At 37.4% G+C, this 72089-nt stretch overlaps 4 protein-coding genes across 4 annotated transcripts; 2 read left to right on the forward strand and 2 right to left on the reverse strand.

The window, feature by feature from the left end:
• Window positions 1-1555: 1555 nt before the first annotated feature.
• si:ch211-214e3.5 (zinc finger protein 518A) lies at window positions 1556-12622 on the reverse strand. The gene is made up of 2 exons (XM_067429351.1): window positions 12298-12622; window positions 1556-8276 (listed from the first exon to the last, which is right to left on the reverse strand). The coding sequence occupies exon 2, from the start codon at window positions 8256-8258 to the stop codon at window positions 3798-3800; it is 4461 nt and encodes a 1486-aa protein (XP_067285452.1). The 5' UTR covers window positions 8259-8276; window positions 12298-12622; the 3' UTR covers window positions 1556-3797.
• Window positions 12623-15523: 2901 nt separating this feature from the next.
• On the forward strand, window positions 15524-17017 carry mxtx2 (mix-type homeobox gene 2). The gene is made up of 3 exons (XM_067429419.1): window positions 15524-15766; window positions 15880-16052; window positions 16155-17017. Exons 1-3 carry the CDS (start codon window positions 15748-15750, stop codon window positions 16857-16859), a joined length of 897 nt encoding a protein of 298 aa, XP_067285520.1. The 5' UTR covers window positions 15524-15747; the 3' UTR covers window positions 16860-17017.
• A 1499-nt stretch (window positions 17018-18516) lies between these two features.
• bms1 (BMS1 ribosome biogenesis factor) lies at window positions 18517-39740 on the forward strand. The gene is made up of 23 exons (XM_067429418.1): window positions 18517-18649; window positions 19183-19358; window positions 20013-20203; window positions 20371-20450; window positions 21194-21382; window positions 21460-21602; window positions 21709-21830; window positions 24869-25062; window positions 25294-25433; window positions 25556-26145; window positions 26410-26511; window positions 27994-28145; window positions 28262-28343; window positions 30388-30467; window positions 30568-30771; window positions 31445-31633; window positions 31801-31981; window positions 32596-32654; window positions 32790-32912; window positions 33063-33210; window positions 34895-35070; window positions 35164-35325; window positions 36192-39740. Exons 2-23 carry the CDS (start codon window positions 19189-19191, stop codon window positions 36417-36419), a joined length of 3705 nt encoding a protein of 1234 aa, XP_067285519.1. The 5' UTR covers window positions 18517-18649; window positions 19183-19188; the 3' UTR covers window positions 36420-39740.
• A 6690-nt stretch (window positions 39741-46430) lies between these two features.
• On the reverse strand, window positions 46431-53682 carry sh2d4bb (SH2 domain containing 4Bb). Its single transcript, XM_067430003.1, has 8 exons — window positions 53097-53682; window positions 51383-51542; window positions 51053-51206; window positions 49454-49592; window positions 49047-49356; window positions 48731-48858; window positions 47199-47419; window positions 46431-46659 (listed from the first exon to the last, which is right to left on the reverse strand). The coding sequence occupies exons 1-8, from the start codon at window positions 53260-53262 to the stop codon at window positions 46567-46569; spliced, it is 1371 nt and encodes a 456-aa protein (XP_067286104.1). The 5' UTR covers window positions 53263-53682; the 3' UTR covers window positions 46431-46566.
• Window positions 53683-72089: the final 18407 nt, after the last annotated feature.

The raw sequence follows: 72089 nt of genomic DNA on the forward strand, positions 1-72089 counted from the left end.
TGTGTTAATGCTTCATTTCTCATGGAATGGGCTGCCATCCTTCCTTCCCGCAGGCGACTCCATGGCCTGAACCACTTCAATGGCAGGAAGTCAGGGGCAGTCTGCAGACAGCTCTGGTACAAGCCTGACCTATTTAAATCCTGTCAAAGCAGGCGGACCTGTCTCTCACTTTCCTGCTCAGTGAGGGTCCGCAGGTTTTCTGAAGCTCAGCACCGAATACCAGCACACACAATCAATCAGTCGACCCTAGAATAAACAGTAAGTCTCAGATCGGATCCGTTTGATTGTAGTTGTCATGTGATGCGCTCATGAGGCCATAAGTCTCCCCTGATACATCGCCCCATTTACAAATCTCAAATTTCCTCATTGTGACATAGGATAATGACTCAGGGCAAATCATAGCCTGGGTAGAGATTCTGCCCTCATTATCATGACAGAGCCTTCATAAAAATGACGGTGAGAGCCAAACCAGGGCCAAGTAAATTAAAATGTGAACGGGACAGCATCTTAAATAGTATAATAAATACATTCATTTGGAGTATAATGTACCGTCTAACTGCATACATAGCTTACATAGATTCTCTTGTTTAATTTGATAAACAAAATACACACCAGCTTGACAAGATCCAAAATAGTCCAGTCTATAGGAGATACTTTGTTTTTGAAGTTTTGAGTCAAAAGCCCAATGATGAAAAACACACTTAGTACATACATTCAGGTAAGTGACAACTAATATCGAAGGCAAAATTTGACACATTTAGCTTAGGCATTTTGATGATTGAATTGAACCCTGGTTGGGCTAAGTATGAACAAACCCAACCGTTGGTTTACATTTTTAATTCTGAACGATTGGGTTCGTCCATATTTGACCCAAACAAGGGTTGAAACAGTGTGATGAGTGAATTTATAACACTAAACGATGCACTAAAAGTTGACTATGAATTGTATTATCGTATATGCCTACTGAAGTTCTCTTGAATGGTTAATCTGTAATGCTAATGGTTAATCATCTACAACTTTGTTAAATATTTGAAAATGCAATTGTTTTATACTATTAGTTTAATACTATAAGACCTCACCGCAAACAGTCCATTGGGAAACGTACGTTTGCTGTAGAATGCAAAATAATGTGTGGTTGACTCCAGATAAAAATGTGGAGAATGTTTCTGACCAGAATAAAGATACTGTGTCATACTGTTGAATACCAGTGACGCTTATAAAGTCCCCCGAATTACATTATAAAGACAGAACTAAATTACTAACCTAATGCAATACTGCCACCTAGAGGTGAGTGCTTTTTAAGATTTAGACTTGCATAAATACCAAAATATAAATAGGCAATTCCAGAGACAGTAAAAGTGTTGAACATTTTTAGTCATAAAAAGCCATATTTTTCAAAGGTATTTACATTTATTAAAGAAGGAACTGCAAGGAGGTAAATACAGTACAATATAGTGTCAACCTGGTGCATCACATTTTAGGCACTTAGCATAAAAAAAATAAACTCGTCTCTCAGATCCTAATAAAACCTGTGTGACATGGGCATAATAAGAAGGAGGAAGGACATTTTGCCTCAGGACAAACATTATTTGGTTGAAAGGTGTCTTGAGTGAGGACTATATTTTTGCTCATTCATGCCATGACATTACTTGTTTCAAACTGGGCCATTTGAGCTAAATATTAGTCAACTGTTATGGTTTGCATAAACAATTCCACTACTTCACATGTATAACAGTGATTGTCATGTTACAAAGAGGGTGATGTTTACCAAGTGAATATTTAAAATACATCTGTATAGGCCAACAACATAGTTCTCATGAGGACGAAAGCACAAAAAAGTAAAGCGTCAGAGAAATTACTGACAACTATAATACACGGAACACTCGCTACTGAAATGAAGGATGGATTATTACCTCTGTGCCATCAAAGCTTGGACAAAATGGACAAAAAAAGGATTAATAGACAGACAAATTAAAACATCTGTCCTGACAATTACAGAGAACTCTTAGTGAGACTTCAGCGTGGCAGATCAGAGCACTTGTGAGGCGGTTACCTCAGATTTAAAGAGAAACTCTACAGAATTATCTCAAAAATTAACAGATTGACAGAAGAACAATTTAAAAGCACCATTGAGCACACTGTATCACTTCTGGAGAGTAGTAACTGGGTTGACATGTAAAAAAAAGTTAATCAAGAGTCTAGTAAAGCAGGCTTTTAATGCAAAGAATATACTGAATGTTATAAAACAACTGTTCATATGGGACAGAAACCCATATTAAACAGACTTGATTTGACACTATCAATGAACAAATAGTGTCTCAAAAAGAGTTTAACTTCTGCTTTCACGGTTTACAAATGAGTTGAAAGCAAAAATCAATGTAGTCTAGCACAAACGAATGGTCAATCTTAATCTTTGAACTCTGCTAAGCACACAATAATCTTACAAATGTGGACTTTACCATGAAATGAAACTGACCTTGTTAAAACTTTGAGGCAGAATGAGGCACTCAAGTATCACAGAAAATGAAAATACAGTTAGTGTTTGGTTGGCTATTTGAGGTTTGTTGGCTTGCATCTCAGTACATCCTGTTTTATCTTATTTTAGTAAAGTACATTTACAGGTGCATTTCTTCATTTCAAATAAGACAAAGGACAACAAAAGCACCAAAGCCATAACTAACAGATGTAGGTTCAGAATAACTTCACAGAGAAAAACAATTCTAAACATTATAAAGTCCATTATTGCTACTGAAAGGACACCGGGTCTGATGTAATGAAGAGGGATGCATGGTACAGGCAAAACATAACGCTAAGAAACAACATGAGAACAAATACAGCGTATTAATGGTAAACCACCTCAACGGGCACATCATTTCAAAAGGATGGCTTCCACAGGAACCGGGTGGGCTTGTTTTTAGGTAATATTCAAAAATAATACTTGGAATGGAATAGGTCACCCGAAAATGAAAACCGCCATTTAGTCACCCTCATGTCGTTCCAAATCTGTAACACAAAATTTCAGAAAACATCCTGAAGAATGTTTTTACAGTTTTTGCCCATGCACTGAAAATCAATGGTCCAAAAACAACATTAAACCACAATGACGTTCATTGTATGAACAAAAAACTAAAGTCATAAGGGTTTGGAACGACATGAACTATATGACAAATGTTAATTTTCGGGTGAACTGTCACTTTAAAATGCAGATCTGTCAATGCATTTTTAACTTTTTTCAAAATATTGAAACCCAAAGAACATTAATGGGAAAACAATATGGTTCAATGATGTATGTAGGACATAGGTAGCCAACTTAAACCATACTGAATTGGTACATATTGTTTAAATCTACAGTCAAACAGCTTCAGAATGAAATTTAATTACTTCTTTATAAACTGGACCATTCACTCATTCAAAGACTATGGAATTACCTGAGAAATTGGTTCAATTGTCTGCATTAAAAAAGGTCAATAAGAGACAGCACCATCTTAAACCAGTGATCTTCCTGCTTGCACCATAAACATACAGTGTGTCCAGTTTTCACAGTTCCATTCTATACATAGTCAAGGGCTTCAATTTAAATATACAAGGGTGAAAACTATTTACATACAAACTTGTTTCAGGTACCAAACTCTTCTCTATTACACTATACCCTTTAAAAGCTTCTGGAGAAAAATCTATGGAAAAATAATATCGACAGGTTAACTGTATCTTGCTGTACTATATAAAAAAAGAAGAAAAAAAAAGTTTTCTACAATGAAGGATGGCATTTGGCCCAATCCAGGGGCTCCGTAGTTGCATTAGAACAGCTTATTCCAGTCTCTTGTTGCCTCCATTAGATGCCGTTGACCATGGCCAATCCAGTCCTCCTGGTTGTTGAAAACTCGGCCACAAAACCAGCAACAAAATGTTGACTGCTGCTCTGATCCAGCAGATGAGGACCTCACCACCTCATACTTATTTCTGCTAGTCTTTTTTAACTTTAGTTTCAGTATGAATCTCTCTTGAACAGTGCCTCCTAATGGCCTTGATCTTTCGTTCCCATTGCCATTGGAAACATTTTGCTTTGAAAGTGCATTTGGAGACTCAGAGAGGGCTTTAACTGTACTTTGGGACAGTGCAACCTTGAGGACATCCCCTTTGTATTTGTTCACTGTCCTCATGATGCTAGCAACTTCAGGAATGTCTGCATCAGGGTGGTTCAGCACAACCACAGGCTGGTTTCGACGGGGACATTTGATTTCTTGAAGTGGGCTAAAGGGACAGAGCCTCAGCATTCTGATGACATCTTTCGCAACAGGCTCCCAAATTGAGGTAGCATCTCTCTCAGCCGACTTGCTTGAGATTTTCCTCGTTTTGGAGGAGCTCTCCAGCATTTCCTCAAACAAAGCCCTTCGCCGCCGTTTCCTTTGGCTTTGTGGACGGATGGGACTGGGAACAAGTGGCAACTTCTGTAATGCTACATCATGATCAGCCCTGCTTTTGATTTGAATGTTGGATTGGGGTAGAAAATGTTTAAGCTGTGATGCTGGGATGAGTTTATGAGTGAAACCTTGGGAATTAGTAGAGGTTTTCAGACCTGCCGACACATTGGTTAAAGATTTATTTGAGGACATTAACAAGCAAGGTGACTGTAAAGAGCTTGTGGCAAGGTATATTGACTTTTTTGCTGTGGTGTATGGAGTGGTGGAGAGAAATCTGGTGCCGTTGGGACCTCTAACTATCTTAAGGAATACCCTGTTTTTGCCAGCCTCATTTAATTGGTTGCCCTGGTTCAAAGCTTTCCCATCTGAACTGTTCAAAAGTATACCTGACTTAGCTGGAGAAATGTATCTAACCAAGTAAGCTTGTCTCCCAGACTGCAAGGGACTGGTTTTATCTGCCGAGTTCACAGGCATGGCCAATACAGGACGAGTTGCAAGCACAGTCTTAGAACTTGGACCATTTGACTCTGTACTAACTGGGGTAACAGGGAGTGGCCTCTGAACTAAATAGCAAGTTTGTGGCACGTTGGTTGCCTGTTCTCCAGACAAGACAAGAGATGCTTTAAGAGCTGCAGCATTGACAAAGTAGCGGTTTCCACTGCCACTTGGTGCAATTTGGATAGACGTTTGACCTTTAGTTTCCAGACCTGAACTTTTTGCAGACATGCCAATTCTGCCTCCATTTAAAGTCAGAGCTACTCCCTTAGTCTTGCTGGCTGTCTCAATCCCAGGTTTCACATAGGACACATTAATTTTGGGAGAACTGGACTTAGAAATAAGCTTGAACCCAGCTCCACTTTTCAGCTGAACTGGCACAGCATATGGAGTGTCTGTAGTTTGAAGGAACATCTGCTGTTTTCCTTCAGGTGTTTGCAAAATCCGAAGTGTGGTTTTGGTCGGCCTAACAGTTTCTTGTCCTGTAGCTGAAGACCTCATTCTTTCCTTCTCTAGCTGGTGACTGATAATGGCGTCCGAGTGCTTTTCAAGTATCTTTCCCAAAACAGCCGCACTAGTCAAGCTTGCTGCTGTGCTCTCACTTACAAGCGTGATGCCTTCTGTTTTTTTCTCTGAGGCTGATGAACAAGCTGTTTCTACTCCTTTTTCTGGAAGCACAGGAATGAGTGAATCATCAACAGTAGCTATGCACTCATCAACCTCGATATCGCTATCTGACACTCGCTCTAATGCTTTCTCTCCACTTTCAGAGAGCGGATCACTCTCATTAGCCACTCCCTTACTATCTTCTTCCACTGGAAGAGGCGGCGATGCCGGCAAAGTTAAGCTCCAGTCACCAAAATCCTCCTCACACTCTTCTTCCTCCAGCTCCTGCGGTGAGTCTTCCTCAGGCAGCAATGAATCAGGAGAGCTCCCTAAGGAATCTTTAGAATAATTGTGGAAACTAAAGACCTCTTGACTTGGGGAATTGAAAAAGTTATTTTCAACCTCTCTGTTACAATCTTTGGCATCAGGTGATGCACCTTTACTAGTTCCATTTTGTGAGTTTGCCTCAGTGAACTTTACAACTACACTGTCTGAAGCTTTAGTCTTACTTAAGTCAGAAGGAGCATCTGGGTAAAACTGAGAGCTCTCTCCAACTTTTGTGTTAGAAGTCTTAATGTCAGTCATCTCACAAAATGAGGTCTCAACTTTATCCTGCCCTTCTGCAGCCACTGAATCAATGAGTTTTTTTTCCACAGAACTTTTAATAGGAGAGCTCTGTACAATGTTCTTCTTACATGGTTTACCAACTTTTAAACTGAATCGAGGTTCCTGAATAAGAGATTCTTCTGACAGCACAGAAAATGTTGCATCTGCAGTTGTATGTGGAAGTTTAGATTTCAGGATATCAACACATGTGAACTTGTCATCTATAGACATTTCAGGTTCAGATTTTGAATTGGAAGAGTCACAGGAAGGATGTGTGGTTTCATTAACAGGAGACAGAGATCCTGAGGGTTGATTCACAATGGAAGCTAATGCTGCAGCCTTATATTGAGATGGGTCTAATTGAGCAATTTGCAAATCAGAGAGTGCAGTCTCAGAATCAGCAGAGAAAAGCTCTGATTTTGAAACAGGAGGTGTGGTGGCTGGATTTGCTGTCTGGATATCATCAATGTAGCTTTTTCCCCTTGAGCTGAAGATAGATGCCTCATGAATATGTGGCGATGACCTCCCATTCCATTGGTGACACTGACACAGGGAAAGTGCAGCATTTTTTGATGCTGTAGACAGTACTTTAGTACCACGTGAGACTTCGGTATCCTCATTATTAACCGGCCATGCTTTACTTGTAATCTTAAAGCTTATTTTGTGGTGCTCTGTCAGAGGGGGATGGTTGCCAATGTGATTTTCAAATTCTGGTGACTCTTCTTTTATTAAAGATGACTCATTTGATTCTCCAGACTCTAAACTGAGGAGAGATCCTATGCTTGGTGAGGACGAAGAGCAGGGGCTTCTGGTTGTTTTATCTTCATCTTCACCAATGTGTGAATCGGAAACCTCATTTTCAGTAGAGTCCTCTGGTTTTGTAGGTATGACTTTTAGAACTAAATGTTTTTTACCATCTACTATCTTAAAGCCCATGACTTTAGTGGTACAGTTTGGTGGAATAGATATTTTATTTTTCACCATAAGAACAGTCAGTCCATTGCTGTTGGATGAATTCAGAAGTCCTGGACTAATATCATGCTCTTGTAACTTTGGTAGTTGCATTGTTGATGGAATAAGGTGAAAAGTTTGTGGCTCACTTTGTACGGGGGATTTTGTCCATTTATTATTCTCTTTTTTAACCCCAACAGCTCTCTCAAGAAACTGCTGGGTCTCCTCCAAGGTTTTTTCAGGATTAAACAACCTGCCATTATGATCAAGTAGACCTACACCAGAGAGCGAGTTAAGTTTGGACATCCACTGCGGTTCTCTGGATCCTCCAACTGGAGGAGACTTCTTAAGCAACAGTTTTAGTCCAGAAGAATTAACTCCAGAATTGTCCTCATTAGCTCTCCTCTTGTTCATCTCCTCACCGTGTGCCACTGTAAGATGTTTGTTCAGGTACTCTTTGCGAGCTGCACTGTAGCCACAAATCTGACAAGAGAAAGGAAAAGTCCCAGAATGCACCGAGTTCTGCTTCTGAAGCTCTCCTTGCGTGGGGCTACCATGCGGACATTTTCCACATTTGTGATTGCGTTCGTTGTGATGATGGATGTGCTGAACAAAGGTTCCTGCATCTCTGGTGGAGAACTCACACTTTTTACAGCTAAACTGTCCATTACGGCTGTGGCAGGTGGTAAAGTGCCTGGTGAGCAAAAGAAGTGAATACTGCACCCCATCATTGCAAATCTCACATGTGACCAAAGTGTTTCGATGCCCGATGCGATGTCGCTGAAGAGATGAGAATTCATTGGTGACAAACGAGCACAGATCACAAGGATAAGTTGGAAGGGATCCCTTGTGTGATGCTTGAAAATGTTTTAACAAGTCGTTAGGGCTGTAAGTGGTGTCGTCTTTGCATTCGGCGCAACAAAAACTCAGTATTTTTCCAGAGAAGATTGCACCCTGTTGCATCTTACATGGAGTCTTTCCAGAAACTTTGCCGTCTGTGTGAAGATTATCAGTGGCTGACTCAGGGGGCGTTTCATCACAATGCTCGTTGCAAGAGGCTGTCTCTGGAAGCTGATGTGCCAATTCGAGAGGCAAAGTGTGGTCCAGTAAGGTTTCATCATCCTGGCTCTGGTCATGGCTTTCAGGGGGATCATCTGATGCTGTCAGGTCAACCTCCATGCTTTAAAATAAAGGCTCCTACAAGATTTGGGAGAGAAAAAAAACTATAATAATACTGCAATGTCAATAACTCTACTGAAAAGTCAATGTTTTACAGCATTTAAGAAAAATAAAATCTATTAAATACATAATATAAGAGCTACAATGCTTTAATCAAACAAAACTGCAACATGTTCAGTATATAAGCATTACACAAATAATTGAACTTCCACTATAAGTAATTTTTCACAAACTGACTTACTATAGGCTACATATTTTCTTCAGTGTTCTACAATACTAGTATTTGTTTAAAAATGGCAGGCACATAATCTTGCCTGTCATGCTTGTTGTCTTACGAGTTTGTGTCTAGAAAGCAGAACAGAAATCTTCTCAATGCCATTCACCTCAATTCCTTACAACCGTAAAAAGAGGTTGTCACATTACAGCCTTTAACAGCCGAGTTATATATTGCAGAATAAGTACGTAAAACTTTTCATAAATGTTGCAAAAAATTATCATTAGGAGCCCAGATGGAGTTAGGTGATATTTTCTGTGCCAATTTTAGAGAATATTCTAACAACAAAATAAAAATAAAATAATATACAACAGTCAAGAGATTTATAATCAAAGATCAAGAAAGTATAATCGAATATACAAAACAATCTCTGATAAATAAACATATATGGGGAGTGAAGAATGTTTTGAATATTGCTTGTTCAAAATCTGTGAAAATCTGCAGAGCATTTTGCAGATTTCCAAGTGGACCTACTCATCACCTTTTTCTGTTTTTTAGGAGATGTTCAGAACAGCATACTTTCATACTACACTTACTGCAGCAGTTGACAGCATGTATACTGTGCATATTTCCTGCATAAAATAAATAGATGATCCACTACATTTTCCAAAATAAGCAGTTGTGTTTACTGTGCAGAATATAGCACTTCCCATTGATTTGTGGTTCATCTGTGAAGAATGAACTGGCAGAAGAAACGGACACTGCAGAATTTAATAAAATATCTATTTTTATTTCCATGATGATAAACAGATACCAATTGCCTAATTGATGTAGTGTAGGTCACGAAGCAACAACTGCTGTAATACTGTTTAATACATAATACTATTTGAAATATTTACTGTGGAGAATGCCTAGTGTCTAACCCAGAGAAATGCTAATTTAACTTTAAGTTCCTTGGTAACCTGTTGAAATTTAAAAATGTAGGAATCTGTCAATATCTAACAAATCAAATAAATAAAGAACTAATATATATATTAAGCAATTTAATCCCACTAGTATTTAAGTTTATTCCCATATCAGCATCAGTGCCTATTAAATGGAAGATGCATATTAAACATTTAACAACATAACATAATTAAATACAATATAATGAAAACCAACATTTTATACAAACTTTTTACAAAAAAACAAAAAGATAAGTAAATTTATGTTAATGTAGGGGAGACCAGGGATGGTTGTAACACTGGTTAACTGTAACACTTCAATCTGGTACAAATTACAAATCACCTGATTCACTTCACACATGCTCTGTTTAGTCCTTATTCCACATGTGAGAAAGTAGAGCCCTGTGGCAGACACATCAAAGTTAAATTATTATTGTGTGTCTGTGTAGATATTTTTCATGCAAGTTCTTAGTGCTAATGTTTTGGCTGTTACCTTTTATAGGTGAGCTTGTTCATGGCTTTATATTAGGTGGCCTTAACTACTATGTACTTACATTATAATTCATAATTTGATACAATGCACTTATTGTGTACGTTTTTACATTGTACTTCCATTTTAAAAATTACCTGCATGTAATTACACCTTTAATTAATTTCTGTAGTTACATTTATAATTACAATGTTAACACTTCTCTTACACCTAACCATACCACCACACCTGTCACTTATTTTACCTATATCCACCTCAACATCAGCAAAAGTGTTTTGCAATACAATATGAATACAATAAATACATTGTACTTATTTTTTTGATTTAAGTGCTTAAGGCCACATAATATAAAGTGGGACCACTGAGTTAGTTGTAAAAGCAAGACTCTGGGTTAGTTGTAACATAAATGAAGCATGTTACAGCTTACCCTAAGTAAATTTAGAGTTGTATTAATACTTTTATTGTTTTTATTTCTGTATGCCCAAGTCAGGGGTGCCCAAACTCGGTACAAACCATTGTACTCACGTGCTCATCAAATATGTCTGTGATTGGCAATACGATCAGCGCTTCACGAACATGTTCTAAAAATACATCAGTGAAGCTTTTCACAGAGCGCTTATACAAATTGCCACGGAGTGTTTGAATGCCGGTGTCTATAAGCCTACCGGTCCACTATAATTATGTTACATCTCACCCTAGGGTCTGTTACAACTAACCAGGGCTATTGGGTAAATTGTAACATTTCACTCCTCGTGTTTAAATCGAAACCACACATTTTCTGTTTGTGCTGCAAAGATAACAGCAGTGTCATTTAATAGTGGACACTTAATCAGTTTTAATCACATTTTGAATGCACTGGCTAAAATAACTTTTGACAGAAATGTCAAAAATGTTAAAACCACCCCTTCTTTTGAATTGTAAATATTTTTCTGGGTCCATAAACATGTCCTTAAAAGTTTGTCCTAAAAAAAGCGCCATAACATAAAATGTTGCCAGTCCAAAGTATACATTTTATAGACATGTGGGTACTACAGTATTGACATTTTGGTGCTTTTAATCCCACTGGTAAGTAGTGGTAATGTCAAAAATTACATTTGAGTAATTGTCTAAAAAGAGTTGTTTGATGTATTTTACAAATAGTTGGCAAATATTAATATCCTTTTTATATGACTGGTGTAAATTGTCTAAACAGCCATTTAATTCTAGTTTTCACCACTGAAAAATAAGAGTGTGTTGATGTTACATAAAAACAAGCATGGCACACAGAGATCTATTTCTATTATTAAATGTATTTTTAAGATTTTTCTGGCATATATAGTCTATCACAACTCACACAAACATGCAAGTGGTCACAATTGTAAAAAAAATAATATTTTTAAGAAAAGGCTAATTTTAAACAAATTCAATAACATTCAATATTTAATCACGCCTGTTTAATGCACATCATAAAATGTTAGTTTTCAAGTTGTTCCTGAATAATTTATAAAATAATGTATTCTTTGATTATTAGTCCCCTTTTCCACACAATTGCTTGATATTAAAATTGTACTATTGTCATCTATTGCGTCTTATTATTATTTAACTGAGCAATCAGATGCCCAATGGCTATAATTGTGATCAGCATCCCATACTTGTTCAAAACTTTTTTTCAAATGCAAATAGTTTCACTAGGCTATCTGGGGAGCTCGAAGAACACAGGGATTAAATTGATTAACATTTGTTTGATAACCTACATAAAACGTGATGCATGTAATAATTTACTTGTAAACTCATTAAGTGTAAACGTCATCAGTTTGATCGTAATCTCGTAGTCATCTTTGTAACAGACAGCGTTGATTCGTCTTCTCATTTTCCTCAATTGCTATTAGCCAAACTTTCCACCAGAATTTCATGACTTCACAATCTTTCTACAGATGCGCTAACAAACTTTTCGAAAAACAAGATAGAAAACCAACAACGTCCAAATAACAAAGTCACGCATCTGCGATTGAATAAAGTTATTTGAATTAAGTTGACATCCACCAACTTTGAGCAACGCGGACACACACAATGCACAGCCAACTAAAGGAAGTGCCATGTCAATCGACTCAACACGACAATTATGGCCGTGCATTTCTGATGCACACTAACTACCCTGCTTCTCCCTTAGCGAATACATCTACAAATGTCGCTCAAAGTCATTCACTCGTAAGCCATGTTATTTATCCACATCAACAAAAATAAAGCAACTCGCCCCCACCCACGCTGGATGTAATCAAACGATTTAAAAAATACGAAGAAGTCAACGCAAGAGCGCACTACTCAAAAAAGTCAAAGTTATATTAGAAATGAATGTCACTGTGCCTTAATTAAAACCGCTGTTTCAACTAAGCGCAGTTTAGAGACATTTACCTCTGTTTTCTCTTTAGACTGGCAGGTCGGTGACGGCAGCCATGACAGTTCCATCCGGGTTCCGCTGCCTTCAATGCGCGTGAGGCAGGAACTCAGAGCGGATGAATATGGATTACCTGAAACACTCATTAGGTCGTCTTTACAAACACATATTTCCTTTTAAACCTCAAAGCAAATTATCTAACTGTAATACAAATTTCCTTTGGTTAATATATGAATAGAACGTGTTGATTTAATCAAAGTCCATGTAATTTTCGGTCTGTTTCAGATGCAGTTTAGTCCTTTTATAAAAGTGGCCATGCATACTGCTGTTTGTTGACTCCAGGGACGCCATGACTCACTCTAGATCATGGAGCGCCATCTTGACCTACAATATCATTACTCTGATAGATAGTTCAAATAAATAGTGTTTAACTTACTAGAATACTGGCACACTGACATGCACAAATAGAACTGCGATGTTGATGATAATGATGATAGTGATTCCTGGTACTTTATCTGACATTTATGTAACACATCATAAATCTCATATAGCCTACTGTAGGGCTAAGCTATATCAGGGCAACAAACATAAGTAAAATAATAAATTATCTAGTATGACACTATTAGCAATGAATGTTAATGTAATTAAATTGATAGCTTTCACATACAACATCATTTTGTGTTTTTATTGTTTATAAGTAGCCTACAACAATGTTAGTTATTTGCTGATCTAGAGTAAATTATGACCAGGGTCAGAAATTCATGGCCAAAGTCAACCAAAAGCCACAAAAATTACCTAAACATTCAAAATATTTGTCTAATATGTCAGATATAATATTCTGTTCAATCTACATATTAGAAATATTCAGCTTCTATTTCAATATTTGAAACATTTTAAATGTAACCATTTATGATAAGTTATCATAAACTATTTGGCTGTATAATCCTGTGTTCATTTACACAAAAGTAAAATGTTTGTAATACTGAAAAAAATATGGTAATGTAACTTCAAATATTGTCCTCTAAAAGTATAAGTGGTAATATTTCTACAAACAGTCTTACAAATTGTCTTGACATGTTTGCAAATTGATCAAGTGTTACGAACAACAAAAGAGGAAGTGCAAATTAGGGTGTGGCATATGAAGGTGTGACTTGCCAATTAGAGATCATAGAGCCCACTTACTACACAATTCAGATTTGTGGTATTACTGAATTTATTAAATGTTTTTGTCATCGTTTAGGTCATAAACTATAACATCCAGAATGAGGAATAATGACCAAGGTCAGAAATTTATAAGGCAATAAGGTCACCAAAAGTGACAAAATTTACACAAATATTAAAATATTAGGGAATTTTATTTATTTGATATATATATTTTTGTATTATACTCTAGGCATATTATGTGTTAAGTATGTCCATATCCATTTTCTGTAAATGAAACTTTACTGTATGTTACTTGTCATTCATGTCAATTGGAAGATAAAATCCAATTCCAAGGGACAAATTTTGCCAATTATTTTAACATTATTTTCAGACATTAATCTTATATTTAAGTAGAGTTAAACATTCTACATGCAAAATTTTGCGAAAATATTTTTAATCTTGAATCATATGAAAGATTTTAATCATATGAAAGAATCAAGAACATGAATTCTGAGAGAGATATTACTATTATTATTATTATTAACCTGAAATATGTCAGGTAATACATGCAGATGTTAGTCCATTCTGTTGAAACAGAGCAGCAGATTTAGCTCTACATTATGGCCATACATAATTTAAAATATTCAGTAGTTTTTTTGTGAAAATAGAAGGAAAATAAGCACTTTAAAATTAACAGCACTCATTGTTTTGTTAGTGTATTTATTATTTTAATAAGAGCATGTACAGCCTAAGAAGCTTGGGTTATAGTGTAATTAATCAGTTTTATTAATGTCAGAAAAAAAATCATATAATCATCTATGACTGGGTCCATTCATATAACAAAGGTATATTAACACAGTTGTTAAAGGGTACAAGTTAGCTAGAAGCCATTGTATAGATTGATTGGGACATATCAATCAAAGAGGCGTAAACACATTCATCAAAACTATTCACACCTATGACAGAGGTCATAATCTTTTTAAATCTGATTATCACAAAATGTTGAAATTTGAGTGTAGATTAAAATCTTTCTCTTTCTTATATGATACAAAAACCCACTATTTAAATTGGTTAATTTGAAATAAATACAGTATAACTTCTTTAAGATTGAGAGAATGTTTTCAACAATTTAATACAAACATTGTGGGATGATCAGCAATATTAAGTATGTGTTTCTTTTTAATAAGCATTATCATAAATTTTTACATTAAAATACAATTTAAATACATTATATTACTATATTGTTACAGGATATAATAATACATAGGAGCATATATTATTATATCCTGTAACAATATAGTATTATAATGTATAATGCTATACAACTATTAAAATGGAAACATAAAGTAAAACATTCATACATTTAAAAAGAAAATGAAAATTCATTGAATCAAATGAATCACATAAACAACATAAATACTTTGTTTCCATTTTATCAGTAGTTTTACATTATACATTAAGATTTATACACTTTTTTATTCTTAATCCTTATTAATATGAATAAAATGTAGGGATTATTAAATTCAATTAGCTATAATATTATACAAATAATAAAATAGAAACAAAGTAAAATATTCATACATTTAAAAAGAAAATATGTTTAAGTTTATGAATATAAATAACAGACACATTGTACTTTGTTTCCATTTTGTTATTAGTATAACATAACATTATATTAACATTTTTATTCTTAAACCTTAATTAATAATATATAAAGATTATTCAATTCAATTTGATAATATTTTACTATGCAACTGTAATTTGTTTTTGTTTTTTAGTTTACTTACATTTTTTATTGTTTAAATGTAGAATTTATTTAATGTTTTTAAGTAAAATGTAAATGCAAGCTGGATGTATTATTACATTATTTACAAAAATAGGACATCTAAATGTATGTAATATCATGAAAAAAATACGGTAATGTATACCTACAAATATAATTATTTTTTAAGTAAGCAGTAATACTTATACCATAAATAATACTTCTGTAAACAGTCTTACAAAACGTTTTGACATGCTTGCAAATTCATCAAGTATTTGTGATGAACAACAAAAGAGGATGAATGGATGAATGAAGTGTAAATTAAGGTGTGGCATGTAGGAGGGTGTGAATTGCCCATTAGAGATCATAGACCCCACTTAGCCTTTAAATTGTACAAGTGTTAGGTCCGCCCCCTCTGGTCCAAAGTGGGAAGGTATAAATGGTGGTACCTCTCAGTTCTTGGCCAGGAGAACAAGGAGAAGTAAGAAAGCCTTCAGCTTGACCTGCTCAGTCCTTACAGGATAACAGTCTACAAGTGATAAACAAAACATCATTGAAAGACATGTGGACTGACTGCATTGGTAAGTATTATTGCTTTCATTAAGATTAGATTTTAAGATTTTTTCCCCCTTCTGGAATAATTATTTATATTGTACTTTAATAATAACATCTTTATTTAACATATATCTTACAGCTCAAGATGGAAACTCACAGGCCAGTAAGATTGCAGGTCGCAGGAAGAGAACCTGTTTCACCAAAGAGCACTTGGAACTACTTAAAATGGCTTTCAGTGTGGACCCCTACCCCGGTATTAGTGTCAGGGAAAGTCTATCTCAAGCCACTGGCCTACCAGAGTCACGTATTCAGGTATGTAAATAACTAATACAGACAACAAACTGTTCTCAAAAAGTATAGAAATATTATATATCATATGTCAACATTCTAACATAAGTGCTATGTTTCTTCCAGGTGTGGTTCCAGAACAAGAGAGCCAGAACCCTAAAGAACAGAGCCACTCGCACCTCACCAGAGCTAGACTGTACCTCTCCTCTGTCCAGCCCTTTCCTACCCCCTCATATGGCTAGCGTTGGGGTTAGTGGCCAACAGGGAGACATTCAAGAGGCATCCTTCAACATTCAGATGTCTCAAACATCTCCTCAGCACTTTACTTTTCCTCCAAGTGACTACAGCACACCTGCCATCAAGCCTCGACAAAACAGGTTGATGGGAACCAGCTCTTGTTCTCCCTCTCTTCCCTCTGATCTGCAAGCTATGGCAGACAGCTGGAGCTCTGGAGGAAGCACACAGACCTCTCCTGAGACTACATGGAGTCTACCAGTAAAGAGTTTTGAGAATTCCTACAAAGATGAGAGTGGGTTCTTCCTCTACCCACCACCTCCTTATCCTCATGGAAGTACCAAAGTTGAGTATGTTAGTGGCCTGGAGTCACATCCAACTTCTCCTGCGTCTTCTGATTCAGCATTTTGGGACATGGGACTGGAAAATTGCTCTCCATCTGTGCACAACACTGACTGCGGAAGCCCATGGGACAGGATGGCTGAAAAGCAACCTGTGGCCCCACTTCCAGATCTGTCCTCTCAGTATCTGGAGGATGTCCTTGGGAAAATGGAGCCAGCCTGGTGGAACTTCAATGGACAGATGGATCTTCAGTAATCTAGCAAATATCCACCTAAAGGAGAGAACACTGTTTTAACATGGGGTTTAACTTGAGGGGAAGGATTTCTTCTCTTGAACTGGATTATATGGAAAGCATGGTATTGTGCAAGTGCCGGTTACAGAGCAATATCAGAAATCCGCATTGGACAGTTATTTAATGGACTTTATTTATTACAATTTTCTACCAAGGAGTAGATTGGAAACAGTAGCCTACGGTTGCGCCAAAAGTAACTTATTTATTATTGATGCTCTTTTAAGGTATTACAGTGCAGTTGGGATATTTATTTACATTACATTCACCTATACTGTCACTTTGTAAAACAACTGATATTTATTTACATTACATACACCTATACTGTCACTTTGTAAAACAACTGATATTTATTTGAAATAAAATGTATGATTTTTGTCATCTTGATTGCTTACACATTTAATTTTATTTACTATTTTATACATCATATAGGTTCAAGTTGATTCTGGGGCATTGGGGGAATCAAAAATCAAAAGTTAACTCCAAAGTGCCCATTATTGAAGGGCCCTAACATGCCCGGACGTATTACAAGGGGTGACAACTTAAAAGAATAGTTCACAGTAAAATGAAGGGGGGGGAAAAAACGCCTTACAGTTGGTGGCTGTTGATCCATAGTAGAAAAATAATAATATGGAAGTCAATGGGGGCCATTCAACTGTTTGGTTACCAACACTCCTTAAAATATCTTCTTTTGTGTTCCGCAGAAGAAAGAAACTCATACAAGTTTGGAACAAGGTGAGGGAAAGTCAATGATGACATCATTTTCATTTTAGCAATCGACTATTCCTTTTAACATTTAGTAGTGAGGATTTTGGTTCAGTTTAGTGACTTTTTTAAGTCTCATTATCAAAAAGAGTCATTTTATGTGAGTCATCAAATATGTTTACTAATCTCTGTAGTCTCTCTGTAGGTTACAAAATTACGCCAGTAGTTGGCGAGTCTTTCATTCGCTCAAAAAAATAAATAAAAAATAAATAAAATAAAAAATAAATAAATAAATGTAAATATATCAGTGATTTACTCAAAAGATCAATTGGGAACCCAATAATAACATCTCGACTCCATTTAAATGGATAGTTCACTTTAAAATAAAAATTCTGTAATCCTTTACTCACCTTCAAGTTGTTTCAAACCTGTATGAATTTCTTTCTTCAGCTGAACACAAGGGAAGATATTTTGAAGAATGTTCAGTAACCAAACAGTTAACTGGAACCATTGACTTCCATAGTAGGAAAAAAATACCTTATATCTTAAAATAATTCCCCTTGTGTTTAGCTGAAGAAAGAAATTCATACAGGTTTGAAACAACTTAAGAGGGTGAGAAAAGGATGACAGAATTTACATTTTAAAGTGAACTATCCCTTTAAGGCATTTCCCTCCACTATTCGACGTTTCCATTTTCCCTCCGAGACCGCATTCATATTTAACGAGTGTATGGTTTCATGGATTTTATGTTGCTAAACAACTTGTTATAACATTTACCTGCCCCAGTTGGTTATTATTGGGGTAAAAACAGCATCTAGGCGTCATAATCCCGGAAAAGTATTTTGCACACGGAACGTTCTTTCCAGGGTCCTGTTTGACACGACAGATTCTGTCGAACGTAACAACTTCCGCCTTTAACCGGAAGCGCGACACACGTGTAAACAGTGAAGAGAGGTTCACGTTGTGCGTCTGATTTGAAAACATGATTTAATATATTGAATTCTGAGATCATATGTGAAGCGGATTGAAATAAACAATAACCGCTGAAAAGGTGAGCCTATATTTTCCATGCCTAGAAATGACAGTATTGATGTTGGTTTAAAGAAAAACGTATTTATTCATCCATTGTTCCAATGTAAAATACCTGAAATTAAATTACAATAGATGACCAGTTAGTCCAAACCGAATTCTGTACGTTGTCCATACATGTTTTACTGTAATTGCTCCTTGTTTGGATGTTACCAGTGGGTTTGACTGTAGATACACATAATTCAGTGTATAGTTCTGTCTTTAAAGGCAGTGTTTTATTCACAACCATTGTGCTATTGGAACGCTTAGGAAGTAATGTCATACCTATTCTTGATGTTCAATAGGTGACTTTATGACTTGTCAGGCTTTAAATTGATGCAGAAGAATATCAATATTCAATGTAAAAACAGCAGCAGTCACCCTGCAGCTCTTGCCTGGCTTCCCATTAAAGTTAAGCAGTTTAGCATAGTCAGTACCTGGATGGGAGACGTCCTACATCATTAATCTGTGACGTCAAATAAAGATCATTGCTGATCATTGGTCTTATCTCCTTAGACAAAGATGGAGAAGAAGGAACAGAAGCGCCACCAGCATAAGCACAGTGGTCCCAAAGCACAGAAGAAGAACAGAAAGAAGGACCATGGCACTGAACAAGAACAGGATGCGCGCAAGAGGAACCCTCGGGCGTTTAGTTTTAAGTCAGCTGTGCGCATGGCAAAAACCTTCCATAGGTCAGTGCTCGGAAAGCTTCATTCAACATTACCCACCCGCCACTGATTTTTGTACTTACATTATCTTATTAAAGGGATAGTTCACCCCCAAATTAAAATGATCCCATAATATACCCTCAAGCCATCTCAGGCATATAAGACATTCTTCTTTCAAATCTTTCGCATTCAACTTAGGGAAAAAGTTGCATCTGCATGATGTCGGACGCTTTGTAAGTGTTTTTGAACTGCGAAAGGCATTACACTTTCTTCTTAAGTTGAATACGGAAGGCGGTCTGGCAGGAGCTAGATATTTTACTTTATAATGTATTAAATATGGATATTTTTCTTACAAAAACCCATTGAGAAACTCTTTTTTGGTCTTCAAATTTTGGGCTGCAGTTCACTGCCATTATTAAGCTTGGATTAGCCAGGATATTTTTTTTTTATATAACTCTGATTGTATTAATCTGAAAGAAGAAAGTCATATACACCTAAGATGAGTGAGTAAATCATGGGTGTAGTTTCTTTTTTGGGGTGAAATATCCCTTTAATGAGCAAAACATCAAATTATTCTTATGCCATTCCTTTTGCTCTATAACTTTCACCTTAAAAGTACATAAAGTAAAACGGGTTGTCCATTTACTGCTTTTAATATCTTTTAACATTCTTTTGTAGGGCTCAGGATATTAAAACAAAGAAACATCACATTCCCCTGGTAGACCGGACCCCTCTGGAACCCCCGCCTATTGTTGTAGTGGTGATGGGACCTCCAAAAGTGGGAAAAAGCACCCTCATTCGATGCTTGATCAAAAACTTCACACGCCAGAAGCTTTCTGACATCTGTGGACCTGTCACTATAGTGTCTGGTCAGTTTTTTAATGAATATTAATAAAACATATGTAAATAGTTCCCATTTACATATCGTATTACTATTCGTCTAGGGTGTGTCACATGTCAGTTTGCACACATTTTGATTTTGTCTGACTTTGTAAATAAGCTGTGAGATGACTTTTTTTCTTGTAAATCTTTGTAGGAAAAAAGCGCCGCCTGACCTTCATTGAGTGCAATAATGACATCAACACCATGATTGATTTGGCAAAAGTTGCTGACTTGGTGAGTCTGCAAAGCTGACCAGGATTAAACTCATGCACCCATTCATAAGTGTATTAATTATACCTTAAAGGGTTAGTTCACCCAAAAATGAAATTTATATAATTAATGACTCACCCTAATGCCGTTCCACACCCGTAAGACCTCGGTTCATCTTTGGAACACATTTTAAGATATTTTATATTTAGTCCGACAGCGTATCTAAGTCTATGCACACTATACTGTCCATGTGCAGAAAGAGAATAAAAACATAATCAAAGTAGTCCATATGTGACATCAGTTAGTTCATTAAAATCTCTTGAAGCATCGAAAATTATCTACGACTTCACTCAGCATTGTCTTCTCTTCCGTGTTTGTTTTCAAACCTCAAATAAAGATCCAAACGGTCATGAATCAGCTTATTGATTCATGATTTGGATCGCGTGTCAAACTGCTGAAATCAATTATCATTGACGATCCGAATCATGACTCAATAAGCTGATTCATGTCCGTTTGAATCTTTCATGAAATTGAAATCTTTTGTTACTGTCTTTACTGACATTTTTATTAATTGACTGCATATTTGTCAAATAAAAGTATTAATTTCTTTAACATGTTTGAAAGGTAGTGTACTGTACATATCAAGATAGCTAGTAGGCAAAAAAGTGAAATTAAAAATTCTGATTATATTTGATATTGTATTATCACTCAATTGTATTAATATTATGTTTTCCATTAAGACAGCACTGATATTTTGACTTTATTAGGTTCTGATGCTGATAGATGCAAGTTTTGGCTTTGAAATGGAGACCTTTGAGTTCCTGAATATTTGCCAGGTTCATGGCTTCCCCCGGATTATGGGGGTCCTCACGCATCTGGACACCTTCAAGGACAACAAGAGACTTCGAAAAACAAAAAAACGCCTCAAACACAGATTCTGGACTGAAGTTTTCCAGGTACGTAAACAACCTGGCATATAACTGGCATATCTTTAAAGAGATCTGTCTAGTGTCTGAACATAAAAGTCTTGCAGGGTGCCAAGCTCTTTTACCTCTCTGGAATGGTGTATGGAGAGTACCAGATACAGGAAGTTAGGAACCTTGGACGGTTCATCTCAGTCATGAAGTTCAGGCCTCTTGTCTGGCAGACTTCTCACCCCTATGTGTTGGCTGACCGGTGAGTGACCTGAAGAAAATGTTTATTTTATTCATGATGTTTCTAAGCATATGCTGCATTTTATAACAGGCAATGAGTTTGTTTGTTTGTTTGTTTTTCCGGACAGTATGGAGGATCTTACTGATCCTGAGGCCATAAGATTAAATCCTAAATGTGACAGAACCGTCTCTCTGTACGGCTACCTGCGTGGGACATTTTTGAAGAATAAATGTCAGGTCCACATTCCTGGTGAGCTATCATTAATGTTTGCAATATTCTTAAAATATTTTCAGTTATTAGGTTTTGCTTCAGGAATCAGATTTTACATTGTACATGTCACAAAATTAAATTTGGACTCAAAATTGAGTTCATGCTCTAAATTTACTGCACAAACCACACTGGTCAGTGAAATTTAACGTAATTTGGGTATATATAAATTAGGGATGCAACAATACAGTTAGTCCATGGTTCAATGCATACCTCGGTTTTTAAGCATGGTTTTTCATTGTTTTTTTTTTGCTATTCTATTCATAGGCGACAGGAAAAGAAAAAGGTTAAGGAGAAAATGTTTTTATTGCAGTTCTCTTTCTTTGTTACTTAAAAGACTTGAAAACTCTTACTCAAACTTAAAACTTTACCTAAAAAAACCCTTGTACACATTCCCAGTGTATTGTATAATATAAAATAAATATATATAAAGATTTACAGTGGCAGCTCAGAGATATACAGTAGCATTTAAGTATGAAATTGAATGAATAAATGTAGGCTTAAATTAAAACTACAGTCTTCAATATACAACATTTATTAAAAGCTGCTGTATTAAAGGTCTTTTTTTTTTTTTTTTTAATTAAAGTCCCTGTAAAGTCAAAATTAAGTATGTGTTCTGAGTTTGTCACACCACTGAAAAATATATTAACCACCCAGCCAAATTTGAATGATAAAAAAGTCACCATGTAAATAAAATAAGAGATAAAAATCTTGAAAAAATAAGCAGTATTTTCTGCTCTCAAACGCTGGGAGCGTGTCCACTGGCACTGACATATTCGATAACCAACATCATGCCCCTTGATCTGCAACAGAATAGTCCATTCTTTTCCCCTCTCCATTTTATGCAATTTAGCTCGTTATGTAACTGGCATAAACCAGCCAAATATAGCATAAACTTTGCCACAAGTTAGGCTAGCAATAAATAACATAGACTAAAACGTATATTGCCACTTTATAGTCACATATCAAACTAACTGCCGTCATGGTTTACAGATATTATAGTTGAAATCACTTGTCTACGGAATCATATTGATGTATATAAACAAAACAAAATCACGTTAGAGGGTTGCAGGATTTAGTTGTGGACTAACATTACCTGCTATAATTATATCATAAGCACACAAGGAAACTTACACTCATTAGTGGGTATGTAACGTTACTGCGGATGATGTCGGCACCGGCTGTTGGCGGGACTGGAGGATGAAGGCAGGAGATAGTCGGTTCAGCCCCATTCACCAGTAACAGCGGATTATCTGTGAATCCCAGTTGTCTCCGACGAAAGTTTCTAAAACTATCCTGTGTAATATGATCACTACAGAGGCGGGTGTTGGTGGTGATCCTCAGCTCTCCATCAAAGTGGCTCTTCACAAAATGAATCCACCTCTTCTTGATATAATCAAAATTTTAATAACGATACAATCTTTTTTGTAAGTGATCACGTCCAGGTAATACACATTTCTGCGACGAAGGCATAGCTAGCTAGCAAACTGTAGCCTGTAGTATCTAATAGTACTCGCGATTGAGTGGCAAAATTATGCGAATGTGCTTTAGTTATAGAACCTCAGTGGCTCCAGTGCGTCATCGCCATTAGGGGCGGGTCTGGGCTCAGAGGCTCCAGTGCATCATCAAGCCACCGTTTTAGCTCCGCCTAGAAAATCCGGGGCACAGCAATGTTGAAAAACTGTTTAACGGTCTAACTCCACAATTCAGTACTAAACAGTTAACAGTCTTTGCAATGTGTTTAAGCAATACATTTCTAACATTTAGAATGTGTTTAGAATTTTTTTTTAGAATTGCCTTTACAGGGACTTTAACATAATTTTAGAGGTAAACTGTCCCTTTAAGGACAAGCGGTTCACTAGGCTGCGCTGCTGTCAATTGAAGACCTGGTCACATCTCATATACAGACGCATGCGATTTTACTTTCACTTTAGACATAACCCACTGTGTTTATATGTTAACCTTGTGTGTATTTGACAGTATTAATGCAGTAAGACTATGTGCAAACATAATGCAAAACAGTGCATAAGCACGTGGATGAAATGTTTAACCGGCAAGGCTTTAAAACACAGGTAAACACCCCTTAACTTTTTTGCATATGATTGGGTATTTGCTCATATCAGCGCGTAGACTCACAGGCACACTCAAAAAGAGCTGAAATAAATTGAGAGGAGTATTTAAAACAGAGAGAAATAGAAATAATTCATTAAATGCCAAACCGGAAAAAAAAACGCTATTTACCAGCGCGTATTGAACCGTGAATGCCGTACAGAACGGTTCAATATTATATTGAGTATTGTGACATCCCTAATATAAATATATTACTTCCCGGTTTGGTTCATGGTTTTTAAGGAGAAGGGAAAGCCACACAACTTGTCCAATTCGGCAGCTAGTTAATTTGTATAAACTTTAAGCAATTGATGGATGAATTGCTCTAAAAGTTTGACTGGACACCATAGCCTTTGATGTCAGCAGCAAAATATAGAGTGTGGAAAGCATTTTTGTCTATTCTCGTTTAAAAGATGATACACCTTCACTACCGTTTAAAAATGTATTGTACAATTGTTTTTATATGAATAAAATTAATACTGTTATTCAGCAAGGACACATACAATTGATCAAAAGTGACAGTAAAGACTTTTATATTGTTACAAACAATTGCTTTTTTAAATGTAATTTTCTAAATAAAATCCTGAAAATATGAAGATAGATACTGTTTTTAACATTGATGATAATAAGAAAAAATATTTCTTGAGCACCAAATCAGCATATTAGAATGATTTCTGAAGAATCATTAGATGCATATGTATATATAATTATTTTATTCTAAATTTGTAATATTATTTTACAATATTTACATTTTTACTGTATTTTATTTAAATAAATGTGGCCTTGCTGAGCATAAGATACTTATTTTATAAACATTAAAAAATCATACCGATACCAAAAATGTGTGTATTTATTTTGCTATGGAAGCTATGCATTATTATATGATTGAGAGCTACTGATAAATGTTGCAGGTGTGGGTGACTTCTCTGTGGCGGACGTTAGCTTCCTGCCAGACCCTTGCCCTCTTCCGGAGATGATTAAGAAGAGAGCACTAAACGTAAAGGAACGGTTATTGTATGCCCCCATGGCTGGCGTAGGGGGATTGGTGTATGATAAGGATGCCGTCTACATCGATATGCCTAGTGGACATGCCAACCAGCAGCAGGTCAGATTTCAGTCTCAGCACGTCCCCCATGACAGCATTACCCACAGTTGATTTAATACCAGACGCAATAATGTCTGCAGTTTACAGGGCAGTCACAGCTTATTACACCAAGTAATAACACTTTTTACACTCAATTTTGTTCCATCAGTGAATATGACCTTGAGGTTTAAAGACGATTTGTGATCTGATGGATATTAAGTGTTTTAATGGTGTGAGAAATGTCTGTCCCAGGAGGAGGTGCGGCCCACCACTGAACTTGTTCAGTCTCTTATTGGAACACAAGCCACTTTGGATGCAAAAATGGCTGCCAGCAAAGTGTCACTGTTCACAGGAACGGCTGCACTAACACCGGAGGAGGTGCAGGAAAATGGGTACGATTTACTAATGAACTCCGATTATAAAATTGTAAGGCAAACAGGGATTGTAATGTAACCAGAGTTGAAAGGGAAGTTTGATAATGAAAATGTATGCATGCATCTGAATTAATCAACAGGAAGCAGAACCCTATGGAAAGACTTGAATGGGATGAAAAAGCACAGAGAGAGAGGAGGAGAGCTGTCTTTGCCGATCAAGATGAGGAAGATGATGATGATGATGAGGAGGAGGAGGAGGAGGAGGAAGAGGAAGAGGAGGAAGAAGAAAGTTATGAAGAGGAGGATGAAGAAGAAGAAGAGGGTGAGGAAAATGAAAAGGGGGTGGCAACACTGGAAAAGCAAGATAAGGAATCAATGGAGGCAGCAGCTCCTCCTGTGAAGAAACAGAAAGTTGAGGAACTTGCAGAGATGCCTGCGTTTGCTGATAGTGAAGATGAACTAGAAAAGAGTGAAGGGGAGGAAACTGATGAAGATGAAAGTGAAGAAGAAGAGGAGGAGGATGAAGAAAATGATGAAGAAATGGAGGAAGGGGGGCCTGCAAAAAAAAGCTCAGGTCCAGACTCTGGTCTCTGCTCAGAGGAAGATGATGATGATGATGATGATGATGAGGAAGATGGAGATGAGATTGATAATTCAAAAATATCCTCCAAGCATCTAGGGGAAGAAGAGATAAACACAGAAGATGCAGAGATGGGTTATGAAACAGCAGGTATTACATTGTCTCAAATAATGCCATCATTATCAGATTTTATTACATTTTTTAATTAAATTTATTCAGATTTAGGAATGCTAAATTAAATAATTATGTCTGTTCACTTTGTAATACAACTAAGCTGCCTTTACTAATTTCCCCCATACTCCCCTTTTATGCCTGCCTGTTTTATTATTATTATTATTATTGAGTTTTACTGCTCTGAAAGCCTCTTTTGAACATGTTGAATGCATTTTGTTCATGTGGATGTTTATTTTTAAGGAGCATTACGATGGAAGGAAGGTTTGGCCGAGAAAGCAACAGAGGCATATTTAAGACAACAGCGTGCAGCTCCAAACCTGCGCAAGCTAGTGTACGGCACAGGTGAGGAAGAGTCTCTGAACATCTAATTGGCTCAAAAATTAAAAACCTAAATAAAAAAAATTAAAAATCAAAAATTAAAAAACATTTGCGATATTTCGATAATTTCGATAAATTGCACAGCCGTATTTAATATATTAGAAATGTATAAATTATTTTTGAATTGGGTGCCTTCTAGACTAAAAAAAAATAGAAAATGTATTTTTGTCTCATGGGGATGAAAGACAACAACTCCCAGAATGCACTTGCTTCGCTGCCCTATGAGGCCATTCCCAAACCCACTGCTACTGGATTACTGGATCACTTTCCCACGCTGTTAATTTTCATAAAATCAGTTCAGTTAGAGAACACAATACAATTAAAAACTGAACGTGTCTGTTCAGTAACATGTGAGTGAGTCGAGCGAGGATCACACAGCACAAATTCAGTAGGAGTCAGATTACATTCATCACTAGAGCTAAGGTAAGCACGGCCGCGGCGTACATTCACAGCGTGTGTTCAGTCTCTCCTTCTACTGACTAGTCTTTAGCCACTGGCCAAAAAATCCTCCGGTGATGCAAAATTACAATATTTGCATCATCTGAGGATTTTTTCTAGAAATAAAATGCATAAATCTCTCATCTCATGAGAGACGAGAGGGGATATGAGGGGGGAAACACAATCATCCGAATATACTCCTGGGTTTCTAATAATAATAAAAAACATTTCTTTATGCTGAGTTCACACTGCCCGATTTTTACTTGATTTAGATTTTTACTCCTCCATAATTGTTTTTCTTTTTCTCCTTTTCGCTGCAAATTAGCACACAGACAATTGAGATCACATTCTTTGTGCAGTCTATATTTTTAATTAATAACAGTTCAATTCAGTCTCACGTGAGAACTCTGGTCTGACACACACGAGATATTGCATTGTTTCCTTGTCACTTCTTGCTTGTGTTGTGAAATGTAGTTTGCGGACGGGACAGAGTTGTCGTCGATTCTTCCTCTTGTACAGTCATGCAATGCGAAACCCCCGTCACCGATTTATCATGCAGTGTGCACACAGCAGCAACCGAATGTTACCCCAGACAGTCATGCAGTGTAAAAAGAGCAGTTATTCGACAAGTTGGAAAACCATGCAGTTTGAACTCGGTATTAGTGAAACACAAAATTAGAAATCTTAAAGACTCAGATATTTTACATACAATGAATATTCATAGTGATGACTGTCAGGCTGCAAAAAAACATAAAAGCACTGTAAAATTAGTCCATGTGACCTGTGTGCTGCTGAATACCAAGTCTTCAGAATCTGAAGCCATATTGGATTTATCTTTATGTATTACTTATTTAATATTTACACCGGGAGAGAATGATGTTATATATGAAGACTGACATTTAATTTACTCACTGAAAAAATGCACAACATCAGCATTCATTTTCATAAAGCACATGAACTGCTAGTGCATCCAAACTATAATGCATCTGATATTTGTATGTTTCTTAGTGGCGGAGGAGGAAGAGGAGTCTAATGATGAAGAAGAGCTGGGAGGTTTATTTAAAATCAGCCGACCAGAGAAGAGCAAGAAAGTACGAGCAGATGCGATGGACTGCTCTCGCTTTCAGCCAGACAGCAGCCATGACTGGGATCAGGAGGAGGTGAGAGGCAGTATTCGAAATACATTTGCATTTACATGTAGATGTATTTACATAATGAATTTAAATATGCCATTTGTTGCCTGCATCTTGTTTTCTTAAGAACTGTGTATTTTCAGATGCTAGCATCTATCAGGGACTGTTTTGTGACTGGAAAATGGGAGGAGGATAAAGATGCTGCAACACTGCTTAAGGAAGATGGTAAGAAAGCTAAATGCTCCAGACATCAACAGCTGATAATTGTGTTATAAGTCTAGGCCATAACCATGTCTTGAACATTGGGGAGGACCAAAGGGCTTTTTATTTAAAGAAATTAAGTAATTAGATGATTAAAAGGGACTTAAGGGAACAAAGAAATAAGAATGTTGAAAGAAGTTCCTGGTCTAATCATAGCCTATATATTTGTGAAGTAATCAATTTCAACTGGGTTTATTATCTTCACTCGTTTGTATGTCTTGTAATCTAATATGTAAATCTTGTCTTGTTACATTCGGTTATGAATGAAATCATTTAAATTATAGCATATTTTTGTCTCCCTAAATGCCTATGGTGATTATTTCGCTTTTATAAGTACCAGTACTCTGGCACTTGGTCAATACTAATGCAAAAACTGTAAAAACACATAATTGATTTATAGAATGAATGCATTTGTACTTTATGTCCATATATATGTCCAATTCAATATCAATATATATTGCGATATAATTTTTTTCAATAACGGTGATATGATTTTTAAACACATTTCCGATATTTCGATAAATACATTACAGCATTCCTCACTGACTGACGTTCAGGGCGCAGCCGTCAGAAAGAGCAGAAGGGCGGGCAAGTTAACTGGGACGCTAAAGACCGCTTTCTCTAACCTCGGTTGATTGCGCGCTTCTTGAGGTCACGGGCAAGTGTATACATAGAAACCAACGTGAATACATCAAGATTTAATTTCAGAGACAAAAAATAATCTTTGCATGACCTGTCATTTTATTCGTATCTAAATATGAGGAGGGCGCTCTCACAGAAAGTTCAAAAGCGGATTCGTAGACACTTACTGTCACACTGGCTGCAGCTGAAGGAAAACAATCATTATGAGCTGAAAGGTGACGACGACAGTCAGACGATTGCGACAATATATGAAAGCAATGAAGGAGCATCATGAGCAACAAAACTGTTTTCAACACTGATAATAATCATAAATGTTTATTGAGCATCAATTCCTAATATGAGAATGATGAGTGACACTGAAGACTGGAGTAATGATGATAAATTCAGCTTTGATCACAGAAATAAATGACACTTAACTATATATTCACATAGTGAACAGATGATGTAGATCAGAATAATATTTCACTGTATTACGTTTTTTACTGCATTTTTAATTAAATAAATGCAGCATTAAATATAAGCTATAGTTTTGCATAAATGGAAAATAGAGTGCTATGAATTGCTCTTCACTGAAATTTAAAACTTAAAAGAAAATGCTCAATAAACTGCATCTGCGGCATAGGAGCACTGTACGCTGTGAAGCAGATCCACCATCTGATGCAGATCCATCCGCTAGAATATTCTGAGTCAGGCTGAATCCTGAAGCACTTTTGTTTAATCTATATTAAGAATAATATAATCAGCTAACTATGTTATAGTTTAAACTTAAAGATATTAATATTAATAAAGTGAGAGTCTTATGTTTATTTGATGTTGATTTCACATTTCTTTTTCATATAAAGGCTAAATACAAATAAAAGGTGAACATTAATTTATTTGTACTGGTTTTATTTCTAAAATATGATATAGATTTATAGGAGGACTATTCATAGACTTGGCAAATACATTTTTCAGAAGTTTGTAGGTACAGACATCCTTTGTGGCAGTTCTTAGTAGTTTTTTTCTAAAGCTTTTATATAGTTCATATCGATATCGGAATTATATCGTATCGACCGAAATTAAGAAAAATATCGAGATATGAATTTTGGCCATAACGTCCAGCCCTTATATATATATATATATATATATAAAATATATCAAATAGCACCACAGTATAAATGCAGGTTTTTAGACCTCCCACACTTTAGTATGCATCAGCATCAACAGTACAACAGCTCAGTACTAACACCTCTTCCAATTTTATCGTTTTTGTCTATGTTAGAATTACTATCAAGAAACCTGAACTTTCACTGGTTTTCATAATGACTACTGATATTTTGGTACTGTGACACCCATTCAACTTTTTTCATCCCTTTTGTCTTTCTAGATGAACTCTATGGAGATTTTGAAGATTTGGAAACAGGAGAAGTCCACAAAGCAAACGCTGGTAATAAAGACCTAGCTGAGGTATTCAAATTAAACTGGTTTTAAAGCATTATCTTATGATTGCATCCAACATGTTTATGTGGTGTCTTTCATTTATTGAATTTTTATTATTGAAACACAGGGTGGGAATGATGATGAAAAGAAAGATGATGATGATGATGATGAAGAAGAGGCTCCCAGAGTGAAACTTGATGATGATGAAGTTCAAAAGAACAAGCGTTTGGAGAAGAAGAGGAGGTTGAAGGAGAGGTTCAATGCACAATATGATGATGGCGATGCCACATACTTTGATGACCTGAAGGAGGAGATGCAGAAACAGGCTGAGGTCAGAGGTCAAAGTCAGCCTCCTTGTAGAGGAGAGCAAGAATAAAGCCGTGTCCGAAATCGCATACTCTCTTGAGTAGGTACTTATTTTGAATAAGTAATTACTTCATGGCCACTAAAATAAAGTGTGTTCTATATAGTATGAATGTAATCTGGACGTACTACATTCGCCATGGTGTCATTATCATGTGACCTATCAGTGTTAGTTATGTCGCTTCACTGCCATTCACAAATCCTCTCCCGTGGCCTCATGGGATAGTAAAGTGTCCATTGTATGCACACTTCAGAGTCTCACTGGAAGAAGTAGGTCATCCTGGTATCTTTTGACTGCCCAAAATATGAATTTGGGAATACTGTATAGTAGGGAGGTATGCGATTTCGGATGTAGACTAAGTGTAACACTTACGGTTTTGTTCCAGTGTTACAAATTCATATTCATTTATTTGTTTCTGTGGATTTAAAAAAAAAAACTATACACTAAAAGTCAGTAGGATCCAGTGGTGTTTTGTATCTTGTTGACTTTCACTGTATGGACAAAAACATTCTTCAAAATATCATATTTTAAAAGAAAATCATACAGATGTGTAATGATTTAGATCTTTGGGTGAACTATCCTTTTAATTGAGAATTAAAATTAAAATGTTGTTCATACAACTCTCCCCTTCGTGTTGTAGCTGAACAGGCAAGAGTTCGAAGACATGGATGATGAAGTTCGAGTTCAGTATGAGGGCTTTAGGCCAGGCATGTACGTCCGTGTGGAGATCCCTGCTTTACCTTGTGAATTCGTCACCAACTTTGACCCTCACTATCCCATCATCCTTGGCGGTTTGGGAGCGAGTGAGGGTAATGTAGGCTACTTGCAGGTTAGTCTTTAAGGACATATTTGTAGCAGACAATTGGATATCTTACAACTTCTAGTGTAGTCGATAACCTTGTGAATAAAGTGAAGAACACTTGATCCAAGCTAAATGTCATTACAAGACAGGAATTGGTAAGAAATTCTGGACTTTTCTTTATCTCCCCCACACAGATGCGTCTGAAGAAACACCGCTGGCACAATCGTATCTTGAAAACCCGTGACCCTCTTATCATGTCTTTGGGCTGGAGGCGCTTTCAGACCATCCCCCTTTACTACATCGAGGACCATAACGGACGTCACCGCCTGCTCAAATACACACCTGAACACATGCACTGCGGTGCCACCATCTGGGGTGAGGGACGAACTGTACACACACACCTTACCGATATTGGAAATTTAACTGCATGCGCATTACATTTAAAAAAAATATATATAAAAATCAATTTATATATATTTACCATGACATTTGTTCTCTAATGGGAATCTTAATATTGGTGCATCTGTAATATGTTATTGAACTAAAATATATAATAAAAATAATACATACTCATTTAATATATTTTAATGTTCATTTTATTTTATTGTTTAGGATGACTCGATACCAATGCATTTTCAGTTTGATTATAAATTGTAAAGTTTTAGTATTGTCCATTTTGTGGATTATTGGCCTTGAAAATGATTTTCAGCATATTTGTTTTAATATGGGTGCATCCATGATGATAATATTTTTTTGTGTAGTGCCATTCGATGCTTTGTTCTTTATGTAGGCCACATGTCTAGAGCAAATTGTAAATCATTTAGCAGCATCAAAAACTCAGAAACAAGCAATGTGCGACTGCTTGAGCAGTTTGGCACAAGCTTGCAGATAATTGGTTTATTCAAGTAGTTATGAAGCTCTACTCTCTCTCTCTCTTCTATTTCTCGTCTTCTCATGCTCAAAACATTCTTCTTTCTACTGTTCTCCAGGACCTATAACACCCCAGGGTACAGGCTTCCTTGCTGTGCAGACGGTCGGCGGTATTAAGGTAAGACCCCAGCATATGATGAGAGCACAGGAGCAGCCTGGGTCACAGCTTCAGTTCAAGTCTCAAGTCCAGCAACCACAGCCAGATGAAAGGTTTCCCTTTCTCTTGGACTCATCCTATCTTATTTCCCCTCAGGCCAATTTCCGCATTGCTGCCACAGGAGTGGTTCTGGACCTGGACAAATCGGTTGCTATTGTGAAGAAGCTCAAACTGATTGGATACCCATATAAAATCTTTAAGAACACCTGCTTTATCCAGGTAGGGAGTCCCGCAATGCCAGGAGTTTTTTCCACAGCGTAGCAGCACAGCACACCAGGGAGCTATAATAATATACTCCTCATCCTCTCTCGGAATAATTGGACCCTCTCATCTTTGGTTATAACTTCCTGTCTTTTTTCTGACTCTAAGGGAATGTTTAACACTGTCCTGGAGGTTGCGAAGTTTGAGGGTGCGTCCATCCGCACAGTCAGTGGCATTAAAGGGCAGATAAAGAAAGCCTTGCGCACCCCGCCAGGCGCCTTAAGAGCCACGTTTGAGGACAGACTGCTGATGAGTGGTGAGTCAGACTTGTTTCTCTGTTTATAAATATTTTTGTTGCCTCAGTTTTTTACCACAGTATTTATTTATTCGAATTTGTATATAACGAGCCTAGCTTGTGGAGTTCAATGTGCTTTATTTATCAGAAAAGTCTGCGAATGTAATGACTTCCAATAAGCTCTGTTGTACATAAACAACCACCTTGTTAAAATGGAGGGTATTATTGCTGATTATTATGCTCCTCTCTGGAGAGACAGGCATGTGGAAATTCTTGCAGTGAGGCAGTTTGCGGATTCAAGGCTTATTAGGTCTACTGCATCTTTTATTAGATGATGATTGTTTATATTAAGGCTGTGAAATTAATCGGAATAATAAAGCAGAATCATGTTATGGCCTTGTGTGATTATTAAACAGCAAAAGGCTGTGATTGAATTAAAATATGAAAAAAACATGCATGCACTGCGTTTCAAAGTGAACGTGCATGCTTTTGTGCTGTCCGCATTCTCCACAGTTCACTCCAAACACAGGCAAAACGCTCACATCTTGCATAATTCCAAACATTTTGGCTGCTACAAAATATTCTAAAAATCTAAGAACATGACACCAGGTCAAAGAAAAGGAGTGCAATAAAAAACATTCAGCTGCACAAAGAAATATTTGTGGTTAAAAGAAAAATGAATGTTTTGTTTTGTACTACTAATAATAATCATTAAAATTATAATAATAGCAACAATAGTTTATCAATAATAATCATCTTATTATTATCGTTATATTAAAATATGAGATACGCCATTGTTTAAAAGTTTGGGTTGGTACATTTTTAAAATGTTTTTGAAATAAGTCTCTTAAGCTTTTCAAGGCTGTTCCAAGGCTCTTATGCTCTTTTGATGTATTCTAAAATGTAATTTATTCTTGTAATGGAAAAACTGCCAAAAATGATTTCTTCCATCTTCAGTGCCACATGATCCTTCTGAAATCATTCTAATATGTAGCCTGACAAGCCAGACCCACATCAAGGTGTTTGGTCTGGAAACTCACCATTGACAGGGCTGATCTATACATGATGTGATTGGTCTGACCAGAGTTTGGTTTTTACAGCTCAGGAGTGTATTGAGAGTTGCTAGTCTCTCTGCTAGATACTCGTTGCAGATTAGATTTGCTGCCGCTAGGGTGCATCTAGATTTCTAGGCTATCTAATATGCTGATTTGGTGCTCAAAAAATTTGGTGCTCCTCCTCCTTCTCTTCATCATCATCATCATCATCATCAATGTTGAAAACAGTTGTTCGGCTTTATACTTTTGTGGAAACTGTAATACATTTTCATTCAGGAATCTTTAATGAATGGAAAGTTCAAAATAACAAAAAAAATGTTTATATGTTTTTACTGTAATTTTTGATTAAATGCATTCTTGCTGAAAAAAATAGTTCAGTGTGAATATATATATTATATAATTTATATTATATAATTTATATAATAAAATAATATTTAGAAAGCAGTAAAGAAATCCTCTGTTTAAATGACTTTTATTTTGTTCTTTAACTAACAGCACCAGCAATTCAAGATTTTACATTTTACTAAATATTTATTTTGTAAAATAATATTTATATTAATACAATACATACAATATTAAAATAATATCTGTAACAAATATTTTTAGCAAATAGTGCAGTCCTAAGTTTTATATGAATGTGTGTCCTTTAGATATTGTTTTTCTGCGCTCCTGGTATCCGGTCTCGGTTCCTCAGCTGTATAATCCAGTGACATCTCTACTAATGCCGGTTGGACATAAGGACACATGGACAGGTATGAGGACACTTGGACAGATTAAATATGACCAGGGAATCCGCAATAAACCCAACCAGGACTCACTGTACAAGGTAAGCCTTCTTAAAAAAAAATTCACCAGTTAGTTTTTATTATTGTTCGCTGTTGTCCTCTTCATTTTCAACCCTGTCATTGAATCTCCACAGCCGGTTGTGAGGCAAGTTCGACACTTCAACCCCCTCCACATTCCCAAAGAGCTGCAGAAGGCTCTCCCCTTCAAGAGCAAACCCAAACAGAGGCAGGCCAAAGGCAAAACCCCCCGGGACCTGCAGAGACCGGCTGTCATACGAGAGCCCCATGAGAAAAAGGTGAGAGCTGTGACTCGTCCATCTCTGTTTTACATATGTCATGCCTTTGTGAGCTTTTTTTACTGTCATTATACTAAGACGGTTTTAATATCCACTATTAGTCTAAAGTTAATCCGCCAAGGAAACCTCCAGAGTGTTGGCTGCGAAATATCATATTTCTTTAATCCGTGTCCCTGGCAAATACCAAGACAGCTTGCTGGCCAATTTCTTCACCAATCCCCTTTGAAATCCTCTTGTCTGAAAGATGACACAGGGGGTTACATTTTTAATCAATTTCTTCTTCTACTCCTGGTTCCAAGATATGGTAGGCATTGAAGTGAGAAAGTAATAAAGAATCTTTTATCATTATGATCGTTTAATCTACAAGATTTTTTAAAAAAATCATTCCATTAGAGGATGCTGTATTAATTCTTACAACTAAAAGATTTAATTCAGTTACAAACGCTTATTACTTGGACAGGACGCTCAAAGGAACACAAGGTTAAGTGCCCATAACTTTACAATTATTTGATCACTCTCAATGCAACCTGCTGTTTTGTTTTGTTTTTTTTGTGAGAATTTTGGCTAATTAACCAGTTCAGTAAATAGTTCTCACCCCTTGTATGCACTTAATATTATTATTAATATTATTATACTAATTATTGTGAGTTTCAGGGCTTCTGTAATAGTTATGATCATGTCTGTGGGTTAAGGTGTTATAAAAGGTCTAACATCATGTGCTTACTTGGCTTGATATTTTGTTTTCTAATGCAGTACAGTTCATTTTTAAGTGTCCATGTACATTTAGGGAACATGGCAGGTTATGTTTTATTCTTCAGGGCTAATGTCTCATCTTATTAATAAAACCTTTTAACCTTTTCCACCAGGTGGCAGCGTTGCTTGAGGCTCTGAGCTCAGTATATGCATACAAGAACAAGAAGGCGAAAGCAGAACAGAACACCAAGCACAAAGAATTCCTGAAGCAGAAAGAGAAACAGGACGCAGAGAGGCAGAAAAGGATGAAAGAGGAGAGAAAGAAGACCTACCGTGCAATGGGACAAAAAGAGAAGAAGAAACTTAAATCCAGCCTGAAGGGAGCATCCAAGGACAATTGAGTCTACCTCAACTCAACACCTGATTCTGTTAGACTGTGACTCCAGGCCCATCGGATCAGGGTCTGTTACGCTCTTAGTTAGACAGTTTGAAATGCGACATAATTCGATTCTCACACCAGCTGCTGTTTCTAAGCTGGCTCAAGAGTTATGACGACACTGCATGAGACCTGAATATGGGTATTGTTGAAGACTAAAATATACAATCTGACCATAAACAAAATAGAACTGCCTGGTCAATCTGAAATTATTTTCCATAAACCAATGTATATATGGTAACTCTTTACAAAAAGTCAATTTAACATTAGTTAATGCATTAGGTATAATAAACTAAGAGTGAACATTTGATAGCATTCATTAATCTAGGACTAGGTTAATGTTTTTAATGTTAATTCGTGTTTTTTCATAATATATTAATAGAAGTTAAGTTGTACAACATCTAAGTTAAAGGAATAGTTCACCCAAAAAATCCTGTTATTAATTACTCAATCCCGTAAGACCTTTGTTCATATTCACCAATTAACGGAACACAAATTGAGATGTTTTTTATGAAATCCGAGCGCACTCTGACCCCTTCATAGACAGCAATTTAGCAATTAACACTTACAAGGCATAAGAAAGGGAATAGAGACATTGTTAAAATAGTCCATGTGGCTACAATGGTTAAATCTTAGTTTTATAAACTGACAAGAATACTTTTTTACGCAAAACAAACAAACAAAATAACTTTATTCAACAATTTAATCTAGCCTGTGTCATACTTTTACGCTGTTGACAGTTTAAACTGCAGCGTTTCCTTTCTACAGCAGAGCGACTCGTGCGCTCACGTGAACAGCGTCGGCCAATGGTAAGCCGGCGTTCTGGAAGTGCCGGACTGTATTTACTACATCAACAGTTTAAGAGTCTGACACAGGCTCTTTTTTGTTTTTGTTTTTTTGATTGAACCACTGCAGTCACATGGACGATTTGGATGATGCCTCTACTACCTTTCTGGGCCTTGAAAGTGTTAATTAAATAGCTGTCTATGGAGGGGAGCTCTCAAATTTAATCAAATAACTTAATTTGTGTTCCGAAGATGAATGAAGGTCTTACAGGTTTGGACCGACATGAGGGTGATTAATTAATAGAAGATTTTTCATTTTTGAGTAAACTAGCCCTTTAACCAACTCTAGTAAATGCTTTAAAATTATGGTTCATTGTTAATTCACATTTACTATTGCATTCTCAAATGTTAATTAAGTTAATCTTTTTTTTAATTATATGAAAAAGATACATGCTTTAAAAAAAGTCACATGAAACCGCAGATGCTTGTTTTATTATACTTATTTTCAATAAAAATCGCTGGAAAAAGGGTCAAGAAATGATGTTTGTTTCAGATAAAAGGGTAGGATGCTTGTCAACCTTTCAGTGAAATCTGCTTGTAATGAATTCTTTAGCAGGGGATGGAGGTGTCCACTAACGTTCTCTGTTATAGCCTACTCATTATCCTGCAGGCTCTGATTTCAAGCGACAGCCTTGATTTTTTTTATTTTTTATATAGCCATTGTTAGTTAGTTGGTGTGTTTTTGTTGTTGTCAGATGTAATCTGCTGCCTGCTGCTGAGCAGTTTTTTCAAAAAGCAAAACGGCAGGTTGATGAAACGCCTATGAATAGCAACTGTACTGCAATTTGTCAGCATCAGGGATTGTATGGACAGATGTTCGATAGTGCGGGGAGTGTCTCCATATGTGTGATTGAGATTTATTGATGCTGGTAATTAGACATGCGAGGTGTTTTGGTGTCTTTAGAGGAAGAGATGGTCCTTCAAAACCGAATCTCTCAGGACTAAGATGTCTGTCCTGAACCTGTCTCCAGTCGGTAGCAATTAGCGGCACGGTTTTGTTCTTTAAATGTGTTGAATTAGTTGGCATGTAGTCACATGCCCCAGTCAGACCTTTGACATGCATCGATTTGAATGCTGTTTAGGGTGTTTTTTTAATCTAAAATAGATTTTACAGTAAGTAATAACAAAATATGGAGAAATTAATTTAAATAACAACAGTCTCTGTGAACAGCTGCACAGAAAACACTGGGAAAAATACTGGAAAATGTATCCGTGATAAAATATGTTATTATAAGAACACACTATTTCACAGACATAACTCTGAAAATGAAGCGCGCTAGACAATTTTGCTTGTGGGTATTTACTTGCACTAGCCACAAAGTGCCTCAAACAAAAATTTTGAGTTCTGAAGGTTTGATGCCACTAACCTGACTGTGCTGTTATTGTTATATAATAGTAAATTAATAATACTAAAATAACACCAGACCATGGAGAATCCAATCATTAGTTCCGCTTCATATAAACCTAGTACCTTAAGCATGATTTCATTTTCACACAAACTGGTTTATATGAGCAAACTAAATGGTATATTTCTTTTACTAGGAGACAAGCACCAAAAAATGTGTAGGTCCTAATGTGTTTTGTTTCTCATGGTTGGTATTCTGTTGTTTCTGTCTGAGATCATGTGGTAAACCCATTCTGCTGAAGGGAAGCTGATTGAAGAGGGTCTGAAAACTCTTCAGGCTAATCAAACTGTAACAGCCCAAAATGTGTCTAAGTCATTTTTTATTGTTTGTCTCATTTCAAGTCTATATTTTCCCCAAGGTTGCCCATTTTATCTCGCTATGATTTTGAATTATGTTGCTGCAAACTGATGTTTTCTCTGTGCATGTAATCGATAAGCTTCACTGACAACATGTTCTAAAGTAACCTGAGTATTTTGTGGAGACTCACCAGGGATCACCAATATGTAATTTAAAATGCTATTTCTACAAGATGCTTTTCAAATAATGGCAGATCTTTTTTTTCTTTTCAAAACAGTATGGTTGTAGTAGCAACATATATTTTTTGTTATCTGTTCTCTTTAGGATGTTAAGTTATTCCAGTGTGGTTTGGTAGCTACAGATTTATGGTGAGCAGAAGGTTGTTATTTTGAGACCTCATTAAATATCAGTGTTGCAAAGTACATTTACATTTTTTTTTTTTGGCCACAAACTGCAATTGTTGTAACTACAAAAGTTTTTCTTTAGGTAAAGCAGGTGAATATCAGTGGGTCAGTTTAATACTTGTCGGCATCATGTTACATTAACTGGTGCTTGACAGGAAACCTTTTGTGTCCAGCGTAATGGGTTACAATTTTTTTCTGACTGTCATCAGCTGCCTAGTATATCAATCCAGTATATCACTTTCCACCCACCCCCAACAACAGACTTCAATTGCTGAAGACGTTGGAATAACACCCACTTGACTGAAAATATATGGGTAAACTGAAACTGCCTTTCCCGTTATTTCTTTCTGTTGTCTTTTATCACAGTTTGTCACCCTGCACCCCTACTCCTCTGTACAATGTGTTTGTCAGGTCTTTGTCAGTACTGCTAACTGAAATGGGTCCTTCCCCTTGAACAATGTGCAGATAAGCAAGGTCAGCCATGCACTTCACAGAAACCTGATCCCTCTTTACTCCTCTGTGTGAGTGTGCTGGAAGTCAGACTGTAGTCAGTAACTGTTGGTGCTCGGGGACATGCGGATCATGGAGGGACACTTGTGTAGGCTGTAAAATTTGGCCGAAAGACTAGCACATAAAATATTACGGGGGTGAGGTTGTCACTACACTTTGCAAGTCTGCATATGGACAGACTGCTAATTTTTATATTTTCGTGTACCAATGTTTCCATTTGGTTAACTTTATATTTGTTACCAATATTTGACTAGTAGAAGGCCAGGGCAGTTCCAGAAAGCAGGTTAAGTGACATACCCAGGTATGTTTAAGAGTAAGTTAAGTTAGCGGATAACAACTTTCGGTTCCAAAACGGAGGTAATTTTCAGGGTATGTAAGTGGCAACTCACTCTGAACATAACCTGCTCTGTGTTTTAAATAATTTATTTATTAATATAACCATATTTGCTTCAGTTATATAATATACAATAAAATATGAATTCTAAAGAATTACAAAAAAGTTTGAATGTCAAATATGCCGTCTTACACATGGATCTGTATTCAATTAATTAGCATCAAAACAATAAGGATTAATCCTTATTCTCAGCAGGGACGTGCACAGGGGGGTTGCTCAGGTTGCCCGGGCAACTGCCCATATGCCCTTCTTGACTCACGTTGCCCTTCCGAGGTGGAAAATAAATAAATAAATAAATCGTACAATGGATGCAGAATTTCACGTAGGCCTAGATACAAAAAAAAAAAAAAGTCAAGCAATTGCTTGGGGCACCGAGCTGGCCTGGGGCCTCAAGACAGCGACAGGTTAAGAATAAAATGCAACGACAAACTGCTTGAGCGCCCCTTTGATAGTCAATGCAGTAAAGTGCATTGACACTGTTATCAGAATCCCCCTCAAGGGGGCCCTCTCAGTCGTCGCTGACAACAGCCACCCAACCACGCAATCTCTGCTGCCGGCAAAATACAAAACCTCCTCAGCGATCATGAAGCGGAATTATGCTTTAGGAAGCCAGAAAAGAAAAAAGAGAAAAAACAAGATAGTGGTAAGTGATAAATTACACTATATAAAATAGCTTTATTTGTACAAAAATGGTGTAATTTTGCAGCAAATAGGCTAGCAAAAATATGTTCATGTTAGCTAACGTTACCTGCCTGGCAAATGCTGCTTGTAACGAACAGTTAGTGCAACTTTTTTTTTCGAACGGATGGAATATGGTTACTTACTGTAATATGTTTTTTTTTTTTACGGGATAAGGAAGAAGCAGATCTGTTCCAGAATAACTGTTTATCGTATTTAATGACATAAAATTGCTATAGCTTTGTAATATGTTTTGATGAAAGTGGCATAGCATGCTATGCTAACTATTTTTATGCTATGCATAAATAACCTGGAATAGTTAATATAGCATTAACATTATTTAACCAGAAAGAGGCAGAGGAACATGATTTTTTTCATAGCTTATCTTAATGTGCTAGTGTCGGGATATTTGGTAGTAACAGTTTATGAAAATATGATATTATTTTTATAAGTTACCAATGGATCTTGAACAGTTACTTTATTCGGTGTGGCAATTTTTACACTGTTGCATTTTAAAGTACAGTATCAGGACAACCCACATGTTTTACTGTTACTGTTTATTAACTATTTAACAGGTATTATAGTCATCTGTTGCAACTTCATAATAACCATCCAGATAATGTTTATAGACAGTTTACAAACCAACTAGTAACCCTTAACAAAGTGTTAGGAATATTTGGTCTGTCTATCTATGTAATGTTTATAGATGTTTTAAAAATGGTTTCTTAAAGTTTTACAAACATTTTTTAATCATTACCCGTTTATCTGTAGAAAGTTAGCCATGTCCATTTTGCTTGGGGCCCCCAAAATCCTTCTAACCGCCTTGGCTGAGCCTGCATGAGCGGCACTAGAAGGAGATTGTCGCCGTTGTCGGGTGAGACTTAACGTTGTCGGAAAGGTATAACAAATGGACGATCATAAACTGTTGATGGCAGTTAAATTAATATTGTCTTTTTTTATTAGACTACTGATATTGACTGGTTTGAGTTCTTTATTGGTATAGGCAAGGGAAATGGCCTCAAACGCACCAAAATGCAGGAAATCACATCTACGAAATAAAAAAAAATCTTGGGGGAGAAACCCCCAGACCCCCCTGCAAAAAAATAGCCCCACCTATAATATTTTTCCTGAGCAGAACATAAATACCACTAGGGGGCATTGAAATAATAATGATAATGGCAATAACAATAATATGTAATTGGACAGATCATGAGGGGTGGGGGTGGGGTGGGTGGTTTCGGTTGGGGGGGGGGGGGGGGGGGGGGGTTCCCTTTTTTAGGTCAGAGCAACTCTGCCCTACAAAGGCAAAAGACCTTAACTCACTGGAGTGTGGAACTGAGAAAAATGACTTTAAAGATTTTTTGTTGTCCAGCCAAATTAGTTATAGGTAGGACACTGGAAATCTGGCATTTAGATGTTTTAGTAATGACAATTATCTACATACACTTTTTTTTTACTCAAACTTGACTTTTGACCCCTATTTTGAAGTTACGGCACTCTGCCTTTGTATTGTCTGCAAAAAATGTGGAGTCATGCCAAGGCAAAAGGCAGTAACTTCCATATTATCAATATTTGGTTGCTGATCACCATTTGCAAAATCAATATAGTAACACCTTTATAAAATCTAATGATCATGGCATTTATTTTGGATGATTTACAATTAATTATAGCCATCTTATTATTATTAAGGACACAATACCTCTAGTAAAGAGAATCTTCATTGGTGTGCAGCAAAACTTACAGGTTGATAGGTGACACTGAATTATATGAACAAGATAAGATTATTTCTAATGAGTAAACATTTGCATATATAATGCAAAGATATAAAAAAATAGAACAAATAAAAAATCTTGTAAAAATGCATGTGATAAATAAGACAAACAGCAAACAGTGCCGCTGGTTAATCAAGGGTTAAGTTTGGCTATCACGCTATTATATTTTGGCTAACAGCGCTGACTGGATCGGATTGCCCATTCATAGGCTAAACAGAGTAATTATTTATTGCAATATGTTTTTAATGTTTTTATCTAGTAAAAAAGATACTATAGGCTACATAGCTTATACTTTTACATCTTTGAATGAAAATCGCCAAGCCTAAAAGGACAACTTTTTGATTGATGTGACAGGAATAATTCTCAGAATGCTTGTGGATTAAACATCTCCGATGACGTTCATTGGCATGGATTTTATCGGGTTTACAAGAAAAGGTAGGATATATGGATATAATTGCGAACTGTTACTAGCCTACTGATTGTATGCGTGGTCGCACGCTGTCACTGCATTCGAGTAGCCTACACACACTCGTGCAGTGGGCAGCCCCAGACTGCCTGACAGCGCGCTGAGAGAATATTCTGCATTATGAAAACATGTATGACAGTACACAGGCTACACCGTAACTCAAACGCGGCAAACTTTAATAGACATTAATACAAAGGCGGGACACCATAACTGCATGTCGGTACCGTAACTTAATTTAGACGCATGGCTAAACAAAGGCAGAGTACCGTAACTCAGTTTGAGTGTTCTAAAACCAAGGCAAAGAGCGGTAACTGCTGTTACGGTGTTCTGCCTTGGTTTCTCCTGGGCTTTTGGAAGTTACTGTTCAGACAATCCATAATTTTCTCGAAAAAACAACATAATTGACTAACGATATTTATCCACATGATAAAGGAGGTCTTGAAAGTCCCAAAAATGTCAATAACTCATTTTCGACCAAAAACGAAGTTACGGCCTTTTGCCTTTGCACGGCAGAACTGCCCCTCAAAAATCCTGTGCACGTCCCTGATTCTCAGTGAATAAAGATGATTTATTAAACGAAGACGAATTGAAAAAATGATTGCATAACCAAATAGATTGCGGTGTGCAAGTAGGTTAAGTAAATCGCCATTAAACAAAAAAAGAAGAGAATGGCGCTCTTGTCGGTTTCCATGGTGAAATTATTGTGTCGTCGTCGCTATGAGTTGTCTCAATTTGCCCACGGACTCGTTTTTTGGAACCAGCATACATCTAGTAAGCCAGCTTTGGGTTAATCAACTGAGAGTTCAGGGTAGGCTATGTGACGGTAAGTTGCTTTCTGAAATAACGTTACCCCCATGCACAGCTGGAAAAAAATGATGGTTCTTTTAATTAAATCAAAATGTATGGTTAAGATGGTCTCCTAGTGTGACCGGCTAAAAAAAAACTCTCTAAAACCAGCCAATGGACCAGACTGACTAGAAACAGTAAACTATCTTAGGCTGGTTTAAGATGGGTTTTAAAACGTCACACATTGACCACTCCCGTTTAAGCTAGTATGGATTGAACTGGTTAGCTGGTCAGCGCTAGTCATATGGTGGTCCGAGTTGATCATTAGCTGCAGGTGGAAGATCATTTATAGTATTTTTTTTTACAGCAGCTGGAATAATTAAATGTATCATTTTGAAGGCAGGTTTGTATTTCAGAAAGGACCAAATGACAATCATCCGTGACAACTGGAGATTCACCTGTAGTCAAAAGCACAGAAATCTAAAGTTACAGGTAACGCTAATACACACTAAATACACAACGTTACGCAATGCTAATGTTAACATTTTCCATTTGAGAACAAAGTAGCAATAATAACAATAATTTGCAAGGTTTGATGTGATGTAAGGAAAGCGACTATTAGATTTTATCAACGTTAGTAGCACGATTTATTGCATGTACACTGCAAAAAAAATGCTTTTCTTACTTAGTATTTTTGTCTTGGTTCTAGTCTAACATCTAAAAATTCTTAAAATAAGAAGTATTTACTAGACAAGCAAAAGTAATTGTCTTGTTTTGGGGGAAAAAGAACTCAAATTTAAGAGAGTTTTTGCTCAAAATAAGCAAAATAATCTGCCAATGGGGTAAGAAAAATAATCTTGTTTTAAGATTATTGCTTACCCCACTGGCAGATTATTTTGCTTATTTTAAGCAAAAAACTCTTAATTTTGAGTTATTTTACAAGACAATAATTTTTACTTTCTACTTGAAAACAGTGGACCTAGAGCAGGGATGTGCAAACTAGGTCCTGGAGAGCCACTGCCTGCACTTGGGGGATAGTTCACCCCAAAATGAAAATTCTGTCATCATTTAGTCAACCATATGCTGTTCCAAACCGGTATGAATTTCTTTCTTCTGCTCTGCACAAAATAAAGTATTTTGTTTTATTTAGATATGTCGGCAGTTGTCGGTAGCCATCGACTTCCATAGTATTTGTTTGGTAGTAACTGTCTGGTTAACTAAAAATCTTCAAAAATATATTTTTAGTCTAACAGAAGAAACTCATACTGGTTTGGAACAGTAAATGATGATAGAATTTTTTGGTCAAGGTCTTCAAGATTAGAACGTTAAAGGCCAGTGAGTTTTATAAGTGTTGAAGCTAAACTCTGCCAGACAGTGGCTGCATCCGAAACCGCATAGGCCTACTATAATAATTATAATAATAATAATAATAATAATTGGTTACATTTATATAGCGCCTTTTCTGGGTCCTCAAAGCGCTTTACATTTAGAAGGGGGCAGTCTCCTCAACCACCACCAATGTGCAGCATCTACCTGGATGATGTGACGGCAGACATATTGCGCCCACCACACCCAGTTGATTGGTGGAGAGGAGCCCAACTGATTAAGCCAATCAGGATAGGGGGATAATTAGGGGGCCATGATGGACAGAGGCCAAAGGGCAAATTTGGCCAGGATGCCAGGGTAACACCCCTACTCTTTTTCCCAAGTACATCCTGGGATTTTAAACAACCACAGATAGTCAGGACCTCGGTTTAATGTCTCATCTGAAGGGTGGTGCTTTTTGACAGTATAGTGTCCCCATCAGGTTAGAACCCACAAAGACCACAGGGCGAGTGCCCCCTGCTGGCCTCACTAACACCTCCACCAGCAGCAACCTAGTTTTCCCAGTTGGTCTCCCATCCAGGTACTGACCAGGCTCATCCCTGCTTAGCTTCAGTGGGAAAGCAGTTTTGGGCTACAGGGTGATTTATACTATCTACTATATATTAGGCGAATAACAGTATGTGACAAAAGAAGTATGTTCGAAATTACTGTGCTCATAAAAGAGTACACAAAATGCACCCAGATGACCTATACTTCTGGTATAGATTCTCACGTATGCATACGATGGACACTTTGCTATACTATGAGGCTATGGAGGCAACTGATGCTGCGAGGCTGGTAGTTCATATGATAATGACCACATTGTAGTATGTCCAGATTACATTATACAATACACATTGATACTATATAGAATGTACTTTTACAAAATAAGCACCTACTCAAGAGAGTATGCAATTTCAGATGCAGCCATGTCCCTCCTGGACTGAGTTTGCCCATCCATTACCATAACCAGAAGCAAAAATAATTTTGCATGCTTGAAGTCTGATGTGACTGCCCCTTTCCTGTCACCCACATTGAAACCGAATAAGAAAATTAACGCAAGTAAAAAGTGTTTATTTACATTTGACAGAAGAAGCTTGGCAGACAACAAATTAAAGCTGTGCAGTGCTGTTGAAAGAAATTAAACACAAGAAATATGGTATGGCCTTCTAAGTTTAAGGAAAAAACATCACATAAAAAGCCCTCCGTAGTCAGCAGTGGAGCTTTTTAGCCTGCAGGGGTCTTGGAGTAGTTCTCCTCCAGAGTTGGTGATCACTTCCTCCTGGAGGAAAAGCAGACCATCAGCCAACAAAATCAACATCAGTCCTGGGACAGCTAGGCATTAGCAACACTATCAATTCCCTGCTTCAAACGCACAGATGGAAGGACAGATGCGCTGGCCACGTTTATGTTCCTCATGCTCCATGGGGTCTGCGATCACCCTGTGAGCGTGTTTCTCAGTTGTGCTACGGCAGTAGTAGTTTTCAGTATACAGAAAAAGTTCAGAAAAGCAGTCTTCACTAGTCTTCAGCTGATATGGTGCTCAAGAAACATTTTATTATCAATGTTAAAAAATCATAAATGTCCTAACTGAACTAGGCTTCAGGCTTCAGCTCTGTCTTTTAAAACGGGTTTTTTATTCTTTGTTTGACAAAATGTCACATCGATTGTCATGTTAAAAAAAATAATACTTAGGAGAATGTCAAACATTAACATTTTGTTAACCTACATATAATTAGTCTTTTACTTCCATAGGCATATTGTGTTTTATATCTTGCTAGTTAACAAATCTTAACATCTACTCCAGGAAAGAGAGCTTACCTTATGGAAGTCAATGAGGTCAGCTAAGGTGGCGTGACGGTTCTGGTCAACACCTAGGAAGCTGTAATAATCACCCGAAGCGTCAATGAGGAAGTGCTTAAAGCCAGAGGTGGTGCGGTAAGACAGCGTGTAGCCCCAGATCCGTTCACTCACTCTGACCAAGAAGCAGCCCTCTAAGGCATTCGTCAGCAAAGCCTCTGACTCCTGCCGTGATATTATTCCTGTGGAGGTAGGAGATGGGTGACAGTGAGAGACAGATGGAGAGCCAGAGATGGGATGAGACGGAGAGATAGACAGGACGAGGCAGATATGGAGAGATATTGAGTGAGAGTGCAGATGTTGAACTCTGATCTTGGAGCGACGCTGGCAGCCTGTTTCCTAGTCGAGTAGCGTCACTCAGATGGTCATTAATCGTATTATTGTCCAATCAGAGGCCACACACTGTGGCTCTGCTCATCCTGGCACAAGCTTTGAATTATTGAGTCTTCTGTCTGCCTCTTTCCTCCTCTCTCTGTTTTGTTTCATTATTATTTTCTCAATTTAATCAATGTTTTCTTCACTGCAACCACTGAACTACTGCATGTTCCCTCTAAATTGTGAGTCCATTTCTAAAAAGTACAGCAGTGGCTGTTTTTTACGTGACTCCTGTCAACGTTGCCCCAATGCTTTTGAACTCTGTGGAGTGCACCGCCAGCGTTGCCCTAGCACCGGTCAAGCGCTGTAATGCGCCACTTAAAGTTCAAACAATTTCAACTCAACTTCTAGTGACCCCGTTTGGCACTGACCTTTTGAAGTGCAGTCAATGGTTAACAGACAGTTCTCATGGCGTGTTTTTCCTAGCTTTGCACGTTTGCTTGTAATTTCTCATAGGCCTACATCATTTTGCCTGTTGTGCTTTTCATCTATATCCATAAATAGTTTTTATGTTTTTGAAAGAGGTCTCTTATGCTCACCAAGGCTGCATTTATTTGATAAAAAATACAGTAAAACAGTAAACTAATATTGTATAATAGTAATATTGTTAATTACTAATATTGTTATTATGTAACTTTATATTTTTATATATCTTAAAATGCAATTTTAAAAAATGTAAAGTGTGACAGGATCAGAAATCATTCTAATATGCTGAATTTCTACTTAAATCAAAAAGTATATTGTGTTAAAAAAATTAACAATTAGTTCCCAGATGTAGGCCTACTAATATGTCTGCACGTTTGACTAATTCGTCCCCTCGTTTTAAGTAAATTGTGGACACAATATAGTTTGTTCCCTCATTTAACTAAATCGTGGCCACGATGTAATAATCGGTCCCTTTATTTTAATTAAATCAAAATGAGGGAACTAATTAGTTCAACGTGGCTATGATTTACTAAAACAAGGGAACGAATTAAGTCGTGAGAACAAATTCTAGTTTACTATCTTGTGAAATCGCCCTTCCATTACATCTTAGAGACAGAGGGCTGGATGATTCTTGTGCTGGAGTCCTGATGTGAGCTGTAAAAGCTCCTCAAGAATGTTTTATTTGTTTTTACCATGGAACCAGGGGGCGATGGTGATGCTGCTTCGCTCATAGCCAGCTCGTCTCGGTCTCTGCTCCTCTTTAAACCAGCGAATGATGGATTCACGAGAGTTTGGCCTAGGTGGACGAATCCAAACTGGGCTGAAAGGCAGTGAAAGACTAGTTTTGTGATGTCTGGTTAGCTTTCAAATGTTTTATTGTTTGTTTCACTTAATTGTGGCATACAGACTAGAGTATGTAAATGGTATGTTTAGTCTGGAATGTAAGTTACGCTACTCAATGGTTGTATGGTTAGGATCAATTATCATTGATTTGATTATCGATTTTACCATTCTGTGAGTGATTGTGTGACTGGATTGCTGTAACGACGGTATTGTATGTGCCTGTAATGGCCGGAAGTGAGTTGGCCAGCACTAGTTGCGGGTATATGGCTGGGCTCAGCTGGAGTGGTCGGATGTTCAATGACTGTGCCGTGCCGTCGATTGTGACCTGAAATGTTCGGGTGCGTCTTATGGAACAGGCCGCAGAGTCCAGCCACCAGGCCCTTCTCAACAGCCCGCAGAGACTGACGCTTGTATTCATCTCTAGCCCGTCGTGCCTTGCACTTCATCTCCTCATCCGCCGCCTTTGAGCGTCGCACTGCGGGAAGTGGGGAGAAATTTGAATAGAAATAAGCTACTTTATATTAGAGCAGCCAAACTACCCATTTTCTTTCCCATTCCGTTTGTTCTCTCACATTGTTCCTGCCATTCTTTGTCATCTCTCTCACTCCTCTTTTCCTCCTGCTTCAGAGAGATGTACAGCTCCTTTGCTCTCCTCTCCTCAGTTTGGCGGATTTCTTCCTCGCCTCTCTGTCTCTCTTCCTCCTCATATTTCTGTGAGAAAAGTAGAAAGAATCAGCCCTAGCTAACACAAAGGCACAGAAGTTTGCAGCAGCTTGCTTTAGCTTTCTCATTTTCGGTGCCATTAAGCTGGGAATATAAATGATTAATTCGGTGGACAATGTCATTAACCTAAACATCAGTGCTTTCAACTCTATTATAGATCAGGCGTACAAATGTTGGCCTTGTGTCTCAGAGATCACTATCTACATTCTGAGAGGTTGCCAACTTTTAAATAATTCATTCTCAGAACATGGAACACATAGCAATTAAGCCTAATTAACCTCAGTCTCTATTATAAGACCATAATTAAAGGCCTGGTTGAAGAATAAATGCAAGGACCCTTAACTAGTGGATCTTTTGTCACAACTGAGCCGTCAAGATCAAGATTATGCTATTTTATAAATGTATTATAAAATATTTTAGATATATTTTAGATTAATCACATCCAAAATAAACGTTTGTTTACATAATATATGTGTATAATTATTATGTGTAAATAAATTAGTTAAATATAATATTTTTTGATATACAGTATTTCTTAAATATATACATATATGTGTGTGTATTCAAATATAAGTACACACATATATTATGTAAACATAAACTTTTATGATATATTGGGTTTAGGTGAGCAGGCCAGTCAAGTTCCTCCACACCATACTTGCTTATCCATGTCTTTGAGGACCTTGCTTTGTGCACTGGTGAAAAGTCATGTTGGAACAAGAAGGGGCCATCCCCAAACTATTCCCTTAAAGTTGGGAGCATGAAATTATCCAAAATGCCCTGGTATGCTAAAGCATTAAGAGTTCCTTTTACTGGAACTCAAGGGCCAAGCCCAACCCCTGAAAGCCCACAGCATAATTAACCCTCCACCAAACTTTAAACTTGGTACAACACAGTCAGCAAGTACCGCTCTCCTGGCAACAGCCAAACCAAGACTCGTCCAACGGATTGCTAGACAGAGAAGTGTGATTCGATTAGAATCCAGTGGTGGCATGCTTTACACCACTGCATCCAACGCTTTGCATTGCACTTGGTGTTGTAAGTGTGACTTAGATGCAGCTGCTCGGCCATGGGAACCCATTCCATGAACTCTCTACGCACTGTTCTTGAGCTAATCTGAAGGCCACACAAAGTTTGGAGGTCTGTAGTTATTGACTCTGCAGAAAGTTGGCGACTACTACGCAACCTATCATGGTACCTCGCTTGAATTCACTGAGCTCATAAGAGCAAACCCATTCTTTCACAAATGGTTGTAGAAGCAGTCTGCATGCCTCGGTGCTTGATTTTTATACACCTTAGACTTTTATACACCTCAAAATTACTTAATTCACCTTTGAAAATCCATTTGGCTTTAAAGGAGGACATGGGGCATGATGCTTTACTCGTTGCTTTGTTTAGCACTGTGTCCTTCTCACATATTAAAAGTTACAATCTCCAGCCAAACCCACCTTCAGTTTCTCTTTAATGCGATCTTCCTCTTCTTCCTGCTTGGCTGCCTTTCTGTCATCTGTCTCCTCTTTCCATTTTTCTGCCACGAAGCGAGCCTTTTCCTTCGCCATGGCATCTCGAAACTTCTTTTCAATCTCTGCCTCCTTCACACGCCTCAGGAAATTCAGCAGAGCTTGAGTGATGCACCTTCTATCCCCATGTACTTTTATCATTATTACCCCCCCACCCCTTTTTCTCTCAAATTTAATCTGAATCACATCTGTCAATCTTCACCCACCCACAGTGTCCCACTGCTTCTGTCCCTTGACCCTGTCCCATGTTTCTCTCACCGGAGTTCCTGTGCCTCTCGCTGGGCCTGCTTCCTGGCTCTCTCCTCCATCAGCTCTTCCACAATGTCTTCAAAGGGCTTGTCCCCTGGGGCCTCCCCCATTACCCATACCCATACCTCTCCATCTGAGCCCAAAAGCCACTGAATGCCTCTGCGGTCGCCTGGGAAGAGACACCAAACAGGAAACAGTGAAACGATAGCTTGAAAAAAAAACCCTTTCCAGACCCATCAGACCGAATTCAGATAAGATAAAGACAAAATAACTCAGACAGTGCGACAAAGCTGGAAGAGATTATCCTACTGGGATCCTTTGTATGCTGCAGGAACATGACAACTGTACAAGATAATGGAAGAATTTTTTGAAAACAAGGGGACATTAGCTGTCAGTGCACAGACACAATCTTTGACGCAATGAGATTGCACTTGCTACATGATGTAAACCTAATATAGTTCATTTGCAGCACTGCCATAATGTTTTTTTTTTTAGATGTACTTTCTTCTATCCCCTTTAATATGCAGAGATAACTGAGTTATTGTAGACTGACCCTGAAAAGGGTTTACAATATATGGCTCCAGGTTTTTTTTCAGAAGGAATATTGACAAATGTTACATGGCATAAAAACAATCATTATTTTTCTATTTCATTCGGTGATGGTAATGGAGCAAGAAATTACAAATTTTAATTTTTTTATCTTTCTTTAATAAATGGCACTTGGTTTGATAGTTTGGAAACACTTTACAAAAAGGTTACATTTGTTAACATAGTTAATGTAATAACTAACATGAACAATGAGCAATACAGTATGTACAGTATGTTACAGTATATATTCATTTTATATATTCATTTTTTACAATTTCTGATTGTAATCATGAATAAGTAAATATGGATATTAACATTAACTAGATTAATTAATGCTGTAAAAGTAGGCTAAGTAAGTAGTTAACTAATGTTAACGAAAGCTTATTGTAAAGTGTTACCGTGTTAAAGTGTTATCCTTTATCTAATCATTAAATGCAAAGACATGCATTAAATGCATCCACCTACTTGTAGACTTCTGTTCTGGATGTGGGCGATATCTCTTTAAAGCTACACTGTGTAACTTTTTTAGTTTATTCTTAGCTAAAAACACTTAGTTCTTTCAAAAATATATGTGCTCATTAATGCATATTTACTTATTTAAAGTTACAAAGTATTCTCGTAAGTTTAAAATATGCCATTGAAAATACGTACAGGTGAGGGGTTCGAATGCCGGTCGCCATGTCGCTCCTCCATCTTGAAAGTACATTAGCCAAAGAGGGACATACCCATAAATTCAAGCTTCGCCTTTTGCGTTTTAACACTCGATGGCACCGTGTCGAATGTGAAGATGGGGATTACTATGTTAATCTTGGACTAAATCAGCCACCGTAGGAGTTAAATGGTCATATACCTTTACACCGCTAGATGGGGGGAAATATCTCACAGTGTAGCTTTAAACATAATAATCAACATAATAATCAGATGCAATCAGAGCAGTATTTATTGGGCACAAAATAATAAGGGTGCAATTAGACTGATGGCATTAAACAGCATGTGTAGATGCCACATTTGTAGATGTGGCTTAAATGTCAAAATACTTCATAGAACCACAGTTTATTAAAAAACACTCATGTTTCATTTGTATAACTCATATAGACATAATCAAATAAAGGTACAAAATGAACTCTGGACTCACCGTTCTTGTTTAGAGCTTGGCTGGCGTCTCTTCCCTCCCTCTCGTTCCAGCGCCGCACCTGCTCCTCCCGAATCTTATAAAAGACGATCTGCTTCTGCTCTTCGTTAAGTTCTGCCAATAGGTCAGGCTCTATATACATATCCTGAAGAATCTGCTGCATCATCATGACAGATTGCCAGGTATATACCCTTCTCAAAATCGTTTGCCCTTTGTCTGTAGTCACTGCAGACTGTAAGTCCAAGTGTCAGTCTGTCTCTCAGGATCAGTCTTCACCGGCTTAGAAAGGCCCAGGGTTTGTCCAGTGTAATGCACGGCTGATCTAAGGCTATTTTTAATCCCTTTCTTTCCTTTCACCTTCCTTTTTATATACCTCTCTGTTTGACAACTGTTGATCACAAATGCATCCCTTCCTTTAATCTTGACCCGAGTATGGTCTCTGTCTCTCTGCTCGTATCCTGCAATGGTGTTTTGTTCTTGCGTTTAGATCCTTTATGGGGTTTAATTTCACCCTCTCCACCCTCTATCTGTCTCCTGCAGTGACCCTACAGGCCAGGTGTGTCTGACACTACTACCTGTGTGTGACAGCTCTACAAGTTTCATGTTTCAGTTTATTTCCAGGTTAAAATATATCTACGGATGTGATTTTAGATGAATTACCTTGAACAGAAATAGTTTTCTCTTAGTTTCCTCTGTCACAATAATTAATTAAAATGGCTGATTGATATGAGCTATTTGCACACAATTACTCAGCGAGGCAAAATTCTGAAAAAGACATAGTATTACGAGAGGAAAATTTATATGTAATTATGGATGCAACATAACATTTTTAGATTAATTGCTATATACAGTATGTATGTGCTTGTGTATGAGCATGTTATCTGACCTGCCCCTTACTAACTTCTTTTTCATGGTGTAATGTTACATATGCGACTCATATTGCCATAGCTCTGCACTAGCAGATGCCGTTAACCCACCCACACCCCCTCTTTTAACCCTGGACATCAGGTAGTCCTTGAGAAGGCAAAACATTTCTGACTTGCCTTAAAGGGACGTTGCTTTGACAAGTATAATTTAGGTGGTCTCATTTGTAGTTTTTATTGGTTACATTTATCTGCTTAAATGCTGTTTAATGCCATCAGTCTAATTGACACCCTTATTATTGTGCCCAATAAATATTGCTCTGATTGCATCTGATTATTATGTTGATTATTTTATGTTTAATGAGATATCGCCCACATCCAGAACAGAAATCTACAAGTAGGTGGAACTTTGTGGAATAGGATGGACATTTATTCTGTACCTCAATCAAATTATAATTTTTCAATATATGAATGTTTTTTTTTTAATCTCAATTATGTTGAGTAGTAGATTGCTCCCTAATTTTGATAACTCATACATATACAAATACACATGAAATGCCAGTTAGGGACTCAAAATCTGAGTCTTTTTGGAATCTGTTTGGATATTATAGATATAGTTATAAGATATAGATAAAATTATTCTTAACACAAAACAATAGCAAAGTGCATACCACAACCATAACCATATGACAGAGATATTGTATATATAGTTGAAATCAAATTCAGAATAATTTTTCTAGCGGACGAACAATAGTGATTTTTATTATATTTAAAGCGGCAGATGACAAAACTGCAGTGCAAATAGGGTATGTTGACATGACTCCCTTTTCAGCTGAATTGGCTGTTGAAATTTTGGCTGTTTATTTACACGACAATGATGTTTCGGGGCCTGAAAGCGCAAACTGACGCGAAAATGACAACTTTACCATCCCAAAATATAGGCCCTACTTCACTTTTTACGCGTATGCGAAGGTCAGCGTACAGTGCGCGTGACGTGCATTTCGTCATCAGAAGAGTATATGCATACTGAATGTGCACGTCCAGATAGTTTTTTTGTATGCTCAGGTCCACATGCACATAGTATTTTTGTTACAGTATTTACATGGGTTGTAACTGTGTTGGGAACTTTACATGTTTACGCATGTGCAACCTACATCGTTGTCATGTAAACATAGCCATAGAATAAACAGAAGCGTTGCAGGCATGGACACTAATATAGTAATCCTTATAGTTATTCTATCTTTATAGTTATGTGAGAGAGAGAGAGAGAGAGAGAGAGAGAGAGAGAGAGAGAGAGAGAGAGAGAGAGAGAGAGAGAGAGAGAGAGAGAGAGAGAGAGAGAGAGAGAGAGAGAGAGAGAGAGAGAGAGAGAGAGAGAGAGAGAGAGAGAGAGAGAGAGAGAGAGAGAGAAAGCAGAGAGAAAGCAGAGAGAGAGAAAGCAGAGAGAAAGAAAGCAGAGAGAGCTGACAGTGGTGTTGTTTAGGCCAGAGGTATTCAACCCTGCTCCTGGGGCCCACTCTCCTGCAGAGTTTAGCTACAACCTTAATCAAACACACCTGAACCAGCTAATCAAGATCTTGAAATGGCTTGAAAAATCACAGGCAGGTGTGCTGAAGCCAATTTGAAAAAAATCGTTGCAGGATGGATGCTGCATCCAAAATCACATACTCTCTAGGCACTTATTTTGAAGAAGTACTTGTCTTTGTGACTGCTAAATATGTAGGTTATATTGTATGAATGTGTGTAGTATGAATGAAATCTGGGCTCACTACATGTTGGTCATGTTGTCATTATCACATGACTGACCAGCGTCAGTTATCTTGTATAACTGCCATTCATAAATCTTCTATCGTGGCCTCATGGGATAGTAAAGTGTCCATTATATGCACACTTCAGAATCTCGCTGGAAGAAGTAGGTCATCCAGTACTTTTTGCCTACTCTTTTATGAGTTGCCTATTGTGAATTCGGACATAGGACTACTACTCTTAATACATGCTGTTTTTTGCCTGCTATATAGTATTGAAGTATGCCATTTCGGATGCAGCCAGGGTCCTCAGAAGCAGGGATGAAGACCTAGCGTTTAGGCTACCTCTGCAGTAAGGTAATATAAGCGTCACATTAAAAACAGCTACAATGCTAATTGTGCACGCTATGTGGTTGTGACTCTCAAGAGCTAAGTGCAGTCGCAAAATAATATCTGATGTATATTTGTAAAAACACACATTTCCAATACTTAAAAACAGATGTTTATTGGAGTTTTATTTTCACAACAACCTAAAATACCAACCTAAGTTCAAGAGGAACATGTAACCGTGTTATGAGGTGGCAATTTTGTATGTTAATCATAATTTATTTGCTTGATCAGATAAGATGACTTGAAGTAGCTTCCCCAACACTGGTTCTGTGTAATTGTCTTTCTGACGTCAGTATTTTCATCTCCATGCCTCTCTTCACCTCTCGTCCCCTGTCGCCCTTTGGAACTGATTTCTACAAGGGGCTTTTCATGTTCTGCATAAAACCCCCATGACCTCATAATTACTCTTCTCTCTCCTGACTATTATTCTAGTGTCACTTATTCATCCTGGTCACTATTAGCCAAAGGGAACAGGGAACGAGAGCAAGAGAAACAGAATAAAGAATGAGAGGAATAGAGAGAGAAGGGAGAACGAACATAAATGTGACCGTAGGAGTAAATGAAGGCAATTATTAAACTGAAATGTTTTCCATTCAAAAACATTACAGCGATAATATTTTCTACTGAAACCTGTCAAAGAGGCTCCTGCGTTCACGGAGAGCTCCAACGCAAATGCTAATTGCGCCATTGATGTACTAATCATGTCTAACAGTGAGACTCGTTATCAAATGCAACTAATCAAAAACAAAACCCTGTCATGCCTGTCCAAAGCTCAGTGTTTACACTAACGTAGCTAATTCGTGGTGGGCGAATTTGGGCAAAAGATCGAGACTAATTATGTTATTTAGCCTTTTGCAAGGCACAGCCAGCACTCTGTGTATTTACTTTCCTTTCAAACCCACTGCGGCTTTCCGCTCATCCCTGCAGACTTGCGACCCGAGAGGGCCTCGCTTCCATTATGCGGAAAGTAGTGGCTTTTAAAATCGCTACTGCAGTACACAACATTATCGAAGATGTGCACTGGATGTTCATGTCAGAGCTACTTAATACAACAGGAGCACTTTTCATCTTCATCTGATGATATGTCAAGCTAAATTGGCCCTTATAGAGAGTAGAGTACTGGGAGGGGCAATTTTCCATGCAAGGCCAATAAATAATGATGATTTTATTTATCTGATTACTGTGCATCTCACATCCAAATTGATACTTGGTTTATGTTTATCTAAAGCGGTGTAGACACGTGCGCTGCTCTTGTATGATTCTTGCTGTCATAGAATGTTTTTTAATGCAGGCTTGAGCATAAAAAATAGTCACTTGTTATAAAGTCAAAGATGGAGCGAGGAGATTGAGGAGATTTGCTTTGACAGATGTCTACCACTTTTAGAAACTAAGGGATTGTGGGTTGCTGTGTCCACTAGAGGCTGCTGTTTTTCAGTGCAACCACATTGGTGTGTCGTAACCCATCATCAGTAGTAAGTCTGTGCCCTTGCTTTCCTCTCAAAACGTAATTACTGCAGCCAGAATTGGCCCAACCGGCCCGAGCTCCATCCGTTAGACTCTTCCTGTGAGTGCTAATGAGAACAGCTCAGATGGCTCAGGAAATGAAAGTGGAGGAAAATGAGAGACAATGGTGACATAGACAGGCTGACATGGCATGTCATTTTGACCTGGGGATGAAACAGACAGCGAGAAGACAGGGAGGTAATCATATACACATACATAGCAGTCACACGATGCTTGGCTTGCTGCCTCTAATTCCGTATTCAGATCTCATTTACACTGCAAAGGTCACACATACCTCATTTCAACATAAAATGATGGAGGCAGTAAGTGTCTGAAACGAAACCTCACAGAGTGTGAATCCGTTTTTTTTTTTGGCATTGCAGAAGAACCCTGCTGCTTTTCTCCTCGCCACCTCAAAGGACGCGTCCCCTTTCGCCTCCTGCAGGTCATTCTCTAGAGGAAGCCTCTGTCAGAGTCTGTCATCAGTGCCAGCTGTGCCTTAGTGGAACCAGCATATAGATAGGCATTTTTATGTGTGGCTTGTCAAGCTATCTTTGGGGAAAGATGGAAAAAAACAACCAATTAAACCCATCATATTTTGTTAATTACCGTTTAAAATTGTGATAAGTATACATTGGACAAAATTGTTAAATGGATTGCTGTAGATGTTCAGTGGATTGAAATAATATATTAACTTTCTAAAGCCGGCTTTTGGTAATGTCTATATAATGCTTAAATTATAGGCTAATGTCTTTGAGTTGCCTTTTATTTAGCCAAATGTATCTACAATTATTGGGATATGCAAATATTTGGATTAACTAATCACTACATGATGTCATTAATTCAATAAAAAAAAAATCCCTCAAATGACAGCGCTAGTTAAAACATCCTTTGTGCTGTTGACACAAATTTAACACGAGAGGCTGTCATCCTGACCAAAGCAACCAGTCAAAGAACCAGACAAACAGTCAAAAACAGAGATTGTGACATTGATAAATGTTTTTGACTGCTGGGAAGGTTGTATTAGTGCCCTTCATGTTTATGATTGTGAGTATTTTATTGTTTATTGATTTGCCTGCGTTTGATTGTGACCCATGAGAGATGGAGGTAGTGAAGACTATTATAGATGATGATAATATTGTAGACTATAAGACTTTAATATTGGCACCCTTGCTAAATATGAGCAAAGGCGGCTGTGAAAAGAAATCTGCATTGTTTATTCTTTTGATCTTCCATTCAAAAAAATTGCAAATCGAAAAAACCTTTCATTGAAGTCAAATTTATTTTGCGTATGGGGCTGAATTTTTTGCTGACACCTGTCCACTGCTGAAAGCACCAACAGTGCAGCCGAACTGGACCATGGAGCAATGAAAGAAGGTGGTCTGGTCTTATGTATCATGTCTTCTTTTATATCACGTGAATAGCTGGGTGCATGACTAACCTGGGGAACACATGGCACCAGGATGCACCAGCTGCCATCCATATGGATGTTACTTTGTACCACCTACCAAAGCATTGTTGCAGACCATTCTCTGCAATTCCTTTCATGGAAAGGGTATTCCCTGGTGGCTGTGGCCTCTTTCAGCAGGATAATGTGCCCTGCTACAAAACAAAATGGTTCAGGAATGGTTTAAGGAGCACAGAAACAAGTTTGAGGTTGGCTTGGCCTCCAAATTCCCCAAATCTCAATCCAATCGAGCATCTGTGGGATGTGCTGAACAAACAAGTCCTATCCATGGAGGCTTCACTTCACAACTTACAGGACTTAAAGGATCTGCTGCTAACATTGTTTTGCCAGATACCACAGCACACCTTCAGGGGTCTAATGTAGTCCATGCCTAGACGGGTCAGGGCTGTTTTGGCAGCAAAAGGGGGACCAACACAACATTAGGAAGGTAGTCATAATGTCACACCCTTATCGGAGTATATATTAGTAGTAGGGCCGGGACTCGATTAAAAAAATTAATCTAATTAATTAGAGGCTTTGTAATTAATGAATCGAAATTAATCGCATTTGAAAGCTTAACTTTCATAGGAATTCACTGAAAACACTCGCTTTGTTCGAGCGGCCGTGCGCATTTCATATTCTGTGAGTGAAATCCCACTGTGAGTGAGGTTGTTAACATCTACTACTACTGGCTGTAGTCTCATCGACCATGTTCCAATTGTAATTGGACTTCTAGGCTCTTTAACCTATGACGAACTAATAACAACGGAAAAAATTGTTTGCATAATTATTAACAGTGTTCAATAACTGGCAAGAGTAAACAAATTTGATTGTTGGGTTTTTTTTGTTTATTTTTGAATGGAGGAGAAATATTCGCCAACCCTAGTCAGCCAGATCTACCCCACTCCTTTCACTTGTTTGTCACAGACCAGCATTGACAGTGTGTACTGGGCAAATGCAGAAACTCCCAGATTGAAACAGCAAATCAGTTGAGATGAGACACTGTTCTTGAACAAAGGCACTAAGATGTGACAAGCTCTTGCTCTTCTTCTGTCACTCACACAGAGTGTTTTCTCAACCCACTTTTTGATTTATAGTGTTACCTTTTGATGGGCTTCTGCCATCTATGTCTCCTATGGATGACCCTGTGTCTTTTGCCAGCATCACCTCAACTGTGCTGACACTGACACGAAATGACAAACACACTGTGTGTGTGTGTGTGTGTGTGTGTGTGTGTGTGTGTGTGTGTGTGTGTGTGTGTGTGTGTGTGTGCGCCTCTGTATGTCTGTTAATGTGTGACTAGCAATGACCTCTCCTGGGATGTCTCTCAGCAGATACACGCTTCACCCCACACTGCTGAGAAGGCAAACGGGTCTCATCAGAGTGGACAGGCCAAGGGAGCATCGCACAGCAGCCTTTTACTGCTGTCATTCAAACACCGTTCCTTTCCTCTCTCCCTCACCATCTAGCTCTCCATTTCCAAACCTTTGATTTGAGAGAGTGAGAGAGAGAGAGAGAGAGAGAGCTAAGAAAGCTTTGATCTTGTGTTGTATTTGTTCTGTGGATTGAATGCAATGCTGATGATGTTTAGGCTGCATGCTTTTCACATTTTTCTTCATCTGCATGCATCCATGCTGAAATAGGGCTGATTTTCGCTGTTCCCCCTGAGGCCCAAAGAAATGATAAAAACGTGTGGTTCTGACTAGATGAATATTGTTGTCTGTTTGTCTGATCCCGAGCTACACCGTTGTTCTGCTTTTTGTTAGAACCTTCAATTTAACATGTTAAATAAGTGCAGCTAATTATAACAAAAGTGATAAATTATGCCCACTGATCTGTATGTAATCTGCACTCTAGCTGCTTTAATGTGCTTAAATGCTGGACATAGTGCAACAGAATAGAACAGAATGGAAGGGATAGTTCACAGAAAAAGAACAATTCTGTCATTACGGTTTAAAAGTTTTTTTTTTTGTTTTTTTTTTTTCAGCAAGGACACATTAAATGGATAGAAGGTGAAAGGGAATACTTTTTAATTCAAATTTTCAAAGTTTCAAATGAATGCTGTTTTTCTGATTCTTTTCGAAGAATCCTGAAAAAAGTATCATGGTTACCACAAAAATACAAGCAGCACAACTGTTTTCAATGTCAATTATAATAAATGTTTCTTGAGCACCAAATGATCATATTCTAATGATTTCTGAAGGATCATGTGACACTAAAGACTGGAGTAACGGGTGCTAACAATAGCTTTGCCAGGATTAAATTACGTTTTGAGAAATATTAACATAGAAAATAGTTACAATATTTGCTGTTTTACTGCAATTAAAAGGCCAGAAAAATAAGAATAGCACATTTACGCCACCTTGACAGGAGTGTGAAGCACAGAAGAATAATGGCCTTTGCCATATAGTTTTACTGTAGCGATGCATATAAATGTAAATATTGAGGTGTTTTTCACTGAAACAGATCAAAACAAAAATGAACAGAGAGCCGCACTAGCATTGTCATATACTGGAACTTTTGGCTGTTTCATTAATTAAACTGTCATTGTATTGAATCCAACTGCCTGGATGGATATTCAGTATTATTATTATTTTTTTTTTTGGTAACGAGCTATTCACTCTAGCTCCACCTAACAATGTAACAATGTGTTTTTAATATCAATGTGTGTAGTTCTAACTCTTCAGTGGTGCATTCAGTAAAGCGTCAGGACAACTCCGGAGAATGTTTAAGTTTATCTTGATCGTTATATCTTTGTGAGTACAGTCTACAGGAAAAAAAAACTAACCTGATTGGTGCTTGCAACACGGAGCTATTACAGTTAATGTCTAGAGCCCCCACTCAGCTAAACCGGCAGCTATGAGGGCATAAACGTAAAGGGTGTCTTTGTGCCTCTTAACAGAGACTAAATGCAATTAAAATGTCTGTCCAACATGAACAGGTCTCTTACATGACAACGAGATGCGTTTAGCCACTTAGTCATTGTTTAAATTCACCTAAATAGTGTTTTAGACGGCTAGCTGTATCTCGCGCTGAAGTCCCGTGGGAACGCACTTGTAGCCGAAAAAAAAGGCAAATAGCCCTGTTGGGAAGATCATCATGTGTGTAAAGCATGATTATTTTATTACTGCACATCTTTCCTCAAGCCGTGTGTGCCCAAATGGAAGGATAAATAAAGTTACCTCCACATTACCTACATTACCTCCACAGTGATTGCATTGCACCCGTCTTCAACCACGGAATGGCATTTTTCTTCAACCGACCTGTTGTGTCTGTGTAAACTAGTCATCCTTGTCAAAGTGTTCGCTGCAAATTTTCGCATTCTGTTGCCACAATTCGGAAAGACACAAACGTGAACCATTTCATCTTCATTCGTGAGCCCGATTGGATGTCCACTCTAGTGATGTCCGGTTCACGAACAAATCGTTTTTTTTAACCGGTTCTTTTTAGTGATCCGGGCGAACCAGTTCACCCAATCGGACTGAATCATTCTAAACGGATCGCGTCTCAAATCAGCGCTGATCCCACAAGTTTAGTTACTCAGTTTCTGAAATGAGTGACAGTCCCTCCGAATAGAAATAAACTAATGTCTTGAATTATATGTTGTAACTCCAACCGTTCACTGAACTGAGACATGTTTTGCTGAGAGAACTGATGAACTCACGAGCCGCTGATACTGAGCATGTGCGTGTAACTGAACGGGCAGCGGTTCTCGGATCACCAGTACAGAATCAAAAACGGTTTCTTTCGGACACGTTCGATACTGAGAACCGACAAGCCGATGAGCAGATCCTTTTAACACACACAACGCTCTTCCCAACTGGACTATTTGCCTCTATAGACTATTTTTTTCTCCCTTTTTATCACTATTTTCACATGGTTTGCTATTTCACTTAGTAAATAGCATCTATAGCTCTTTGCACTTAGTTTAAATATTATCAACCGCTAAGACAATATGCTATTTTCTGAGTGTAAATAGCATCTATTGCTATACGCATTTAGTGCAAATAGCTGTTGCCTTTATGGCTCATGAAATGTGGTAATACTATGCTTTTCAAAGTGTTAAATGGTTAGTTCACCCAAAAATGAAATTTGTCATTAATGACTCACCCTTGTGTCGTTCCACGCCCGTAAGACCTCCGTTCATCATCGGAACACAGTTTAAAATATTTTATATTTAGTCCGACATTGTGTTTAAGTGTATGCACACTATACTGTCCATGTCCAGAAAGGGATAAAAACATCATCAAAGTAGTCCATATGTGACATCAGTTAGTTCATTAGATTCTCTTGAAGCATCGAAAATACATTTTGGTCCAAAAATAGCAAAAACTACGACTTTATTCAGCATTGTCTTCTCTTCCTGGTTTGTTATCAATCCTCAAATAAATAGTGAAACGGTCATGAATCAGCGTATTGATTCATGATTTGGATCGCGTGTCAAACTGCCAAACTGCTAGCCCGACAAGCCAGACCCACATCAAGATGTTTGGTCTGGAAACTCACCATAGACAGGGCTCAATCCGAGGGGCGGGATAAACGGTTGTCTTTCAAACTCCCTCTGCACGGGATAGCACTACAACCAACCAGAGCAACGAAGGTGAAACAGAGCTTGTTGATAGATTAAACATTTGCCGTATCTGGTCGCCAAAACTCTGAACACATCTTACCTTTTTAAGAATGACTTCAGTGCCGTTCTTTTCTCAGAGAAAAGCTTAACTCCAAGTCTTCCAGAGTCGCGGTCAAAGCAGATTCGAAAGACCGCCGATCGCCAGTTTCTGTGTTTACTAGAAGCAAACGCAATTCGGCCGTCGTCATTATGGCCCAGCCCACCGACTCTATACACGATGTGATTGGCCCGGCAAGAGTTAGGTGAATACAGCTCAGAAGGGTATTGGGAGTTGCTAGACGACACTCGCGGGCAGAGTAGATTTGCTGCCGCTAGGGTGTGTCTAGATTTCTAGGCTACCAAACTGCTGAAACCACATGACATTGACGATCCGAATCATGAATCAATCTGCTGAATCATAACCGTTTGAATTTTTATTTGAGGTTTGAAAACAAGTGAAGTCGTAGTTTTTGCTATTTTTGGACTAAAATGCATTTTTGATGCTTCAAGAGATTCTAACTAACTAACTGATGTCACATATGGACTACTTTGATGATGTTTTTATTCCCTTTCTGGACATGGACAGTATGACTGTGTGCCTACACTTGGATACACTGTCGGACTAAATATAAAATATCTTAAACTGTGTTTCGAAGATGAACGGAGGTCTTGCGGATGTGGAACGACAAGTCATTAATGACAAATGATGAATTTGTCATTAATGAATTTCATTTTTGGGTGAACTAACCCTTTAATATACTGTAAACGTTTTAAATTAGCTTTATATGTCCTATTCTAGACTTTGGGTTGGGGTTGTAGGAAAAACTAATCTCTGTGATTGCTTTGATGAATTATTCACCATATCATGTTTTTTTTTTTTTCTTGATCAACAATAGTATTTCTAACAGTGCAAACGTGAATGCTTTTGTTTTATACTTGATATAAATCTTACACCTAAGAGTGTTTTCCTAAAAAAATCTGTGCTGTAAGGCTGATACTAAGACTCCCCTGTGCTCTGGTAGCCTGCTAATTGAAGAAGATCTAATGTCTGATTTGCTTAAACCTCTCTCTGTTGTCTCAGCATGGGTATGGTTTGGACAAGGAATGCTTTGTTGTTGTTTTTGCATTGACTTTAATTAGAATAAATTAAGCTAGTGTCTTGATGTGCGTGCGAATGAGAGAGAGCGAAGCTGGCTCCTGATTGAAGTGGAAACGGCAGTACCTGACAACTTGCTCATCGCCAGAGCGAGTGCACGAGAGTTTGGGCCACGGCAGGGTCAGAGTCGCAGACTACACAGAGTAATTTGTACGCTCGTCGTGGGGCCGGGCAGCCATTTTAGAGTGCTGTCTAGACTGCACAGAAGATCCAAAGCCTGCTGGGGCCACACAAACTGCCATTCATGACAAATTACTGTTGTATTAAACCTCAGACTACAGAGGCACAGAGCTTGCTCTCCACACACTGAATTCCTGGCTTATTTTGAAAAGGTTTTGGAGGGAAAGCTAACTGTAAACAAACTTCCACCTGGGAATGATTCTGTGTTGGAACAATTTTCAGTCTTGGTTTTTTTTTTAACACTGGGAGATTGCATTTGTAAAGACTTTATCAGCACTTGCTTAGTGCATTTTTTTTTATTGTAAGAATGGAGCTGGTTGGAATAACAGCCATGTGGATATTCATCAAGCTTGCCAGCATTGCCGGCTATAAAGCATTAGTGGGGGTGGAATCCTCTTTTCGGTATCAGAGGTTACTAATGGTGATGTAGTACTAGCTCTCCTTCCTATAATAAGTAGCTACGTATAACACACACTCGAGCACTGATAACAGTACTCCACCCAACACAACACTGTTTCAGATGACTCTTTAATACATTACACATGTATTCATCCTGCTAGTATGGATGGCCGTGAATGAGTAGGTGTAATTTAATGGTCATTCCTGATATGCAGTATGCTACCTTTTGAGCCTTATCAATCAAAGTTGTATTGTAAATGATAATTTCACCCAAAATACATTGCACATGTTCATATATGACTCTTTCTATGCACAATATTCTGAGCTTCTGAAACCTGTTGATAGCTTTCTATGAAAAACAAACTGAAAAGTCATTATTTGATCACAAAACATGATTATCAAATGTGGAAAGTGTTTAATTTGGAAATATTTGAAAAGATCATCGACAGCACCTATAGGACAAAAAAAGGCAAATCTGCTCAAATCAAAGTAATCCAATTATTTAAAATTCACCCTATGTTCATTTATGTCTTAATACACTGGTCCAAATCGAATGAATACATTAAAATGTACTGCATAACAGGAATATGACTCTTAAAACACTGTTGTAACCTGTAAATCTGTAACTGTTATTCCTCACAGTGAATAGGAAATGATGGATTATCTCCAGCCAAAGAAAGTATTTTTCAAGGCGAAGATGGAGCATGTCCAAATAAAACAATGACCTCCAGGCCAGGGTACCTAAACAAACACTTCCACGGTCAGGAAACAGATCTAGTTTAAGCTGACTTGACCCTGTGACCCCACAATGGGAAATCTTCCAAATGGCTGACTCACACTGAAGCGCTATTCTATCTTATTCCATTCATTGTTTCTTACAGTCTCCTTCTCATTCTCTTTTTCCTCATCTTTTGTCTTTCCTCTCCCCAGCCTCTTGTGTCATTGTCGTTTTCTCTCTTTCTGTCTTTTGCTTGCTTGCTTGTTTATCAGTATGAGAATAAAAGAACTATACAAAAACACACAGCAGAAGAGAAAATATGTGCAGGAGATATCTGAAATTCAATTAGGCTAATTTAAATACCTCTCCTTGTTAATGAGATTTACTGAACACTGGATCATTCTAAAGAATAAACAGGAGGAAATGTAGAAAACAACACTTAAAGAGTGCAGTTTGATTAATCAGCACAGCACTGTATTTGAAACCATAATGACATTTAACTATTAATTTAAGAGTAACAAGCCTCTGTGATTTGAATTGACAGCTTGGTACAACATGAAGGGCATTTTGTTGAGTGTTATATTTTGTCTCTATATTTCTCTTGTGCCTTTGCGTCTGACACTCCAGCTCTCCATGTCTTTCTTCTGTTCACTTTTTTTCCTTCTTATTCACACACACCAGAAATGGCTTACAGAAGTGTGTTTATTTGCCGGAGATCACGCAGAGCTCCCTTAACAAGCTGCATCCTCTTTTCTCGTCCTCCTTGCAAAGATCTGCTTTCTCGTCCACTGAAGGGGATGAATCGTCTAGACCAGTGAACAAGAACTTTGCTTAGTGTTGTTTGAGTAATCCTCAGGGTACGAGCATGTGCATAGAGCCCAGGATCAAATGAATATAATTGTGATGATTATTTATTTCGTATGAAAATTTCATGAGGCAGTTTAAAAGATGCAAAGTCAATGTGGTTTAGCCAGAGGTGAGGCCTCTGGTTGCTTTAATGTTCTTTGGTGAAACCACATTAAGATGAGTTTATCTGCTGAGCTGCAGCAGAACAGCGCCTAGTGGACCAAGCTTTCGGCGAAGGGTGATCACTGTAGATTTCATGCCTGGTTTACAAAACTGTGATGTGCATGTTCAAACAGCAAGTCATTTTAGGGTCTGTTTTGTGCTTTTATATCATTTATGTAACTTTTTTTAATTAAAAATTTAAAGAATCCATTAATACACAATCAATCCTTTCCAAAATGTTGCCTTACCCTGACTCAGAACGTTAAGCCTAAATTAAGTCTATATATTTTAGACCTGAAGGGATGTTTTTTTTTGTGAGAAATTGCTTGCATCACTCACCTGTACATGCCTTGTTATGTAACTAAACAGAAAAGTTGCTCCTGTTGTCAAAAGTACAGACTTTGGTACCAAGTCAGTACTGCAATTTAACAAAATGACGATACCAGCATTTCCCTCTTGTATTTTGAGTGCTCTTGAACATTTTCCTTAAAAACTCAGTTTGGCCATTGTTCACGCACTTAACATGTATGTCTGTAATTGGCTACAATGATATTCGCTTCAAAAACATGTTGTAAATAGACATTTGTGACACTCTTCAGAGAGCGCTTACACAGCTACATACGGGAACATTTGAAAGAAGGCATCTATCAGCGAATCCCTAATATATCAGCGTTTATCATTGTAGCCGATCACAGACATAAATATGTTGAGTGCATGAATGACCAATCAGAAATGTTTAAGAAAAAATACTAGAGAGAAATGCTGGTATCATATTTATGAAGCTGGCTTTCTGCTGGTCTTTTGAGGAGACAGTGAATTGCCATTCATTTGTTGACCTGATTACACATGCTGTGCGAGAATACACTGCAGGCTCACTCTCACTCTTATCCAACACAATCATCCCTTACAAGTAGGATGACATCCAATATATTGTCATCGGCTAAAATGCAGGTTACCTTTCTTCCTGAACAACTACGCACCCGAGTCCGTTTTGCTTTCACATTCACGCGAATAGCAGTACAGTTCGAGTGCAACTGATCTCAGACCCCTTCTCCAGGTAATCTAAGGTCCGCATGACAGCTTTCACATTACCAATTTTTCATGCGAACCGCGCCCCTTTTCGAACTAAACTTTGTGAAATCACCCAAAATTTCAGTACCAACTTGGTACCAAAGTCTGTACTTTTGACAACACTAATTTGTATGGTGCAAGAGTTGCATAGGTTTCACAGTCAGCAAGAAAGGTTGACATGGATCACTTTTAAATCTTGAACCTCTTGGGAATAACCTGTTTAAAACAAACGCAGAACAGAGGAGAGTTTGCTGGCAAAAATGGAGCTAGTAATAAAACAAGAATCAACATTGGCTTTTTTTTGGAGATGGCAGGAACTGAGGAATTTAAAATGTTGTAAAAGCTACATGGAGATGGCATTGTCAGATGTTCATACTCCTCATGTGACTATACTATAGTTTTGAAGAGATAAAATGTAGATCTCTAACATTGCAAAGCATTATCTATTATGAAGTGTAATATCTAGGGCTGGGAAAGTTAATGCGTTATTGCATTAACACCCTAATTAATTAACGCCGACAATTATTTTTTCACACATTAACGTCGTTATTTATTATTATATTGAAAGGCCGTTGCTCACTGCCTCTGAATAAACATGCAGACAAACCATTGGTCATGGGAGAATAGCCTGCAGGGGTGTTTGTAAGCCAAGGGCTTGACATTCTTTGTCTAGGACAAATAAAATATTAAAATAACCAGAAACTCGAGAATGATTCAGATTTTTTTGTTATTATTATTATATTCAATGTTATTGAATTATAATTATTATTTTTAATATAATTATTATTTAATTATTATATCAGCGATTGATAATGGAGTATATCTCTGCCTCTGGTAACAAAGTCGCGTTGAGGCTCACGCTGCCCGTCTCTTTGTGAGAGACATTCGTGGAGAAATCAAAACAAGTGAGCAGCAATATAAACTCACAGAAGAAACATACTGGGGTAAAACTGAGTTTTTTGTAGTTGTTGATATTTATGATTTATGATATTATTAATAACACAAGACGACTTTGCAATCTTGAATTGTGTAGCATGAATGGTGTAGTTCAGTAAACAAGTAGCCTTATTAATATTAAGTTACTTACATTTTTAGACCCAAACAACTTTTTTTGTTCTATTTCATCCATGATTTCCCAGATGAAAAAAGTTCCAAAGGAAAGCAACACTCAGTGCGGTGTTTTGTTACTGAATGATTCAGTGTTTTGAATGAATCGTTTGAATGAACGACTCAATGACTTACTCATTAAGATGATCTCTTGCTGCCCCTATTGGCGGTTTAGTTTCATGTTTAAAAGTATGATTGCATGTTTTTATTTAGAACATCAATCTAATAACATTATTTATTGGAGTTGTATTTTTTGCAGTTTAAATTATTTAATTTGATTGGTAACAGTCCTATAGTGTCTTTACTATTATAAGTCAATTTATTAATCAAATGTAAGAATTTAACATGAAAGATGATGCATACATTTAATAAGAATAAAAAAAGGCCTTTATAAAATTAAATAACACCCTGGGGTGAATATCACAAATATGCAAATTTAAGCAGGCCTTTGTAAAAGCGGATAGAACACTGATGGGAACATTACTTCAGAATCAATATATGTATACCACCAAAAATTCCCCCCACACATTGTACAGCACATACAATTTGCTATGCACTCTACCTGATAGGCCCGAAGTTAATCAATATCAAATATCAATATTAAATCAAATTATGACATTTGTGACAATGTCCAGCGAGCACCAAAATGTTATAATGTTATGATTGAGGCTCTAGACATAACCTGTTTTTTTCAATACTTAACCAAACAAAACATTAATGCCCTGGCAGTGGAAAATAGTTTTGGTTTTTATATTTAATTTAATTAAATTAATGTTTAAGTTTATATTTACTAGAAATATTGTAACTGTTACTAACTTTTAACTGCTGTAAAAAGCACCTTATTTGTTTAGTGTTTGCAAACCATATGTTATTGCACTTTTTTCATATAACAGCAATTTTAAAATAAAAATATGCAATACACTACGTTTGTATTCATTATTGAATTTTGCGCATACTGCAATTAATCACAGAAAAATCATGTGATTAACCGCGATTAAACATTTGAATCGTTGCCCAGCACTAGTCATTTCACTATGGGTTGTTGTAGGGCTGTCCTGGAATTTATTTTCAAGGAAGTACTGTGTCTATTATTAGGTTTAATTACTGTAAAGTCGTCATATAGTCAGCTTGAGATCCTTTATAAATTGGTTATACCTCTTAAGTCTAGTAGTGAATGTTTTATGAGCAGTAGGATAACTATATTCATCCGCAGATTCCAAACTGAAGCACAACCAAAACATTATTCTTCCACAAAATGCATCCAGTTTTGTTTTTTAACTACTTAAGAGGGCCAAAATATACATAGTGTACCCCCACGGCAAGTAATCCAACTTTATTTTAAGTTTGAGATTGATCATATAGTGGCCAGTATTGTCACATCCCAAGTCTTGTTAAATATTATCACATCTATTAATTTAGAAATAATTGTGTATTTCTGCCTCTAATTTCTTGGAGACACCCACTGAGACTCGGGTTCATGTGTTATTTAGCCTTTCTGCACCCATGCATAGAGTACCTTCTCTCCTCAGCTCATGATTTCCTGTAATGGTATTTGCATGAGAAATTAGATACCATCTTTCTAATTAAGCTCATAAGCATAATCTCATTGCTCTTATCAATTCTGCTGTACACGATTTCAAAAAGCACACCAACATCAGCGGGGAGAGGCATCACAAAGCCAAAACCCATAATGCTTATCTTTCATCTGATAATGTGGATATGTGCATGAGAAATGGAAAATGTGTGTGGTTACTAACAGAGCATTTGCTACTTGAGTCTATTTTTTTCCATGGCGCTTTCACTTTACTGAAAATAATGTCTCAAAGCCCCCTAGTGAGCAAGACTGCAAAAAATCTGTAAGATGTTTAGGGGTATGTGGAAGAAACTCAGCAGGTGGATCTCACCTCCTCGGGCTTAGATTTAAAATGCCCCTATTATGCTTTCCCAGGTAATGCCTTTCATGTAGTGTGTAATAGCTGTTTGTGATTCGAATGTAAAAGGTCCGCAAAGTTTCAAAGACCAAAGTGCACAACAAATGCAAACTGTGGTTTTTCTGGCTCAAGAAGATGGATTGACTTTTAGCGGTGTTCATCACCATGGTAATTTATGCTACACACCTAACCTGCCATGAGAACAAGAGGTATTACTCATAGTATCACATTAACATTAGGAAAAGTGCCAGGAAATAATTTTTTTTCTTCTTCTTTTTTTTAACAAATAAAAATGACAGTCCAGTGCTTTTAAAGCATTACATGTTTTCATCGCTTTTTTGTTTTTTTGCTTGTTCCAAGAGGTTTACATATAATTTAAAGTCATTTACAAAATGTGAAAAGCTTGGTTTACATTAAGCCCCCTTTTTGTATGTATATGATTATATAATATATTGTTCTTTGCATTCTAAGTTATCCTTCCGAGTATAAAAGAGGACATCGAATACACATATTTCTATCATACACTTCAATTTTCTATGAATAAAGGTACCTTTCACTGTCTTTAAGGTACCTTTCACTGTCTTTAAGGTATCTTTCACTGTCTTTTCCAAAACAGTGAAAGAAATGCAAAATAGTTTATTTTTCCAGTGCACTAAATTCACATGTATTGGACATTTTTTAACTTAAATCTTTCCAAAGCATGCTTTGCGGGGTAAATTCTATGAAGAATTTTGTAAGACACTTCCTTGATTTTGTTATTAACACAAAACTTATTTGGCAATTTCCATGCTTTGGCCTAAGATATATCAACAAATAAAGAAGACCAACAGAATCTTGCAGCAGGAAAAGACACAGAACAAAGAGCATTT

Source organism: Pseudorasbora parva, chromosome 21 (genome assembly GCF_024679245.1).
Source record: "Pseudorasbora parva isolate DD20220531a chromosome 21, ASM2467924v1, whole genome shotgun sequence".
In the NCBI taxonomy this organism is placed as follows: domain Eukaryota; kingdom Metazoa; phylum Chordata; class Actinopteri; order Cypriniformes; family Gobionidae; genus Pseudorasbora; species Pseudorasbora parva.

What these genes read in the sequence shown, in the direction of transcription:
- si:ch211-214e3.5 (XM_067429351.1), bottom strand. Translation starts at nt 8,258, where the DNA reads ATGGAGGTTGACCTGACAGCATCAGATGATCCCCCTGAAAGCCATGAC.
- mxtx2 (XM_067429419.1), top strand. An exon ending in TACCAGAGTCACGTATTCAG is followed by an intron (nt 16,053 to 16,154) that starts GTATGTAAATAA and finishes TGTTTCTTCCAG; the next exon opens with GTGTGGTTCCAGAACAAGAG.
- bms1 (XM_067429418.1), top strand. Translation starts at nt 19,189, where the DNA reads ATGGAGAAGAAGGAACAGAAGCGCCACCAGCATAAGCACAGTGGTCCC. An exon ending in GATGGGTTATGAAACAGCAG is followed by an intron (nt 26,146 to 26,409) that starts GTATTACATTGT and finishes TTTATTTTTAAG; the next exon opens with GAGCATTACGATGGAAGGAA. An exon ending in AGACGGTCGGCGGTATTAAG is followed by an intron (nt 32,655 to 32,789) that starts GTAAGACCCCAG and finishes ATTTCCCCTCAG; the next exon opens with GCCAATTTCCGCATTGCTGC.
- sh2d4bb (XM_067430003.1), bottom strand. Translation starts at nt 53,262, where the DNA reads ATGATGATGCAGCAGATTCTTCAGGATATGTATATAGAGCCTGACCTA. An exon ending in GCATTAAAGAGAAACTGAAG is followed by an intron (nt 49,593 to 51,052) that starts GTGGGTTTGGCT and finishes CTTTTCTCACAG; the next exon opens with AAATATGAGGAGGAAGAGAG. An exon ending in CAAAGAATGGCAGGAACAAT is followed by an intron (nt 49,357 to 49,453) that starts GTGAGAGAACAA and finishes CACTTCCCGCAG; the next exon opens with TGCGACGCTCAAAGGCGGCG.